Source organism: Rutidosis leptorrhynchoides, chromosome 7 (genome assembly GCF_046630445.1).
Source record: "Rutidosis leptorrhynchoides isolate AG116_Rl617_1_P2 chromosome 7, CSIRO_AGI_Rlap_v1, whole genome shotgun sequence".
Lineage (NCBI taxonomy): Eukaryota > Viridiplantae > Streptophyta > Magnoliopsida > Asterales > Asteraceae > Rutidosis > Rutidosis leptorrhynchoides.
In genome coordinates this window covers 345,589,952-345,662,040 of record NC_092339.1, presented here as the reverse complement: position 1 = coordinate 345,662,040, position 72,089 = coordinate 345,589,952, and the positions used below count along the sequence as shown (strand labels likewise).

At 33.4% G+C, this 72,089-nt stretch overlaps 2 protein-coding genes across 4 annotated transcripts; both read left to right on the top strand.

Annotated features, from left to right (window-relative positions):
* The first annotated feature begins 2,029 nt into the window (after positions 1-2,029).
* LOC139860383 (uncharacterized mitochondrial protein AtMg00810-like) lies at positions 2,030-3,076 on the top strand. Its single transcript, XM_071849145.1, has one exon. It carries the CDS (start codon positions 2,030-2,032, stop codon positions 3,074-3,076), a length of 1,047 nt encoding a protein of 348 aa, XP_071705246.1.
* Positions 3,077-29,692: 26,616 nt separating this feature from the next.
* LOC139857701 (probable transcription factor KAN2) lies at positions 29,693-36,140 on the top strand. 3 transcript variants are annotated; one of them, XM_071846529.1, is made up of 7 exons: positions 29,698-30,677; positions 30,726-30,863; positions 30,991-31,067; positions 32,440-32,485; positions 32,585-32,747; positions 35,127-35,187; positions 35,644-36,139. In XM_071846529.1, the coding sequence occupies exons 1-7, from the start codon at positions 30,041-30,043 to the stop codon at positions 35,746-35,748; spliced, it is 1,227 nt and encodes a 408-aa protein (XP_071702630.1). In that variant the 5' UTR covers positions 29,698-30,040; the 3' UTR covers positions 35,749-36,139. The 3 variants fall into 3 exon arrangements, with proteins under 3 accessions (XP_071702629.1, XP_071702628.1, XP_071702630.1); XM_071846528.1 differs by having other exon boundaries at positions 29,693-30,863; positions 35,130-35,187; positions 35,644-36,140; XM_071846527.1 differs by having other exon boundaries at positions 29,693-30,863; positions 35,644-36,140.
* Positions 36,141-72,089: the final 35,949 nt, after the last annotated feature.

Genomic DNA, 72,089 nt, shown 5'->3' with positions numbered 1-72,089 from the left:
TAAATAACTTGTGTAAAATTGTATCGTATTTAATAGTATTTCCTAGAAAAAATATAACTATTTCATATACACCTCGCATAACATCAGTAAACTCATGTCTTATGTTCATTCAAGCTATCCTAAATATATTTTAGTTGGAAATGGCAATCGTATTCCTATTAATGGATTCGGTCACACCTCTATTCCTACACCTAATAAACCTTTATATCTACCTAATACATTGTATTCTTCTCAATTAATTAAAAATCTTATCTCCGTGCTCCGTTTAACAACGGACAATAATGTTTCTATTTCTTTTGACCCTTTTGGTTTTACTGTGAAAGACTATCTGAAGGGGAACATCATCCTTAGATGCAATAGCACCGGGGACCTATATCCACTCCACTCTTCCATGTTACATCAACTCAACACTGCGTCCACTTTTATTGCTTTGTCTCAAGATTTGTGGCATCATCATCTAGGTCATCCGGGCGGTGATGTTTTGAAATCTCTTAGAAATAAACGTTTAATTTCATGTAATTTGAATTCTAGTAATAAAGTTTGTCAATCATTAATTTTTGGCAAACAAACACGATTACCATTTTATGCATCGCACTCGTCTACTTTTTCTTCGTTTGAAATAATACATAGTGATTTATGGACTTCTCCTATTGTTAGTTCTAGTGGTCATAAATATTATCTTCTGTTTCTTGATAATTATACGAATTTCCTATGGACATACCTCATTCGACACAAGTCGCAAGTTTTTTCCATTTTTCAAACATTTCACTCCTATATAAAAACTCAATTTGGAACCCAAATTAAACAACTTTAATGTGATAACGGGACAGAATATAATAATACATTATTTCACGATTTTTGTAGAACAAATGGTATGACTTTCCGTTTTTCGTGTCCCTACACCTCAACTCAAAACGGCAAAGCCGAAAGAAAAATCCGTGCGATTAATAATATAATGCGCACTCTTCTTTCTCATTCCTCTGTTCCTCCACATTTTTAGCATCACGCCCTTGAAATGGCCACCTATCTCCTAAATATTCTTCCAAGCAAAATTCTTCACAACATCTCCCCCACTCAAAAGTTATACAATCGTCTTCCCTCATATTATTTCTTAAGTGTATTCGGTTGCTTATGCTATCCTCTTTTTTCACCTACAAAAATAAATAAACTTGAAGCTCGATCCACTCCATGTGTGTTCTTAGGTTATCCTCCTAATCATCGCGGATACAAATGCTACGACTTATCAACACACAAAATAATTATTTCTAGACATGTCGTTTTCGACAAAACTACATTTCCTATCTCAAAAATACATCCCACCACCAACTCTACCTACTCTTTCTGTACGGATGACACAAACCCCCTAATTCTTAATTCACACATACACTCATCACCTAGTGGACCAACACCTACTGAAGGGCCATCGATCATGGACCTAAATTCTATGTCACCATCTAACCCACTTACACCAAACACCATACCTTCTACTAGCCCACCAACTACTCCTGATACAAGTAATAATTCAAATCAGTCCAGTCCATTCTCCCATGATATGACTCCATCGAATCCTACTAGTCCTACTGCTAATACTTCTGATTCCCGATCTCCCACTTCAACTCCTAATAAATCCACCACACAGTCTCCTATATCTCCTACTGCTCCTGTCCGTACGATACACACACGTAGTATGTCGGGTATAGTGAAACCTAATGTTCCCTTTAATTTATCCGCCACCACCACTCTCTCTCCTCTTCCATCTAACCCTAAAGATGCCTTATCTGATCCTAATTGGAAACATGCCATGACCGACGAATATACGACTTTGATAAATAATAATACATGGGTTCTTATACCCCGTTTACCTAACATGCAGGTTATTAGATCTATGTGGATTTTTAGGCACAAAACAAAGTCTGATGGAACATTTGAAAGATACAAAGCTCGCCTTGTAGGCGATGGGAAATCTCAACATCTCGGAATCGATTTTCACGAGACATTTAGTCCTGTTGTTTAACCAGCCACTATACGCATGGTTCTTAGTATTGCGGTTTCTAAGTCATGGCCCATTCACCAACTTGACGTTAAAAACGCATTTTTACATGGCCATCTTCACGAAACGGTGTACATGGACCAACCTATGGGTTTTCGAGACATGAAATATCCGGATCATGTTTGTCTTTTGAAGCGGTCACTATACGGTTTAAAACAAGCTCCTCGGGCTTGGTATCAACGGTTTGCCGACTTCGCATCAACCATTGGGTTCACTCATAGAAAATGTGATCACTCCTTATTTATCTATCACCATGACAAAGACATCGCTTATTTATTATTATATGTCGACGACATCGTACTCACCACCTCTAGTGATGCTTTGAGTAAGACACTTATGAATTTATTGTCCAATGAATTTGCTATGAAAGATTTAGGGCCTCTACATTCCTTCTTGGGTATTTCGGTCGTTCGAACCAAACATGGTATATTCTTGACACAACAGGCGTACGCTAAAGCAATTATTGCTCGTTCAGGTCTCACAAATTGCAATCCTATTTCCACACCAGTTGATACAGTCGGTAAAGTGAGTTCTAAGAAAGGTCGCCCATATGCAAATGTTACTAAATATCGAAGTTTAGCAGGTGCGTTACAGTATATTACTTTCACGAGACCGGATATTTCCTATGCGGTTCAACAAGTTCGCTTGCATATGCATGATCCGAAAGATGTTCACATGGATGCTTTAAAGCATATTATTCGATATTTACAAGGAACCACCCAGATCGGCATTCACATTACTCGGATTCGCTCAAACGAGTTAATAGCATACACTGATGCAGATTGGGACGGTTTCCCCGACACAAGGCGTTCTACCTCCGGTTATTGTGTTTATTATGGGGATAATCTGATCTCCTGGTCATCCAAACAGCAGACTACGTTATCCCGATCTAGTGCGGAAGTCGAGTACCGTGGTGTTGCAAATGTTGTAGCTGAATCATGTTGGCTACGCAAACTCCTTCTTGAACTTCATTGTCCCACTTCGAAAGCTACGTTGGTTTTTTGTGACAACATAAGCGCTATTTAGCTATCCGGAAATCACGTTTAGCATCAATGTACTAAACACATAGAGATGGATATTCATTTTGTTAGCGAGAAAGTTGCGAAAGGTCAAGTTCGTGTTCTACATGTGCCCACTAGATACCAGATAGCTGACATCTTTACGAAAGGTCTTCCACGTCTGCTGTTTACTGAATTTCGGTCTAGTCTTCGCATCGGGAGACTCGACGCTTCAACTGTTGGGGAGTATTAACAGAGCATTTATATATAAAAATTATATCATTGACTTTGTATTTAATATAGTGATTTCATTGTATATCTACTCCTAAGTTAGTGGAATAGTTTGTTAGGATTGATACACTTTCCTTGTTTATAATCGCATGTAATCGTGTATATACACCAAATGTATATCGATGAATGAGACCAACAGATTATATTCTTTTAAAAACATTCTCTAAAAAAATTGAATCTAGCGACGGTTTGTTGGGACATGGGGTTAAATAGGTACACTGTGAAGGAGGCAGACGACTTTATCTGGAAGTTATGAACGAATAAGAGCGGTGAAAAGGGTATTCCTAACCCTTTTCATAACGATGTAGAGAGATTGACTACATCTTTTTACATCACTAATATTACCGTAGTATATAAATGTAAGGCAATTGGGATGGAGTATAAATCCTTTTGGAAGATTGTTGATGCTTTTATTGCTAACAAAAGGGCGAAATCGGGACAGAGCTTTGGTTTTGTACGCTTTATTGGAGTCAAGAATGAAGAGGCTATGGAGAGAAGTTTAGGATCCTTTGGGCCTAAATCTAATATGGTGTTGTGAGAGGAGAAATTTTCAAAAGAAACGAGTTTGGCTAATTAAAACCCGTGTGAGCCTAGGGTTTACATTGATCAATGTGAGACTGAGATCAAAAAAGATATTCCGATCAAGGAGACACAAGTGAGCGTCGGTATTAAGATCATTGTGGAAAATCATGGATTAAACATATTCCTGACTTGCTGGATTCATTATTGGTGTAGATAAATAGTATGGATACTATGGCGACGATTCATAGGATATGTCACGATGAAGTTTAAATAATACCGTGATTTGTTATATGGGTGGATTATGGCTGTGGATAATTTTTTTGTCCGAACGTGCATGTAAGGAGTTCCAGAGTAACAATCATTCGCGTTCTCTGTATTCATTGTCTAAATAGTTATCGCATGAATCTATCTTTGATGAAAGGATAGGGTCTGTGCACGGGGATCTCACTAACCATGTGAATAAATTAAGGCTTAACCTCAAACAAATCGGCGACAATATATGATCTCTGAATAGCTGATGGTAGAGCTGGTAGTGCAGTTTGCCTAGCAGTCCACATAGATTGATCATTCGGATCACCCATGATTGGTTCCTCAATAACAGTCTAAACTCAATGACTATCTCAGTAGCAACCTCAGAATCCAGTGATTAGGACCCTAACCTCATGATAAGAGAAAAACTTTTCTCTCAACTTCAACCGCTCGTGATATTCTCATTCTGGTTCAAAAAATGGCTCAACTACTTCTGATTTCGCAAAACGTAGTTTCATGCGCTTCCACCTAACCTGCAATCACAACACCACCAAACAAGCGCGTAAAACCAAACAAAATAACAAAAAGTAACTTTTGCAAAAACAAGTTCCCACGAAAGGATCGAACAACTAAAAGATTTTAAAATCCTAAAAAAACACCACTCCCCTACAGCTCCCCTACAGCGGCGCCAAAAAGTTGATGATGTAAAACCACACCTAAATAAGCTAAATGGTTTTAACACACGAGTCATAAAACTATTCTTGATCAATGCTGTAAAGTATTTAGCAAGTTCAGATTCGTTCACGGAGAGCAGTTGTTCAGAATTAAATTAACTAATAATTGTTCTAAAGAAAAGGTTTTGATTGATTGGATTTTTAATATTAAAACTAAAATACAAGAATTAGAGTAAACGAAATTTAGATGATAACGAGCAATGTTCACTCTAATGATTCATAATCATGGTGGATTGTCCTTCAAAATTAAAGCCGATTAAATGTCTAATGAATTATAATCTAATCGATTAAACTTGACAAACTCACATTAATCTCATTTGATAACGATTAAGCTATTGAGATTCAACGAAATTCACATAGAATCCTAATTACAAAGATCACTCAATGAAATTACACAAATGTGATGTTCAATTTATCATTCAATTACCAATTACGTACATTCACATGCAATTATCTTGATCACCTAAGTGTTGAAGTACAAGTTGTTTATCGCTAATTATCTCACAATAACTATGATTACAACATCAATATATTCATGGCTTTCACAAAGCAATACACTACATTTCAATTTCTCTAGTTTTTGCATCTAGTTTTGAAGACGACGTGATTATAGAATTAGTGCCGCAATACCTGGGTCAATCCTCACAATAACGATTGACAATCTTGAACCTACATTAAAAGGGAGTAAGAAGTTGTTGTGAATCGTTTATTGAAGGATGAGTTTCAAAGATGCCAAAATATCCGTCGAGCATTTTTGAAAGATATTTTTATGCGCTCTCAATTGTTACTTTGAATTTCACACGGTATATCTCAATACTCTAGTGATTCAAAAACTATCATTTTAAGATTTTTAAAGAACTTTATGATGCAACCGGTCGACACTCTTTAACTATATTACAAAAATGTACATAGACCAATTGGTGTATGAGAAAACTGAGAATATGTTTGATGAATTATTACATATGAGCGAGACATCCTCGTATGGTCAATTATTATACCTAGAGGTGAAAAAAAAAATGGTTACTGAATACCCGACTACCTGACCTGAACCATTTCCCCAAATAACTAGTTCTTCAAAAACCGATTGTGTTCAAGCATACCATGGTTTGTCTGGTTCCTGAAGTTTGTATGTGACCGGGTAAAAATCGGTTCCCACAAAAACGGGCTCTTTAGTTGTTTTTTTAAAGTTTTTTGGATCAATTTACCCTACAAGTATAATATATAAATAGATGGTGCTTTTTGTTTGCTTTATTGCAAGACGCTACAAATGATATTGTTGAAGGTTTTTGAAGCTATAAATATGGTGTTTCTATAACTTCTGTTATTTAGACCACACCACAAGGTACACTAAATTCTTATATACCCGTTCTGGCTAATGGGTTTAATCCCGAATCTTAGTTATTGATGATAAGGCTAATTTTTTTAAACTATTTGGGTATCCTCATACGTCATCTAATTTAAGAAAAATTTTACATGACACTTTAATTGAATATACTTTAGCCGATAAAGTATTTATTATTTCACAAGATAAAGTATTTACCACTACAAGAAAAGTGAACATTCCCGACGACACTTTTCCCGACGACATGTGTCGTCGGGATTAATACCGCAAAACGACAAAAAATTCACTTCTTTGTCAGACTTTTCGTAGTTTTTTGTTGACCGACCTATCCCGACGACATGTCGTCGGAAAGTCGTCGCTATTAATATACCGATTTCTTTTTCAATTTTATGTCTTGGCGGCAAGCATAAAAAAAATTTCCCGCCAACCATTCCAGACGACATGTCGTCGGGAATGCCAACCATTTTTTATTTTTCCTTTTTATGTTTTGGCGCTTACCAGGAAAATAATTCCCGCCCAACTTACCGACGACATGTCGTCGGCATTGATCAAATTCATTTTTTTCCTTTTTAATGAAGATAAATTAATTTAAAACAACATTTAGAAAAAAGAAATTTGGTTACGGGCCACAAGATGTTCGGATAATTGCATGTTCGCCACATCCACATTAGTTCATCATTATGAATTAAGAAAAGGAAAATTATTTTTCATGCTACCATTACAAATTGAGTAGATGTAAATGGTGAGGGTTGCAGTTGTATAAATAGATCGAATTTGTTGGATTTTGGCACCAAAAAATCCAGCCATTTGTTTCCCTCCAAAAATATTCGCGCCAAGAATATTCAACCAAAGATTTTCAACGAAAAGTTACCCGCCAAAAGGATACTAATCTCGACGAAAGGTAATGACAAAATGTAATCGTGTAATGTAATGTAATGATTGGAGTGACATGTGGAATTTAATGATGTAATGTAACGCTGTAATGTAATGGTAGAATATGACAGCGTATTGTAATGGTACAATGTGACAGTGCAATATAACAGTGGAATGTAAGGGTGTAATGTAATGGTAGAAAATGAAGGTTTAATGCAATGGTAGGAAGTTGCGGTGTAATGTAATGGTCAAAATCTTCACATTGTAATGTAATAGTGGTATGTGATGGTGTAATGTAACAATGAACCCTAATCTTAAACCCAATGTAATGTAATGATAGAGTATCAATGTAGGAGTGTAATATAATGGTATAATATTACGGTATAATGTGTAATGTAATGGTTATTAAATTAACGGTGTAATGTAATGGTAGATTGTAACGATGTAATGTAATGGTAGAATGTGAATGTGTAATGTAATGGTACAATGTGACTGTGTAATGTAATGGTGTAATGTAATGGTAGAATGTTACGGTGTAATGTAACGGTAGAAGTTATGGTGTAGTATAACGGTGGAATGTAGTAGTGGAATATGACGGTGTAATATAACAGTGGAATGTAACGGTGTAATGTAATGATAGAATGTGAAGGTGTAGTATAACGGTGGAATGTAGTAGTCATGAATGTGTCAGTGTAATATAAAAGTGGAATATAACGGTGTAATACAGTGGTAGAAAGTGAAGGTGTAATGCAATGGTAGAAAGTTACAGTGTAATGTAATGGAAGAATGTCCACGTAGTAATGTAATGGTGGTATGTGATTGTGTAATGTAAAAGTCAACCCTAACCTTAAACCCAATGTAAGATAATGTAATGATAGAGTATTAATGTAGGAGTGTAATATAATGGTATAATATTGCGGTGTAATGTGTAATGTAATGGTTATTAAATTAACGGTGTAATGTAACAGTGTAATGTAATGGTAGAATGTAACGGTGTAATATAATGGTATAATATTACGGTGTAATGCGTAATGTAATGGTTATTAAATTAATAGTATAATGTAACGGTGTAATATAATAGTAGAATGTAATGGTGTAATGTAATGGTAGAATGTGACTGTGTAATGTAACGGTAGAATGTGACTGTGTAATGTAATGGTGTAATGATTTTGTGTAATGTAATGGTAGAATGTTACGGTGTAATGTAACGGTAGAAGTTATGGTGTAGTATAACGGTGGAATGTAGTAGTGGAATGTGATGGTGTAATATAATAGTAGAATGTAACGGTGTTATGTAATGGTAGAAAGTGAAGGTGTAATGCAATGGTAGGAAGTTACGGTGTAATGTAATGGTAGAATGTCCACGTTGTAATGTGATGGTGATATGTGATGGTGTAATGTAACAATGAACCTTAACTTTAAAGCCCATGTAATGTAATGATAGAGTATTAATGTAGGAGTGTAATATAATGATATAATGTTACGGTGTAATGTAAGGGTGATCTCTAAACCCTAAACACGATATACCGGTAGAATGTAATAGTGATCTCTAAACCGTAAACTCGATGTAATAGTGGAGTGTAATTAATGGTGTAATGTAACAGTGGAAAGTGATGGTGTAATTTAGCAGTGATCCCTAAACCCTATACGTAATCCCGATATAATGATGATATGTGACGGTTTAATATAACGACGAAATGTCAATAAAATTTAACGACAACAACGATGTAACGGGAAATTGTATGACGAAATATATGAAAAATTTAACCACAAAATTATATATATATATATATATATATATATATATATATATATATATATATATATATATATATATATATATATATATAGGTTTTATATAAATGATTATTATATAATACTATATAATAATAATAATAATAATAATAATAATAATATAATTTTATATATAATTAGTTTAAAATAATTTTTAAAATATTTATTTTATATTTATATATTATTTATATTTTATACGGAGTATATCTTTAATTTATATTATTTAAAATTAATTTATAATTAGTTAGCTCTATCCCGACGACATGTCGTCTGGATAGAAGGTACAATAAATTTTCGTTTCCCTCCAGGTAATTTTCGTTTCCCTCCAGATACCCGGTCAACGAAATTCAATTCATTAAATTTCCGATCCAGACGACTTGTCGTCGGTAAAGGGTCGTCGGGAAAAGTACTGGAATCAAATCCCCTTTACTGCCTTCTGCTCCTTCACTTCACACAAACAAAAACCTACAAATCCTCTAACACTTAGGCGGTTTTCATCAAAATTCGAAGGTTTCTTCAATTTTTTAGCTTTCCACCACCAATTTCTCCTCTAATCCGCTCCAAGGTATGATTTTTCTATCGTTTTCTTTTCTTTATTATTTTTCTTTTTGAGATATTGTTGCTCAATCCGAAATTTTTTTGCAATTGAGGCTTAATCCATATGCTTTAACTTGTTTCTTACGGTTTTGTGATGATTTATGAAGTTAGGATTTGTGTTTAGTAAATTTATTAAAGATTAAAGTTAGGGGATGTGTTTAATTGTTAGATCTATGAAGTTAGGTCTTTATTTAGTTAATTTGTTATAGATTAAAGTTAGGAATTGTGTTTAGTTAATTTATTATAGATTAAAGTTAGAGAATTGTTAGATTTTGCAGATTTATGAGTGTTTGTGTTTATCATTTATTGTTGTTTCATAATTGTTGTTCACATATGTAATCTCTTCACTGTTAATTATAAGTGGGTATGTTCAAATGTGCAGGTTTATGAACTAGAAAGATTGAAATGTTTGGTTAAGATGTTTATGGCATGAAAACAGAACGGAAGCATGCCATTGAAAGAAAAGGTAATTTTGATATTTTACAAAGATTTTACTTATGATATATTGTCCACCTTTTTTTTTGTTGAAGATTGTTGTTTCAGATTTTAAGATTCATTTTGTTTATTGATTTAATGGATAGATTTTATTTTTATGATAAAGATGACGATAAAGCAGACTATCTTCGGCCTGCTACCATTCAAAGTAAGTTTTTACTTCAAACTGAAACATTTTGTTTTATTTTTATGATAAAACAATTGCAGCCCTTTAAAGCGTTTAACTGATAACGTTGAGAAGCACAAAGTTGTTAATCAATTTTTTTACAGCTGATTGTGTGATTTCTTCATATTCATTCGTTGTGTAAGATTAGTAGTTTCTTTTTTTGTGCCTCATTGTGTAGCTTTGTTAACTGATAAAAAGACATTCGAGCATAGGAGCTATGGTAATGAGTTCATCCTTATTTCATTTGTAACAATTTCCTTATCTTATGAAATCACTGATTTTCGTTTTGTACAACAATATATTTTATTCTTATGTTATATTATTGAACATACATATTGTACTTTGACCACTTCCCCAGGATTCCGCCAAAGGAGGTGCATGAACAAAGAGGAAGCGAGGTTAGCTATAGCTGCTAGCAACTTACAACCGGTTGAGTGTATATTTTTTGCTATGTAGTTAAAGGCACTCAATTATAACAACCTTATAGTTTTTGAGTATAGTTTTTGTGTATAGCTTTTGCTAATTCTGCCGCTATCGTATTTTGTAACTCCCAAACATGATGATGATCATGTAAATTATGTGTGTAACGAATAGCCATCGTGGTAATCGCAGGAAATTTGTGATTTTATTTTAAATGTTTATCATTTACATTTATTTATATTTATTATATTATGGTATGTTTTTTGTTTTGAACATCTGGGCAGAAATTGTATTTTGTGTGACGAATTCGGCTAGACAGCAGCTTTTTTGAAGCTGCTGTAAAAAAAATTAATACAGGCTTTCCAGACGACATGTCGTCGCAAAAGGGTCGTCGCGAAAGGTGATTTTGACCAAAAATGTCAAAATCAGTCAACAATTGACTTTTTCATGTCTGACGACATGCCGTTGTAAAAAGTCGTCGCGAAAGGAGCCACTTGATCTTTGACTATGTCAGTCAAAGTGGGTCCCATCGTCATCGGGATAGACGTAAAATAGGCGTCGGGAAAACCTTTTCGCGACGAGGCTTTAGGGATGATACATAAGCGACGACATGTCGTCGGCATAGGGCTTTCCAGACGACATGTCGTCGCAAAATGTCGTCTGGAAAGGGCTCATTGCTCATATTATAAATTTGTTCGTTCATTATTGCTTAGAAGTATGTCATGATTTACATACGAAATTTAGGAATTTATTAGTAACTACTACGTATATATAATTTGAGCAACCAACGACAAATTAACTATAAAGATTTTCGATGCCGTGGTGAACCACCCCTAGAACCTTGTTTTGTTAATAATTATAGTGAATTCTACTTTCTTTATGTATGAAAATATATTTTTTAAAAGTGAACCTCTAAACTCTTTTAATAATAGTGTAGTTAATACATGTTTGTCCGTTTCATTTGAGGACCAAAAGTGGGATCAACTAACTGAGTTAACAAGTTTTATACAAGTATTCAAAGAGGCAACAACACAATTATCGGGTATTTATTACCCAACTAGCTTAGTAATTTTAAATCAACTTTAAAATATGACAGAAAATATACAAATTTGAAAGATTAACTAGTCAAATGTTTAAAAATGATTAAAGCTATAAAAAGGAAATTTATATAATATTTTACTAATTTAACTTTAATTTTTACTTGTTCCGTCGCACTTAATCCATGCATAAAAGTTGGAATGTAGAACTTTTAATATCAAATATACTACAAAATTTGAGGTTGATCTATAGAATAACGGAGAAGAGCCAACTATATAAATAACCAAACTTTTATATATAATATAAAAAAAATGTTTGCAATTTATGATAAAATATGGTCAACAAGAAAACCCAATTGTTGATTAATTTCAGGCCGGATCATCTCGAAGGTACCACAATATAACCCTTGATAATAGTTTTCTGAAGACTCTAGCAAGCGTCAACCATCAGCCCCCACAAGCGAGTTGGAAAACTATAGAGCTACAGACTTTTTACCAACCAACATTGGTCTCAGTGAATTTGCCACTTTGACATTTAGCTTGGTGGAAAGGAAGGGAAGTCTACTATCCAAATTAAGCCAATGTGGCCCATGATTTATTAGCGATCGAAGCTTCAATTATAGCTTGTGCTTTGGCCTTTTCTACTTAGGGTCAAATCCTGTATCGGAATAAAGGTCAAGACTTACCCTCAAATATGTGGAAGTATGTGTATGTTTAAAGAATTATTTGAACGCGGCAGTGAGGATAAAAAATGTGACAACGTTGGAAGGTCCATTAGGCTAAGTCGTAGAAAAACTATCAATAGAGATGAGGAAAAAAAATTCGGGATATCACCTCCAACGAATGAATTAGATGAAAGTAAATCTGAACCCTTTGACGTCGAAGAAATATAGAGCAAATATCGGATGACTTATTATATGGTAAAGATGACGTGCGATGACAATGCCGAAGTTCGATATATTTTAAATACACTAATACATTTTTGGGTGATGAGCATGCCAAAGCTCGAAATGTATTAGTATTTATATTACCAACGTTTGTGTAACTGTATTGTTTAAATAAAAGTTATGATTGTTCTAATGAGTATTTTTACTTTAAATTTTTAGTTGCATTGTTTAGATAAAAGTTATGTTTTAATCGAATTATTTTTTTAGATAATTTTAGTTTTTACTTGCAACATAGATAAACTAGAAAAAATCAAATTCGAATCCGAAAAACAACCAAAGTCGAAACAGAATACAATCAAATTCGAATCCAGAAAAAACCAAAAAAACCGAACTTGTAAAATCCAGTTTAAACCGAAAAAAATTGCTTGAAACTGGTTTATAGAAAATCAGTTATTTTGCAACAGCGTTTTAATCGGAACCGGTTAAAGAATGTTTTGTGCACCTCTAAATATACCAAAGGATACTACATTGGTGACATTAAATAACTATATTGGGTTACGCATTCAAATGATTATCGTGTCCTGCTGATGAGCCACAGGTCAAGTTTACAAGATTTTAAACAAATCTTTGAAAGATTTTTGAGTGAACCTTTGGGGTACTTCAATGTCGGTTTGTTATTGTAAAGACACCTTCACATGCTATTGATTGTGAACGAAATTCAAAAGGTAATGTACACTCGTGTAATATTACACAAAGTTATACATGAAATAATGAGTTCACACTTAGTTTAATTGAGGAAGAAATAATGGTTGGACCAGAAAACCGAATTCAACGTATTAGATGTAACATCCCGCCTTTTTCCGTTTACTTTTCCGTTTAACTATTTAAAGTCCGTTATATGATTATGACATCCCTCATTAATACGCGTTTTAAAATATCTCGTTTAGGTAATTCACGCACCCGCAACCGAACTAGAGGGACCATTGTTGCCAAGAGAGCAAAGAGGTGACTATGTCAACTAGTCAACCCTTCACTCTCATCCATTCATTAATTCTTTTTCTTTTTTCCTTTTTCTCTAACACTTTCACCAAATCTCTCAAACACCACTTCAAGGATTCATCATCCAAATCAAATCGAGCAAGCATCCATCTAAACAAATTGCATATTCGGAATCCTCTCATCTTCCTCTTCGATTCCATACCGATTTCATCAAGTTTGGATAACTTTCTAAAATCACTAGATTTTGTGTTCTTGATGTTTTTAACTTATAAAGTTGTTAATTAGTGTCTATGGCTCAAGTCTAACATGAATATATGATTTATATGTTCGATTTCGTTATTTGAAGTAACTAGTTTGAATATGAACTTTGGTGTGTTTGATTTGGTGATTTGGTTGTTTGAATGTTGTTAAAAGTGATAAATGCATGTATTAAATGTGTTCCTAGTATCACTAGCTTCAATTTGATGTGTAGGTTGTTTTAGAAAACTTCATAAACATGATTAGTGATTTTAAAGTTGTTGGTTAGGGTTTGATAGAATTTAATGTGAACATTTAATGCTTTGAATGACATGAAATGTTATTTGTAAGTGTTAGGTTGTATTGTATGCTTGATCACCTTCGAAACGGCATGTCATTCATGTAAATTGGTTGCCGAATCATCAAATTTCATTTATGAACTTGAATGCATTTAATGAGGAGCCTTGAATGTGATTTTGGTTGTTGTAAAAGTAAATGTGATTGTTGAAATGTGTTTAGTTGTTTTCCTTGTCAAAATACCTTTCCGATGATATAAGATACATGTTTTGGTTGTTTGCGGGTCATAAATGGTGATTGTTTGAAGTTAGGTTCGTGCATAAAACTTAAAAACTGCCAGATTTCTCTGTACAGGTAATGGCGCGGCGCGCCATATACCCGCGCGGCGCGCCAAAGTGGTCTGTCCAACTTTGTCAATTTTCGAATAATGTTTGCTATGCTACGCACCTCCGATTCACACGTAACTTGTTCTAACATGCTCATACATGATTAAAAACCTCAGAAAAATAGTTCGGGACCCGACCCGAACGTGTTGACTTTTTCGTTGACTTTGACCGACCAAAGTTTGACTTTTTGTCAAACTTAACCAAATGATTATGCAACCTTCCTAACTTGTTTATATACTTGTATCTTGCATGAAACTTGACAATTTGATTTCACATGCTACATAATCAAGTCGTAACGAGCCGTAGGACTAATTGAACATCTTTGACCTATCATGTTTACCGTTATTGATACGACCTATTTGTTTAGGTCAAGACTAGCACTATCCTTCGCACACGTTACTTTGTGAAGTACTTTTCATACGTGCACTCAAGGTGAGATCATAGTCCCACTTTTACTCTTTTGCACTTACATTTGGGATGAGAAAACATAAACGTTTCTTTTTACTAAGTGAACACAAGTACAGGAAAACAAACATTCTACATACGAGTTTGAACAAAAATCCTCAATTCGATTATCATTAGTTACACTTGTCGGGTGTAAGCGAGAACTTATGTTATATGGCCATATGGGTTTGACAAACCCTCATTCAAACGGTTCGCTACCGTTTACGAATGAAATATATTTTCGAGAAACAGTGTATGTTCTAACACTATTGTGATGGGGTTCTATGGAAGGAATGTTAAGCATTGATAATTGGGTGCTCGTGAAACAAACTTTTGGAATGTATTACTATTATCTCATTGTTGCAAATCTTGTGGTTCACTTGTACTTACCTACTCAAACCTATGATTTCACCAACGTTTTCGTTGACAGATTTCTATGTTTTTCTCAGGTCCTTGAACATTTGTGTGATACATGCTTCCGCTCATTACTTTTGATACTTGCTTGGATGTCGAGTATACATGCATAGTTGGAGCACCTTTTGGCTACTTTAAATTGTGTCGCATAGGTTTCATTCGTACGTTAAACATTGTAATGTAACTAGTCTTTTGAACTACATTTGTAAACTTGAAACATCCTTTTACTTATCAAATAAATGCGACATATTTTGGTCAAACGTCATGATAAAGACTTATGACCACGTAACGGGACCTAAGTAGTCGGCGCCGTCAAACATGATTTGGTCGGGTCGCTACAGATGGTATCAGAGCGTTGGTTATAGGGATTTAGAGTTCATTGGTGTCGACCCCGAGTCATAGGGTACATTAGTGAATCTAGACTACAACCGGCATATAGACTGAAGTAGGAACTACTTGACTATTTGTGCATTATACTCGAACCCTCCTATCATATCTAACTCTTATTCGATCTTGATATCACGTTGTTAAATTTGATTGACACGCCACCTTGACTTTATGAAGTAGTGTTAAATGCACATGTGAATCAGGGTAATATAATTTCCGGGATTATATTACGGTGGTTCACATGGACGTTCCGACATTATGACATAAAGAATTTAAGGCGGGTTAAGGAAATTTTACCTTTATCCTTATTCCATATCACGGTTGGTATTATTGAGAATACTAACCAACGATATTCTTGTGTCTTGAAGGAACAATGGCTAGTCGACGCGCTCCTCCCGAAACTCCCGAACAAGCTCTACAACGAATGATAGCCACCGCCGTGGATGCGGCCATGGCCGGTCACTCTTCCAACAACAATAACAATAACAACAATCACAACAACAACAATGGAGCCGGTAACTCAAACGAAGGGTGCTCCTATAAATCCTTCATGGGGTGCAAACCTCACACTTTTGATGGAACCGGGGGACCAGTCGTGCTCACCCGATGGTTTGAGCAAACAGAAGCCGTCTTTAGCATAAGCGGTTGTCGGGACCAAGACAAGGTCAAATACTCCACTCACACCTTTGCCGGTGTCGCTCTTACATGGTGGAATACTTATGTACAATCGGTGGGTACCGATGAAGCTCACGTCCTCTCTTGGGCCGAATTGAGGGAAAAGATGATTGTCGAATATTTCCCTCGTGAACAAACCCGAAGGCTCGAACAAGAGCTAAGAACTTTAAAGGCGATCGGAAATGATCTCAAGGCTTATAATCAACGATTTTCCGAACTAGCCTTGATGTGCTCAAATCTTGTGAACCCCGAAGCTTTAAGGGTTGAACTTTACATGGATGGTCTTCCAAAGAGTATCAAACACGGAGTAATGTCATCCAAACCCACTAATCATCAAGAATCTTTGAACATGGCCCGCAAATTGATAGAAACGGTTGACGAAATTGTAGTTCCGGCACCTAAGGCCGAGGATAAATCGGGTGGCAACAAAAGAAAGTGGGAACCCTCCCAATCAAGCAACCACAACTTTGCTAAGAAGCCTTACACCTCCGACGGCAAGAAGGGTTATGCCGGGAACCTACCTCCTTGCAACAAATGCAACAAGCATCACTTTGGTGAATGTGGCAAGTTAATTTGCCACCGGTGCCAAGGAGTTGGTCATAAGGCCAATGAGTGTAAAAGTGTTGCCCCCATCGCTCAAAAGGGGCCCAATGCACCAAAAACGGGCACTTGTTATGAATGTGGCCAAACGGGCCATTATAGAAATGCATGCCCGAAAAGGAAAGATAACACCAATACGCGCGGCCGAGCTTTCAACATCAACACCGAGGAAGCCCGAGATGATAATGAATTGGTCACGGGTACGTTTCTTCTCAACAACACTTATGTTACTTGTTTATTCGATTCGGGTGCCGATAAGAGTTTTGTATCCAAGACTTTGACACATTCTTTTAATACTCCACCACGTCCACTAAATACCACTTATACCATTGAAGTGGCCAACGGAAAACTATTGAGTGCCGACACATATTACCGGGGGTGTACGTTAAACATTTTGGGTAATGAGTTTGAAATTGACTTGATACCCATGGAACTAGGGAGCTTCGATGTAATAATCGGTATGAATTGGCTAGCCAAAACGAAATCTCACATCCTTTGTGATCTTAACGCAATCCGAATCCCTATCGAGAATGGTGAACCTTTGATCGTCTATGGCGATAAGAGTTGCACCGGACTCAACCTCGTTTCGTGTATTAAAGTTAGAAAACTACTCCGTAAGGGTTGTTTTGCAATCCTTGCTCACGTTAAGAAAGTCGAGTCCGATGAGAAGCACATCGATGATGTGCCAATTGTTAGTGACTATTCCGATGTATTTCCCGATGAATTTCCGGGTCTTCCACCTCATCGACCGGTTGAATTCCAAATCGATCTTATTCCCGGAGCCGCACCCGTAGCACGTGCACCATATAGACTCGCTCCATCCAAAATGCAAGAATTGCAAAGTCAAATCCAAGAACTACTTGATCGTGGTTTTATCCAACCTAGCCATTCACCTTGGGGCGCTCCAATTTTGTTTGTTAAAAAGAAATACGGATCCCTACGAATGTGCATTGACTATCGTGAACTAAACAAATTGACGGTTAAGAATCGATATCCTCTCCCTCACATTGATGACCTCTTTGATCAATTACAAGGGTCTTGTGTATATTCAAAAGTCGATCTCCGCTCGGGTTATCATCAATTGAGGGTTAAGGGGGAAGATGTATCCAAAACCGCTTTCCGGACTCGTTATGGTAGTTATGAATTCCTTGTAATGCCATTTGGTCTCACTAACGCACCGGCGGTGTTCATGGATCTTATGAACCGCGTGTGCAAACCGTATCTTGACAAATTCGTTATCGTGTTCATCGATGATATTTTAGTCTATTCGAAAAGCGAAGAAGAACACGAGGAACATCTCCGACTTGTGCTTGAACTCTTGAGACAAGAACGACTTTATGCCAAATTCTCCAAGTGTGAATTTTGGATGAAGGAAGTTCAATTTCTTGGTCATGTTGTAAGTGATCAAGGTATTAAAGTCGATCCCACGAAAATCGAAGCCATTAGTAAATGGGAGACTCCTACTCACATTCGTCAATTCTTGGGTCTCGCCGGGTACTATCATAGATTCATCGAAAACTTCTCTTTGGTTGCACGTCCTCTAACCGCATTAACTCACAAGGGAAAGAAATTCATTTGGGCGACCGAGCAAGAATCCGCGTTTCAAATCTTAAAGACAAAGCTAACCACCGCTCCTATCTTGTCACTTCCCGAAGGCAATGATGATTTTGTTGTATATTGCGATGCCTCGAAACATGGTTTTGGGTGTGTATTGATGCAACGGAAGAAAGTCATTGCTTATGCCTCTCGACAACTAAAAATTCATGAACGGAATTACACGACTCATGATCTCGAACTCGGAGCCGTTGTCTTTGCACTTAAAATGTGGAGACACTATCTTTATGGAACCAAGAGTACTATCTTCACCGATCACAAAAGCCTTCAACACATCTTCGATCAAAAGCAACTAAACATGAGACAACGACGGTGGATTGAAACTTTGAACGATTACGATTGCGAGCTTCGTTACCATCCCGGGAAGGCAAACGTAGTAGCCGATGCCTTAAGTCGAAAAGAAAGAGCGGTGCCTCTTCGTGTCCGAGCCTTAAACATCACCATCCATACAAACCTAAATAGCCAAATTCGGGTAGCCCAAGATGAGGCTCTCAAGGATGAAAACCTTTCACACGAGCTCTTGAACATTCTCGTCTCTCGATTCGAAATTAGGGAGACCGGACTCCGATATTACGCCGGAAGGATTTGGGTGCCTAGTTATGGGGACCTACGAAGCCTTATTTTAGATGAAGCCCATAAGTCACGATACTCGATTCACCCCGGTGCCAATAAGATGTACCACGACCTTAAACAACTATATTGGTGGCCGAACATCAAAAGGGAAGTAGCTACTTATGTTTCCAAGTGTTTGACATGTTCCAAAGTCAAAGCCGAACACCAAAGACCATCCGGACTACTTCAACAACCCGAGATTCCGCAATGGAAGTGGGAAAGGATAACGATGGATTTCATCACCAAGCTACCAAAAACGACGGGCGGTTATGATACCATTTGGGTTATTGTTGACCGTCTCACCAAATCCGCACACTTCCTTGCCATGAAAGAAACGGACAAAATGGAGAAACTTGTACAACTTTACTTTAAGGAGATCGTAGCCCGACACGGTGTACCTTTATCGATTATCTCCGACCGAGATGGCCGTTTCGTTTCTAGATTTTGGCGTACCTTGCAAGAAGCATTGGAAACGCGTTTAGACATGAGCACCGCATATCATCCACAAACCGACGAACAAAGCGAACGCACAATTCAAACCTTGGAAGACATGCTACGAGCTTGCGTTGTCGACCTTGGAAAAGCTTGGGATAAGCACTTGCCTCTTGCCGAATTCTCCTACAACAATAGTTATCACACGAGTATTAACGCCGCACCATTCGAAGCATTATATGGCTGAAAATTTCGTTCTCCTCTTTGTTGGGCCGAAGTAGGCGACAAACAAATCACCGGTCCCGAACTTATTCATGAAACAACCGAGAAGATCGTTCAAATCCGAGATAGGCTTCGGACGGCCCGGAGTCGTCAAAAGAGTTATACCGACAAACGATGCAACGACCTTGAATTTCAAGTCGGTGACCGAGTAATGTTAAAAGTCGCACCTTGGAAAGGTGTAATTCGTTTTGGGAAACGCGGGAAGCTAAATCCGCGGTATATTGGTCCTTTCGAAATCTTGGAGCGTATTGGAACCGTTGCTTATCGTTTAGATCTTCCGCCTCAATTGAACTCCGTTCATCCTACCTTCCATGTATCTAACTTGAAAAAGTGTCTTGCCGAACCCGATATTGTCATCCCTCTCGAAGAACTTACTATTGATGACAAACTTCATTTTGTGGAGGAACCGGTTGAAATTGTGGACACCTCCGTCAAGACTTTGAAACAAAGCCGAATCCCGATTGTCAAGGTTCGTTGGAATGCCAAAAGAGGACCCGAGTTTACTTGGGAAAGGCAAGATCAAATGCAAAAGAAATACCCTCACTTATTCCCGATTCCGAAAACGCAAAATTTCGAGGAAGAAACAACAACTACTACGCCTACTTAAATTTCGGGACGAAATTTCTTTTAAGGAGTAGGTAATATAACATCCCGCCTTTTTTCGTTTACTTTTTCATTTAACTATTTAAAGTCCGTTATATGATTATGACATCCCTCGTTAATACACGTTTTAAAATATCCCGTTTAGGTAATTCACGCACCCGCAATCGAACTAGAGGGACCATTGTTGCCAAGAGAGCAAAGAGGTGACTAGGTCAACTAGTCAACCCTTCACTCTCATCCATTCATTAATTCTTTTTCTTTTTTCCTTTTTCTCTAACACTTTCACCAAATCTCTCAAACACCACTTCAAGGATTCATCATCCAAATCAAATCGAGCAAGCATCCATCTAAACAAATTGCATATTCAGAATCCTCTCATCTTCCTCTTCGATTCTATACCGATTTCATCAAGTTTGGGTAACTTTCTAAAATCACTAGATTTTGTGTTCTTGATGTTTTTAACTTATAAAGTTGTTAATTAGTGTCTATGGCTCAAGTCTAACATGAATATATGATTTATATGTTCGATTTCGTTATTTGAAGTAACTAGTTTGAATATGAACTTTGGTGTGTTTGATTTGGTGATTTGGTTGTTTGAATGTTGTTAAAAGTGATAAATGCATGTATTAAATGTGTTCCTAGTATCACTAGCTTCAATTTGATGTGTAGGTTGTTTTAGAAAACTTCATAAACATGATTAGTGATTTTAAAGTTGTTGGTTAGGGTTTGATAGAATTTAATGTGAACATTTAATGCTTTGAATGACATGAAATGTTATTTGTAAGTGTTAGGTTGTATTGTATGCTTGATCACCTTCGAAACGGCATGTCATTCATGTAAATTGGTTGCCGAATCATCAAATTTCATTTATGAACTTGAATGCATTTAATGAGGAGCCTTGAATGTGATTTTGGTTGTTGTAAAAGTAAATGTGATTGTTGAAATGTGTTTAGTTGTTTTCCTTGTCAAAATACCTTTCCGATGATATAAGATACATGTTTTGGTTGTTTGCGGGTCATAAATGGTGATTGTTTGAAGTTAGGTTCGTGCATAAAACTTAAAAACTGCCAGATTTCTCTGTATAGGTAATGGCGCGGCGCGCCATATACCCGCGCGGCGCGCCAAAGTGGTCTGTCCAACTTTGTCAATTTTCGAATAATGTTTGCTATGCTACGCACCTCTGATTCACACGTAACTTGTTCTAACATGCTCATACATGATTAAAAACCTCAGAAAAATAGTTCAGGACCCGACCCGAACGTGTTGACTTTTTCGTTGACTTTGACCGACCAAAGTTTGACTTTTTGTCAAACTTAACCAAATGATTATGCAACCTTCCTAACTTGTTTATATACTTGTATCTTGCATGAAACTTGACAATTTGATTTCACATGCTACATAATCGAGTCGTAACGAGCCGTAGGACTAATTGAACATCTTTGACCTATCGTGTTTACCGTTATTGATACGACCTATTTGTTTAGGTCAAGACTAGCACTATCCTTCGCACACGTTACTTTGTGAAGTACTTTTCATACGTGCACTCAAGGTGAGATCATAGTCCTACTTTTACTCTTTTGCACTTACATTTGGGATGAGAAAACATAAACGTTTCTTTTTACTAAGTGAACACAAGTACAGGAAAACAAACATTCTACATACGAGTTTGAACAAAAATCCTCAATTCGATTATCATTAGTTACATTTGCCGGGTGTAAGCGAGAACTTATGTTATATGGCCATATGGGTTTGACAAACCCTCATTCAAACGGTTCGCTACCGTTTACGAATGAAATATATTTTCGAGAAACAGTGTATGTTCTAACACTATTGTGATGGGGTTCTATGGAAGGAATGTTAAGCATTGATAATTGGGTGCTCGTGAAACAAACTTTTGGAATGTATTACTATTATCTCATTGTTGCAAATCTTGTGGTTCACTTGTACTTACCTACTCAAACCTATGATTTCACCAACGTTTTCGTTGACAGATTTCTATGTTTTTCTCAGGTCCTTGAACATTTGTGTGATACATGCTTCCGCTCATTACTTTTGATACTTGCTTGGATGTCGAGTATACATGCATAGTTGGAGCGCCTTTTGGCTACTTTAAATTGTGTCGCATAGGTTTTCGTACGTTAAACATTGTAATGTAACTAGTCTTTTGAACTACATTTGTAAACTTGAAACATCCTTTTACTTATGAAATAAATGCGACATATTTTGGTCAAACGTCATGATAAAGACTTATGACCACGTAACGGGACCTAAGTAGTCGGCGCCGTCAAACATGATTTGGTCGTGTCGCTACATTAGAGATGGACGAAAGAATCGTAAATCAATAAACACATAAATACGAGATAAGATGTACATGACCAACCGATGGACGATCTTGTGGAGTACTTACGACACCTTTCATAACATTTTCACACTATGAATGAAATATGATTTTATATTTTTATGAATTTTAATTTAGGTCATTTTCTAATTTTATGTAATTTGATATTCTTTGGAATTTTAATTTATAGCATTTTATATTATAGCTTAATTTATCTATTTAATGTTACGTATTTTAATTAGTTATTATTTTATACATACATATCAATAAAAGCAAGACCTATTTATATTTGACATTAAAATTTAACAATTATTACTATTTACCTTCAAAATTTTACATTGTCACGTCAAAATTTAAAAAATCAAGTTTCTTCTCAAAAACTACAAATTTGACTCCATGTTATATTCTTATTAACATATGGTCTTGTTGAAGGCATTTGTTTATAGTTTGTCAAATTTTCATGTAATTTATGGTGCATTTGTTTGCATCTTAATTGAATGATTCAACGTTGAATATTAAATTATATAATATTCAATGCGTTTATAGCTGACATCTAAATGACGGATGATGCTTAATGGTTCAACAATTAGTGCATAATTATTCAGAGCTGAAATTCTCTCTTAACCATCAAACACCTAAATTTTATGTAATATTATCTTTAAATTCTATCAAGAATACTTATTAAACAAATATATTGTAGTTTTATTCATATCAAATGACTTTCTCTTCTTGTGAGTGGGATAACATCCTCTACACGTGGGTGGAGAAACGACTTCTCTTCTATTATAAGGTAGAGGAAGGATTGTCTACATCTCACCTCCCCCATAACTCGCATGCGCGAGAATGAGTATTGTTGTTGTTGTTGTTGTTGTTGTTGTTGTTGTTATTGTTGTCGTCGTTTTATTCATGTCAATGGCTAATAAGGTAATTTACATCACATTATTATTTCAAAGTGATTATCAAATGAGCTATTGTCATTCAGAACATTTAAATCATTCAAATTATGAACCATTCAACGCTTAGTCATTCAGTTTTATCAAACACAATCTTAACATGTTCCTTTCATTTACGATGTACATAATTCTCACACGGCTACACTTCCAAATGAGGGCATACGTTTAAGACTATGGGAGATCACACAAGTTAATAAATAAGATCAAAACCTAAGAGAGAAAAATAATTGTTTTGGTTTTGTCACATTTTAAATCAGGTTAAGACGTCAACGTATCATAGTAGCTATTGTTTTTTGAAAACTGGGTTTGAAATCACCGACAGGGATAGCAAATCACTCACTCGATCATTTTTCAAGCACACACGCATTTTCGGGCTAAAACTCGAACCGCAGGGATCTGATCTGTCAATCCATACGGGCTGTGGATCAAGCCGAATTCCTGCATAGGAGTCAGCAAATCATCCCTTGGAAACTTTTTACAGAGTCAAGGTTCGAGCCGAATTTCTTCACTATTTTGGTCATATCTCATTTATATTGACCCGATTTTAATTGATTCAAAAGCCCAAAGTCCGTAATTCAAATAACTACAAATTCCAAAAGCCACTAATTATTTTGGAGGGGTGGGCCCCCTCATGCCCTCATTAAGCGCCGCCCTTGATCATAAAAAAAATAATGTTAGGTGGTATAATAATCAAATCTAATAATCTGTACTATTTATAAAACATAGTTTTTTAACATTCAAATATAATATACTCACCTCTCTAGTAAAAAATTAAAGAAAGCTTCAAAAAGAATAACATTAACTTAAAAAGCCATGAAATCTAATAAAAATACAAAATTTACTTCTATATCTAACATAACAATATGAAAAATTACATATAGAATCAAATAATCATGTCTTCTTCAAGTATTGGTCTACTCTATTCTACTGATAAATGATAATGACTACAAATAGGATTTTTTTTTCTTTAAATAAAAAAAAAAAGAAAAGTCTCAAATTATAACTAGTAAGGATTGAACTTAGATCTCCTTCAGAGATTCTTGAACACTCAACCACTAGGTGATCCCTTGAGATTAAGAGGAAAGTTTTTGATTCTAATATTTGAGCATCAAGCAAACATTTAGCCTTTAATTACATACTAAATAAGTTTTTATAATCAAATTCTGTATTATATACTCCGTATAGAATAGCAAACACACAGTTATAAATAAAATAGTAACAACGAACAAAAATCGTACATCATACACAATAATTGAAATAAAAATAAATAAATAATCCATCAGTCCCAAAATAAATATCTTGTTTGATTTTTCAATGTCTTTCTTTTAATATTTTTACTTTAAATATTTTTATTTTTGTTATATAATATTTGATAAAATTTATATGAATAGATTCAATTTTAAAATATGTTCTCATTGATATAATTTTTATTGAATATATAGTACAAATGAAAATATTTAAAGTCAAAGTTTTATATAAAGATTATGAAAAATCAAACAAGACACTTATTTAAAACGGAGAAAAGTACATTGTCATCGGCCTAGGACAACATGATAGTATAGTAGTATACATATTTGTACAAATACTATTAAGACACAACAAAATAACAAATTTACCAATTTTCATTTTCACACATGTAATATATATATATATATATATATATATATATATATATATATATATATATATATATATATATATATATATATATATATATATATATATATATTGGTAGGATCAAAGGGAAAGTAACCAATCGGAGGAAAACGGGGGAAACAATTTTTTTTCGTTTTTTTAAAAAACTTTGTTCACGAACATTATAGATTGGATAAAAATATTAACATTTAATAAAGACACTTTGTGATAAATATTTTTATTTTGGAGGGAAAACGCTCGAAGAAGTAACATATAATAATTATCGTGTTTTTCGAGCGTATGTTGAAGTTTTGGATATTAGGATTTAGATATTAGAGTTTATAGGGTTTAGATATTAGGGTTTAGAAATTTAGGGTTTAGAGTTTAGATTTAGGGTTTAGATTTAGGATTTAGATTGAGTTTTTAACACAAACGGTTTAGAGTTTAGAGTTTAGGGTTTAGGGTTTTGGGTCTAAACCCAAAACACCAAACCCTAAACCCTAACCTCTAAATCGGGCTAAATTTTACTTCATAAAACATGAAAAAAATGTTAACATTCTTCACGATCAATATTATTTTGAATGTTATTTTTGTCGATCGTTTTTCCGCCTAAATAATAACATTCATTACGAAGTATCTTTTTAAATGTTCATATTTTAGTGTAATGTTAATGCCTGAAAAAAATTCAAAAAAAAAAAAAATTTGCTTCCCCCCAATTGGTTACTTCCCCATTGATATATAGTGATAGGATCAAGAGGGAAGTAACCTATCGGGGGGAAGCGGGGGGAAACAAAATTTTTTTTTTCATTTTTTGAATAAACTTTTTCACGAACATTATAGATTGGATGAAAATATGAACATTTAATAAAGACACTTTGTGATAAATGTTTTTATTTTGGCGAAAAAACGCTGGGAGCATTAATATATACTCCCTCCGTCCCTAAATTATTGTCCAGTATTCCATTTTGGGATGTCCCAAATTAATTGTCTACTTCCATAAATAGAAAGGAAAGGAGATATTTCATTGGTGGATCTGGAGAGAGAAGATATTTCATTGGTGGAGAAATAAAGTTAGTGGGATTTCCTAAAACTGTGTGTTTTTTGTCTGGAGACAATTAATCTGGGACGGAGGGAGTAACAATTATCGTGTTTTTCGAGCGTATGTTGAGGTTTTAGATATTAGGGTTTAGATATTAGGGTTTATAGGGTTTAGATATTAGGGTTTAGAAATTTAGGATTTAGGGTTTAGATTTAGGATATAGATTGAGTTTTTAACACGAACAGCTTAGAGTTTAGAGTTTAGGGTTTGGTGTTTTGAGTTTATGGAATAAACCCAAAACACCAAACCCTAAACCCTAAACTCTAAATCGGGCTAAATTTTATTTCACAAAACATGAAGAAGAAAAATGTTCACATTCTTCACGAGCAATATTATCTTGATTGTTATTTTTGTCGATCGTTTTTTCGCCAAAATAATAACATTCATCACGAAGTGTGTTTTTAAATGTTCATATTTTCGTGTGATCTTGATGCCTGAAAAAAAAATTCAAAAAAACGAAATTTTTTTTTTGCTTCCCCCCGCTTCCCCCCGATTGGTTACTTCCTCATTGATCCTGCTCATATTTTTTTGGTAAACGAGGAAACCCTCCTATGAACGAGCACATTGGCTCCCCCATAGAAGGTAAAACCTCGGGTAATCAAGCCCCCGAGCGCGATACCTGGTACCGGGTGAATTGCCCATTATGCGCACCCATCTAGTCACACTCCCTTTTTGAACAATTTGGCATAACCATGAATTGAACCCGGGTGGTGTACTTCATTGGGCAACTCGGTGACCACTCAGGCAAGCCTGCCTGGTTAGCCCACACACACACACACACACACACACACACACACACACACACACACACACACACACACACACACACACACACATATATATATATATATATATATATATATATATATATATATATATATATATATATATATATATATATATATATATATATATACAGTGGTAGGATCAAGCGGGAAGTAACCAATCGGGGGGAAGAGGGGGGAAGCAAATTTTCTTTTTTTTGTTTTTTAAAAAAACTTTTTTCACGAACATTATAGTTTGGATGAAAATATGAACATTTAATAAAGACACTTTGTGATAAATGTTTTTATTTTGGCCGAAAAACGCTCGAAGAATTAATATATAACAATTATCGTATTTTTCGAGCGTATTTTTAGGTTTTAGATATTAGGGTTTAGAAATTTAGGGTTTAGATTTAGGGTTTAGATTTAGTTTTTAACAAGAACGGTTTAAAGTTTAGGGTTTAGGGTTTTGGGTTAGGGACTAAACCTAAAACACTAAACCCTAAACTCTAAACCGGGCTAAATTTTGACAAAAAGTACTTCACAAAACATGAAAAAAAAGTTAACATTCTTTACGATCAATATTATCTTGAATGTTATTTTTGTCGATCGTTTTTCCGCATAAATAATAACATTCATCACGAAGTGTCTTTTTTAAATGTTCATATTTTCGTTTGATTTTGATGTCTAAAAAAATGCCAAAAAACGAAGAAAAAAAAATTTTGCTTCCCCCCGATTGGTTATTTCCCCATTGATCCTGCCCCCCCCCCCCACACACACACACACACACACACACACACACACACACACACACATATATATATATATATATATATATATATATACATATATATATATAGGAAGAAGATCAATTGAGAACTTTTTTAGTGTGAGAACTTTAGGAACTCAAAAATACACTGAAATTTGAATAAAAAAATGGCACGGACGAACAAAAAAGCACACAGACGAACAAAAAACATGGTAGTCGAGCAAAAAACACAACACGGATGAACAATTTTTTTCTTTTTGTTCGAATACGAAAATGTAGAACACATTTTTGTTCGACTATCAATATTTTTGTTCGACTATCAATGTGTTCTACATTTTTTTGTTCGACTATCAAAAATGTAGAACACAATTTGTTCGACTATCACAATTTTTGTTCGATTACCAGGTTTTTTGTTCGGTCGCCATTTTTTTTGTTCGTCCTTCCCCTTTTTTGCTCGAATTCCCCTTTTTTGCTCGCCCGCCACTTTTTTTACTCGAATTTCCCTTTTTTGTTCGAATTGCAGTGTATTTTTGAGTTCTCACGGTTCTCACACAAAAAAGTTCTCCCCTCTAATATATATATATATATATATATATGTATATATATATGTATATATATATATATATATATATATATATATATATATATGTATATATATATGTATATATATATATATATATATATATATATATATATATATATATATATATATATATATATATATATATATATATATATTGTCATTAATAAAAATCATATTTTAAACTGGTAATCTCCTAATTATATTATATGTAGATGTAGATTAATAAGATATATATGAGCAAGACTATTAATACAATGAGTTGATATGTTAATTACTTGGATAGATACACTACTATATTGTAGTATTAATTAATCGTAAATTATCCATTTTTTGCTTTTATTTATTTATTTTTTCTAATAATATAATAACATTGAGCGTATCTGAAATAAAAATAAGTTTGAGAAAAGTATTACTCCATAATTATTAACTTAACTTTTGGTGAATTTATTAATTGTTAATGTTAATTAATATTATTTTAACAGTAAAAATATAAATAAGTCTGAAAAAAGTACAAGAATATAGGTCGAAATAGCCATAAAACGCAATGTGTCATAATTCAGCGACTACTGTTGTTTTGATGACTAGTACTGTAGAAAAGTCAAACAATTGTTTATCCAACTTCCCACACAAATAAATAAATATAGGAAGTATGGGGTACCAATTTACCAATTCATATTAAAAAAACTAGTATTTCCCGCACAAAATGTTAAAAACTGAAATACAATTAAATCCTAGTGTTACTTTTACTAATACATGTACATAAAACTTGTCATAGGGCGATGTGTGTGAGATATTCCATAGTAAAAATAAATACATAAATATAAAATAAAATTATAAATTAATAAGAAATTCAAAAGATGGTAAAAAGAATCATTTCTCAAACGTATTTATCTTTGTTTCCTTTCTCATCTTTTTCCCTTTTTTTTTCCTTTTTTTTCTTCATCTTTTTAATTCTCCTTTTCCTAGTCCCACGTCCACATAAAAAGAAAGCATCTCTCTATGTAGTCTCTTCAAGTGTCATTTTCTTCCATATACTTCACACAAAAGATACAACCATTCACTAATTAATACCTTGTCTTCTCTATTTCTCTCTCTTTACAACTCCACAACTACTCCCATTTCACCATTGATTACACAAATCTCATCTCTACAAACAACTCATCATCATATCAATCTTGAGACCAAAAAACTAAATACCTCAATCATCATATCATCATTACCATCATCATCATTTTGAATCTTTCATAACTTGGATCACACATTTGAAAAGAAAATAATTCCCTTAATTATTGTTTCACTCAAAACAAGAACAACTTAACCACCATACCCATTATCTCAAGGTCTAAAAAAGCTTCAAGATTGTTACAAGAACAAACTAGGTCTTTTTGTCAAGCTGGTTCAATTCAAGTCTTGACCATTTTGTTATTCAAAAGAAGAAAAAGTTGTGAACTTGGTTACTAAAATGGAGCTTTTTCCTGCACAACCAGACTTATCTCTTCAAATAAGTCCACCCAACACCAAACCCACTTCAAAAACTTGGAGAACATCATCAACACCACATGATGAAGCTCATAACCATGACTTAAATTTAGGTAATTTGTGGAAAACAGCCTTTAATTCTAGTCACCAACAACATCACCCACAAAAACTTTATCACCACCACCACCACCAACAACAACAACAACAACAACAACAACAACAACAACAACAACAACAACAACATGGCTCAACAAGAAGACCAGACCCATCGTTTGGTCCAGCCTTATCTAACCCTAATTCAACTAATTCAGACCTCACCCATTTCCATAATCTACACTCTCATACAACCAACAACACTATTACATCAAATAATAGTAACTACCCTTATAATTATAATAACCAATATCAACAAAACCATCATCAGGGATTTAGCTCAGATTTAGGTTTCCTTAAACCTATAAGGGGAATACCTGTTTATTACCAGAATACCCCTCCTAATTTCCCAGTTTTAGCTCATCCTCATCAAAAGAACCAAACTTTATTAGATTCTTACAATAATTTAACAAGTAACACCTCTTTAATTCATGGTAATAATAATAATAATAATAATAATAATAATAATAATAATAATAATAATAATAATAATAATAATAATAATAATAATAATATTAACAATATTGTTCGATCAAGATTTTTGTCATCAAGGTTTCCTTCTAAACGAAGTATGAGAGCTCCTAGGATGAGGTGGACTACAACACTTCATGCTCGCTTTGTTCATGCTGTTGAGCTTTTGGGTGGTCATGAAAGTATGTTATATTTTCCCTTCATTTTATAATTATTCTTTTAATTTAATTGTAAACAAAATAGTACTCTAGTTTGTTTTCTTGAATTTTCATGTATTGATTAAATCTTTTATTTTGGTGATGATTTTAGGAGCAACACCCAAGTCAGTTCTTGAGCTAATGGATGTTAAAGATCTAACTTTATCTCATGTTAAATCTCACTTACAGGTTAATTTCAAATCTTTTGTAAATTAATTGAATATATGCATTTAAAGATGCATTGTCTGTCTAATGTAAAAATATTAATTTAGTACACACTCAAGAGCACCTTCATACAAAAATCTGGAATATATATCCAAGATTCAGATTTTATGATTTTCTTTTTGACTTTAGCACTAGCTATAAGAAGCACTTTGCATTATTAGAGGAAGAAAAAAACATATGTTTGATAATCAACAATTATTACATAATGATTTTTAAATTATTACAATTTCCAATGCTTTGTTAACCTTGTTTCTTTCTTGCTACTATTGCTAAATCTGATGCTTCTGCATATATAAACATAGCTTATCAGTATGATCAGCTTTTTACTTCTTCCGTATTTTTACACTTTTTTATATTATGAATAATAAAAATAAATAATAAAATATAGTAGTATACTACTAGTATAGTAAGACAAAGCTCAAAGAATTGAAAACACAGTGATATATAGGGTCCATGCAGAGAGACTAGTCTAGAGAGTAAATAGAGGGTTGAATTGAATAATTTTATACTTTTTTTCAGTATGAAACTTGAGATATGAGAGAGTACAAAAACACCATCATTTGTCAATGATATGTTTGTATATGTCTCTAGCATCACATGTGGGTTCTGTCTTAACCATGCATTATATCAACCATGGTTAATTAGTTAAGTCAGGGCTTCTTACACTTGTACAGACATATACATACATATACATACATATACATACACATATATGCACCTCTCTGTTCTCTCTCTATACATATATGTGCGTATATAAATTGTCAATGCACGGTCACATGTGCTAACACTATGTACTCTTGATCATTTACTCATGTTTGTACTGTTGATATATTGCATATATACCATGACTCATAAACATTTATATATGTATATAGTTGGTGAAACAAGTAAAAAAGGATTTATTTTCCATACTATTATTAATATTAATTATGAATTTTGTACTGTTGATATTGCATATATACCATGACTCATAGACATTTGTATGTATATAGTTGGTCAAACAAGTAAAAAAGGATTTATTTTCATTGCTGTTATTAATATTAATTATGAATATGAATTATGAATATTAATTAGGCTTCTGTGAAAATTACTCGTGTAGTAATATGATGAACATACTAACATATTTCAAATTAAGGTTAATTGTTTTAGATTAATGCACATAGATATATATAAATAATACTTCCTTGAGTTAAAATAAGAAAAGCATATTTGAGGGTGTAAGGTGGAGAGAATATATAATCAAGACTCACCTTTATGTTTTAAATTAAATCCAAGATTAATGTATGTAATGGACATTGTTTAAGAATATAACTATATATTTACTTTTGTTATCCAGATGTACCGAACGGTGAAGACAACTGATCGAGCACCGGCTTCATCAGGTAATTTCGCAATACTGCTCATAATATGTCATCATAATGCAGCTAAATTTAATATATATCATCTTTATAGTGATTTTTTTTTTTACAAACATTAATTAGGGCAATCTGATATATACGAAAATGGTTCATCGGGGGATAATTCTGATGACATCTTGTTCGACATTCGTAACCCAAGAACGAGAGAGTTATCCGAAAATGGAGGAAGGTTAAGTGTTCAAAAGGAGAAAGATTATCAGTATGGTCTTTGGAGCAATTCTTCAAGGTAATTATTAATTATCCTTTTCTACTTATGTTTTGCGTATATTATACTAGTACAGGATATGTATCGTATTAATTAAATAATTAAATTAAATTAAATTAAATTAATGGAACAAAGTAATTAAACCTCACAGTTTATATCAGACCCCCTTCCTCTCCTTCTCCCTGGCAAATCGTTTAATGGACATAACTATAACTATATACAGTATAATTGACTGCAATTTTCCTTTTGTAACTTTTTGCTTTTTCTGAAACACATTCAAATTATACTATGTAACTTCAAACTACCTTGTGGAATTTTCTAAATAAAATTTATAATAAATACATTAGTATAGTACTTTGAACTGTATTTCACTTTCTTTAATTAAAAGTTGAAGCTTCATCATTAGAGTATTCTGCTTCTATGGACTGTACATCACCATTGAAACGGACCTATTGCAGTTAGTCTTATTTGTTTAAAGATCATCCACAATTAATAATCAAATTTCAACAATATTTTATAAAGAAATCTATACTTTTGGTCCCCGTGGGTTATGTCAAATTATACTGGGCGTCATTTTCTTTTTGAAATTACATCGACAGTTCCTAACACTATCGATGTAATTTAAGAATGAAAAGAATGATTGGTATAATTTGATACAAAGAAGATCAATGATATAATTTACACTATTTTATATGTTCATTCATCATCATTTGCTCCTAGTCCCATTACATGATTAGGTAATGCATGCATTTATCTCAATTTATTTGCCACTAACTAATACCAGAAAACTACGGAGTAATATTCCTCACATTACTATTGAATTAGCTTCTTAATATGGTACACTTTACCTCCTGTCGTCCCTGTAGTTTAACAAAAACGATAAAAGGTTCGAACATGTTATGTTTACATTGTGCCGTCCAACTTCCATAGAAAATATACATAAATGGACTAGCTAGATAATTGTCACCATTACAAGTGGTTTGGATATTGAGGTGTTCTCAACTCGATTTCAAAACGTATAATCTGAAATTGAATCCAATGAACATTAAAAAAAGTCAAATTGTATTTAAATTCGGACTTCAATTTGATTTACAAATCAAAAATCACCTCAGTCCGATTTTGATTTTACTATCTAAATTCAGTTACACTGAAAACCAAATTTTTACTAATAATTTATTAAGTTATATAAATAGGGGGCTAATCAACAGAGAAATGGATTTTGGGAGAGAAGATAGAAGTACTTTCTATTTATATTTTTTTAAAAGTTAGTTATGACTTTTAAGATCAGTTAAAAATATGAATATTTTTAAAAGACATTTTATGATAAATGTTATTATTTTGATCAGAAAACGTTATGATGTCATCAGGAATAACATTCATCGTGATGAATGTTATTCTTCTGGCGTTTTCTGGTCAAAAGTAACATTCATCACAAAGTAAATGTTCATTTTTCAGCTAATCATAATGTTTTTGAAATTTTTTTTAGAAAAAAAGAATAAAAAATAAATTTACTTTCTCTCTTTCCTCCTAAAATCAACTTCCCTTTTGATTAAAACAATATATATATATATATATATATATATATATATATATATATATATATATATATATATATATATATATATATATATATATATATATATATATATAACGGATTTTAAAAGTAAAAAATTGAATTCAAAGTCAGTTATTTATAGTTATTTTGGTTAAAATTAGATTTTTGTTATGTGGTTTTAGGGAAAGTGAAGTTAATTCTAATTTTATTTGGCCTTAAAAAAAATTAAAATTGATTTGATTTCAGTTATGAATATAAATCTGATTTGGTTTCACGTTTTTCTTTCAAAACTTAACAAAATTCAAGCGAATATATGGAAGAAATCTAAAATCAAACCGATGATCAACACTCCTATATTATATTTATATTTATATTTAAATATGAAAATAAAACCAAAAATATGGTCTTCAATATAATTAGTAGATAGTCGTTAATTTCTCTAAAAGTTTGAACATATCTCCTGCCTTTGATTTGTGGGCTTCATGTCCTCGTAAGTGGGACCTTCTAGGTATGATACATGTAAAACTTAGGTATAAACAAGACAATGGAAGATGGCTTTTTTTTTCTTCAAAAATTAGTGGATGCAAAATCTGCTCTCTTTGTACCTTCTGTCTGTTTTTTTTCTTCATGTGTGTGATACTTGAGTAGTATACTATTCTCTTTATATTATCTTGGTGTTGCATGGTTAAAGGGATTTCACATTAGTTTCATTTTAGATTTATAGTATATTTTTGTATTATATATAAATGTGAGAAACTAGGTATAAACAAGACAATGGAAGATGGCTTTTTTTTAATTACGAGCCTTGATTTCTGAAATTTTTGTTCATATGCTGATCTTTGTAGCAGAGAAGCTTGGTTGCATGGAGAACATAGAGATTCTGTAGGAAACAAACCATCTCCTGAGGTAGACATGAATATTTAATTATTTGTTTTTTAAATTATTATGTAGTTTTATTATTAGGTAGATCTCCTTTCACTACTTTTGATACATTCATTGTGTGATATTAGTATTACTATCTTTATGCTTTGCATGAGAATACATAAAAATAATATTCCAAATTTCATGAGAATGTTATGCAAAGTGGGAAGAAAGAAGGCAAGAAAGACCAAGACTTTTGGAAAGGTCAATTATTATGCCTTTCTTTAATCTTTAGTCTAAAGCTAACATATCTCAAACCAATTAAAAGAAACCTCACTAAAGAGTTACACACCATTTACATGATACAAAGATGGTTCATAAATTATAATATAGCAATTGCAAGTATACACTCAAAATTTTGTTATATATACATATATACATATCATGCATTGTGAGATAATATATTATTTCTTGATACAATTTCCATGAATGATTTTTCAGAAAGAAATGAATTCTGAAGGTTTGAATTATGAGAGATTGTCAGAAGTGAGCTCATTAACTCCTAAGAAGCCTAATTTGGAGTTCACATTGGGAAGACCATTATGAAATTTGTTATTGATCATCATCATATATATGGAGTGTACATGTGATCATCATATTGATATATTGTGTCTAATGGGTGCTAGTGAAAAAAAAAATCAAGTTCTTTGGAGAAATAAGAAAGTAAAGAAAAGATGATGCTAAAGAAAGACAAGGAGACAAGAAAGGCAGAAAAATATCAAATTTGTGTGAGAGATATATCCAAATTCATATCATGCACCCTTTTCTTAGGAAAATATATTAATATTATTATAATATTCATGATGATGATGAATGATGGTGATGATGATGATGGTATGATGTTTCTGGTATATGAAAATATGAATGAAATCCAGTTAAGTTTTGTATCATATGTTCTGAAAAGAGAGATTTAAAAAAAGAGAGCTTTAACTTTGTTAAAAGGGTAATGTGGTGATCATTGGTAATTGTGATGAAGGGCTTTACATTTTAGCAGAAAAAAAGGGGTACATTTTTGCCAAACGTGTAAGATAGCTCTCTATTTATTCTTATGCTTTACACTTACTGAAAAAAGGAAAATAAAAGAAAAAGATAACGTCAACATGAAAAGAGAACTGAAAATGTAACAACTGTTGGTAGATGCATTAAAGTAAATACGAGTAGAAAACAGAGGAAAAAAGAGTAGAAATGGTGCTTCTTTGAGCCTATGCTTCAATTTATTTTCATTATTATTTTTCTTAAAAAAAAAAGAAAATTTTATAACCAAGTAACTTTTATCATAGATGAAAGATCCTACCAAACTCAGATTGTTAGGGATTATAGCCAAAATGCCCATTCCCAAATAAATTCTTGCGCTGGAGCCCAAAAAAAAATAAAAATTGCCAGGTTGCCCTCGCAAGACACAAAAAGACTTGCATCTTGCCCTCGCAAGGCGCAAGCTTGCGTCCTTGCGCCTTGCGAGCTTGCGACCTTATCTGATCAGAAATACGATTTTGTGGATAAGATTTCGTCAGATATCCTAGATTTTTACGGATAACATTTTGTCCCTATATTTAGATTGACCATGAGACTTTGAAATCACAGTCTCATAACAATTTCAAAAGTTTTCAATGCAGAGCTTATACACGTTAAGGTACTATTTTAACTATTTTTTCACTATTTTTTGTCATTATGAATTGTGTTAATGATGATAAATTTGTTGTTAATATATGTTGTGGGGGTTATTTTGAGTACATTAACAACATACCCATATATATGCCACGAGATTGTTTTAGAATTCGGTTAAGACTCCCAATTGCGCCCGTAAAACCAATGAATCAGAGAATATTGTTAAAAAATGTTCTTAAAAAGATTGAATTCCCACCCAATGCAGCTGTTTCAATGAGATACGTTTTTAATAATCATGTTTTTGATATTACTGATGATGATGAAGAATTTCAAGAGTTTTTACAATATGCAATTGTAAATGCTCCTATTGATATTTATATTGTCGATAGAGTAATAATGCATCAGCCACAACGAAATCCAGAAACAAAATACTCGACAAACCAACCACTACTACAACAAAACCAAGTAACCACCAAAACACCAAAAAAACCAAAACCACCAAAACACCAACCACAACAATTGTTACTACAACATGATACCGAAGAAAACCTCGCAAGTAACAATTTCGAAGTGGAAGTACCTGAATTGCCACTTCCAAACATAGAAGAGTTTGATTTGCATAACTATGGTCTTGAAAACGTATGTAAAATTAAAGAATTAAACCACCCGTTTGAGGTACCTCTGTTCGAAGATAGTGATTCAGATGGAGGAAAAGACGGAGACGCAGAATTCCAATATGAAGAAGAAAAGCAAGATCCGTTCTGGAATATGCCAACTCTTTTGAGTCAGCATGAGGAATGCGCGAACATACGACTGAAATACCAACCACGTATAGGGTGTCAGATTTAATAAAAGTTCGTCAAACTTTCCTAAACAAAGAAGAGTTTATAAACACCCTTTTTACAAAATGTCTTGAAGAAAACTTCCAAATAAAGCCTGTAAAGTCAGACAAATCTCGGTACACCGCTAAATGTGTGTTGCCAAACTGTGAGTGGAAATGTAGTGCTTACAGAATACGATTCACTGAAAACTTTATGGTAAAGAAACTGCATGACGTACACACATGCTCACGCACACTAATTATGGAAAACAATAAACATGCAACCAAAAAGGTGTTGGGTAGTATGCTTGTGGATTCATTCAAATCTGCAAACCGGAAATATAAAGCAAACGATATACGTGCGGATATAGGCAACCGATTCGGTGTCAGCATATCTTACAATCAAGCATGGAGGGCCAAATGTCATACATTACAGATGCTTCGTAGGAGTAGTGAAGAGTCGTACCAAATGTGTGACGATCGCTCCAAATCCATATGGACGAACACGTCATTCATTGATTTCATTGCGAGGTATTTGACCTCTATGTGATACGTTTTGTAACATTGCATTCGTTTGAAAAGGTATTTCATAAATGAATATATAAATTCCAGGTTTTTTTACATCTGATGAATCCTACGTATAGACAATCACCATTTAAATGGTTTACAATAATACATCTGTTGACAATACAGTCAAAATAAGATACATGGTAATGGTTTGATGAATGCAAGTTTCTTGTATATAGCATGTATGACTCCAAGCACATAACTTGTATCACGTATGAGCAAACAGCGGAAGACTTCTAGAAACCTGAGAATAAACATGCTTCAAGTGTCAACACAAAGGTTGGTGAGTTCATAGTTTTAATATTACACATAATCCGTATATCAATGTGGATTACAAAAGTTCAGTTGTTTTATTCAAAACATTTATCAATAGGTTTTACATAAAAGGTGAATCACAAGATTTCAGTTGTTTCATCTGAAACGTTTATCAATAGGTTTTACATAAAAGGTGAATCACAAGATTTCAGTTGTTTCATCCGAAACGTTTATCAATCAGTTCTACAAAATTGAGCACCCTGGTAACTAAACTTTAACGTTTATATAATTTGTACCCTTTGTATAATCATCTTAATAATACACGCAAACCAACGTGTACGCTTCTCAAATAGCATACGTCCGTTAAAAGGCTAGCGCTCTAGCTCGGACGGGGATGTCAAGCCCTATGGATCCATATACTACTACTCGCGCCCACCAGTTCTTATAACTGGCAGTTACTAGTTACCAAAGCTAAGGGATTTTCGGTTCAAACTCAGTGTAGAATTTAGTATGTACTTGTATCCATTGCGTTTAAAATAAAGTGCATGTATTCTCAGCCCAAAAATATAGATTGCAAAAGCAATTAAAAAGGGAGCAAATGAAACTCACGCATATAAATATTGTATATCGATTAATAAAGCATTTGCATGTATTCTCAGCCCAAAAATGTAGAGAGTAAAAGGGATCATATGAAACTCACAGTTAAATATTGATATACAATATTGTAGGAAAGCACGTAGACGCATTGGAGATAATAAGTACGAGGTTTGATTCACAAAAATACCCCCGAATATTACCCATAACCTCCTTGGCAATAACCCATATTTTCCTTAGCTCTAGCTTTCTCGGAAACTCGTTTTGAAAAATTACTTGGACAGCACTCCGTCGTAATATTTTATGTACATTATTATTTTTGTATCGCAAAAATAATAACACTAATAATAAAAATAATAAGATTAATAATAATCTTATTATTAATAATAATAATAATAATAATAATAAAATAAATAAATACGGAGTAAAAATAATATATATGTGTGTGTGATTTATCTGGCCAAAACTCGAGAATTTATAGCACTTGGCCTGAAATTTGGAGTCATGCGACTCGCATGGAAATGGCCTTCTGGCCATGCGACTCGCATGAGGACCAGGGACAGCTCACATTGTTTTGGCTCCTAGCTTGTCGACATAATATAAAATAAATATAAATATATAAATAATTAATATAATTATTTATATATTATATTTTATTCTTGTGCATAGTAGACTAGATATTTTTGGTCCGTTGCGTCGGGCGTTTCTTCTTGACTCGGGTCCCGGTTCCGGTTTCTCGAATGTCCTTTCGTACGCTGAGAAAACTTGCATTTTACATTTCGTGACTCGTACCTTTGTTAAAATATAGCCTTAAATTATTCCTAAACTATACCACTGTAGCAAAGTACTGTAGCAAGTCAATTTTTACTGTAGCAATTCACTGTAGCAAAGTCAATTTCACTGTAGCAAATAGTGATTTTCAAAAACACTGTAGCATTTTGGGTACTGTAGCAATTTGAAATGTTACTATCGTTTACTAAATAACTTGAAATTATATATATGTATATATCTTTTTAATATATATAAATCAGTTTTTAAATACACATTGGAAGTTATTTATAAATAAATTTTAATAATAAATATTTCAACTTATCATATATATTCAAATAGATATTTAAACCAATAAGTTTAATGTACGGTATCAAATAATTAATACATTGTTACCTTTTCAAGTTATAGTATATATGTATCTATTTACATATAATTGTTCGCGAATCGTCGAAAATAACCGAAAGGTATTTAAATATATAAAAGTAGTTCAAAAATTTTGAGATTCAGTTTTACAGACTTTGCTTATCGTGTCGAAAATGTTAATCATACAAAGATTAAGTTTAAATTTAGTCGAAATTTCTGGGTCATCACAGTACCTACCCGTTAAAGAAATTTCGTCCCGAAATTTGAGTGAGGTCGTCATGGCTAACAATAAAAATGTTTTCATGACGAATATGAGTTGATAAATAGAATTTTATTACCGTTGAGTAATATGGATAAAACAATCCAATTACTCGAAGCGTATAAGAGAAGTTATCGTAATCAAGTGAAATGGAGAATAGAGATGCGTCTTATCTCTTGATGTAGTAACGATTGATTTCCGGATTTTAAGGAATAGGAAATCTTCATAATTTTAATAAGATTTGATTTTTCGGAATTTGCGGAAATTAGGATTTTCTTTGATTAAATGCGTAACCTGCCTCTATTGCTGCGTCCGATATTTTGCTATAAATTGACCTCTTCCGTTTCATTTATTTTCAACACTCCTATAATCTTCTTTATTATTTCATACATCCCAACAGATTGTGAAAATGCTTAATCCTGTTCTGATTCTTGATATTTTCCTGGCTATCGTATCCTTCATTCTTCTTTTTCATCTACCACCAGAGGAAGTTATTTTCTTCTACTATTACCTTGGGGTTATAGTGTTTTTCATTCTCCCGTGTCTTTATATTGCTATACGCATTGATATACACGGTTTGAAATTTCGGGGTTGTTATCGGGCTTTATATTCTCCATTATATTTCGGAGCTTCAAGCTTTCGTTTTCTCTTCCCGACCTTAAGTCAAGCGAATAATGGTCCAGAATTCGTAGGTATGAATTTCAGAATAAACATAATTAATGTTCTACGAAAGAAACGGTAATGGCACAATCTGACTTGTCAAATTACCAGAATATCCGGAAAAGACCGAATCATCAAGAAATATATTTTCTTGATATATTTAGAGATTATATAGAATGAAAGAGTTATGTAACATGGTTTATGATGAGGGTGTGATCTGTGAACCTTTGTCACGTTCCATTAGAAACTCAACATGACTTACTGTAATATAATCACGTTGATCAAGTGTCATTATATTATACTAACTCATGCTTCAGTTCCCAACATTACTTCAAAACATCCATTTTTTTCGAATTTTTTAGATTTTAGAAATTAAAATAGTTTCTTTTATGATGTAACACAGATAGCGCGAAGAGGTAATGATTTCAGATAAGAATGGTTTCAAAAAATATCTTCAGAAATATGGAGGATATTTATAATGGGAGATACGATGATATCTTAGAATATTTAAGATAAGATGATGATGAAGAATATTGTCCGCAAAGGTTTTAGTGTAAGGAGCAAGGTATTCTTTAATGATTTCAGCAGACTCTGAATCATTTGGATTCTTTGAAGGTAGATTTAGTCTTTGTGATTTGTCCACAGCCTCCTTCATGGTCTGCTCAATCCGTTTTTCAATTCCAAACCTTCTCTTTTTCTCTGCTTTACCACCATACTATTCTTTATCATCAAACTTTTGACTGTTAAGGTCGTTTACAGTTTTTGCTGCTTCATCAGCATTGTTCCAATTTCAGAGAACTAGTTTCATAGTTTGGGGTGTTTTTCAAAAACTTCACATTCGAAGTATGTAATTCGAGGAGGTAGACGTTATATGTACACATATAACTGTTGGCGTAGACGTGCTGCAAGATTTCAAAATACTGATTGCAAATTCCCGATAGTTGGAATGGCAACTATTGTTACAAGATGTGGATGAGTACATGATAGGGTTTCAATGTATATATAGTGATTTCCGGAGAGTTTCAAATAGCAGAGTGACGGAGTCGCTGGTACATTTACTGCTAATATGGTGGAACATAAAAGGTTCCCCAGTAACAAAAACGTATATGCCAAAGTTATAAGTCTGAAAGGTCGTCGTTGACTAGTTGAATGGGTGATAATACTGGATACTTTTAAAAAGGAATTGCAAGGTTATTTTCAGTAATGATAATGCCGAAGGATTTATCACAGATACGTGTTAAAGTTTTACTTAGGTTTCGAGAGCTTTCCAGATATATGATTATAATTACAAATCTTTCTTCTCGTAGATATCGTGTAGTTGGTTTGTCTTCTCGTTTGTTCATTAGTTGAAGTGTTTCCAAGAATTTCGATGGGTTTGAACGCAAAATGTAATCATATGATGTTCTAGTACTGTTCTGAATTCAAAGCATGGTTTTCGAAGCATGGTTTTGAAAGATGTAGGAATCTAAGAGTGATGTTTTTCGTTTAATCTTGACTTGGATTCTGATCTATCGAAATCAGAATATGAAATTGAATGAAAATGGTTATTCTGCGATGAACAGATACGTATATCTATAGGTTTGAGCAGTATAGTTAATGATTGTTGAATCAAAATTGAAGAATGTATAGTGTAACATATTAATGTGGAATTTATATATTTCTAGGGTATTACCTACCCGTTAAAATATTCTCATCATTAACAGTTTGTACAAAAGGATTTTCAATTACAATTTTTATGAAAATATATGTATGTATATTTCCTTCAGATGTAATATAAATTTAATGAGTTATTAAACTCATTTGATTTTCGGTTGGAACTAGAAACGAATAATCTCTTCTATATTAAAGATTACATAATCGTCGCAGGATATTTCTCCAATGAAGTTATGAATCAATACTTCATCGTTTATGGTTATTAGTATTCTTCGGTGCCTACGGTGCATATGAGGTTGATACTCGTGGAACAGATTGTGAGGTTGAGGTTTCCGGTGCGGATGTTGTTGTTGGTGGTACTGGTACTGTTGTTGGTTGTGCTGCTGGTACTGGTGGTGCTACCGGTGCTGCCTGTGATGCCTGCAAATTGTGCATCATATTCTCCAAAGCCACAACTCGAGCGCGAAGCTCGTTAACTTCTTCTATTATTCCGGGATGATTGGCGGTTGGTACGATAGGATGAATAAAGTTTAAAATTTTGGTTATCATATAATCGTTGCGAGATATCCTGGAAATGAGGGTGAAGATAGTGTTTCGTACGGGTTCGCCGGTAAGTGCCTCAGGTTCCTCACCAAGAGGTGAATTCGGTTGGTGAAAAGGATCGCCTTCCTCTTGTCTCCATTGATTAAGTTGATTACGAACCCATCCCCAATTCATCCAGAATTGGTGATGACTGATTGATTGATTCATTCCGGTTACACTACTTTCGGAACTCAGGTGGAAATTCATATCGGAATCCGAAGAACTCGAATTACTTGTAGAATTCATCTTATACGGTTAGATAAAGAATATTCGATGTGAAATGATTTTCGGATATCGGATGATATTTTAATTACATAGAATACCTTTATATAGTACAAAGGTTCCGCAAATTACGGAGAAACTTTCGGAAACTGTCAAGTAAAGGTAACAGTAACAGATATGCTAAGATATTCATTTTGTCTATACACTAGTCATGCAATCCATGCAATAAGGTGTGTCTAGACTACAAATGATAAGCAGGTAATTTTCCACACAAGGAATGATAAGCAGGTAATTTCTAACAAAAAAAATTATAAGCAACAACTTTTATCATGCAGACATGGTCGAAGTCCAGACTCGCTAAAGTATCCTAACAATAACCGGTTAGACACACTAATGCAAATTCTGGTTCGCTAAGACCAACGCTCTGATACCAACTGTGACGATCGCTCCAAATCCATATGGACGAACACGTCATTCATTGATTTCATTGCGAGGTATTTGACCTCTATGTGATACGTTTTGTAACATTGCATTCGTTTAAAAAGGTATTTCATAAATGAATATATAAATTCCAGGTTTTTTTACATCTGATGATTCCTACGTATAGACAATCACCATTTAAATGGTTTACAATAATACATCTGTTGACAATACAGTCAAAATAAGATACATGGTAATGGTTTGATGAATGCAAGTTTCTTGTATATAGCATGTATGACTCCAAGCACATAACTTGTATCACGTATGAGCAAACAGCGGAAGACTTCTAGAAACCTGAGAATAAACATGCTTCAAGTGTCAACACAAAGGTTGGTGAGTTCATAGTTTTAATATTACACATAATCCGTATATCAATGTGGATTACAAAAGTTCAGTTGTTTTATTCAAAACATTTATCAATAGGTTTTACATAAAAGGTGGATCACAAGATTTCAGTTGTTTCATCTGAAACGTTTATCAATAGGTTTTACATAAAAGGTGAATCACAAGATTTCAGTTGTTTCATCCGAAACGTTTATCAATCAGTTCTACAAAATTGAGCACCCTGGTAACTAAACTTTAACGTTTATATAATTTGTACCCTTTGTATAATCATCTTAATAATACACGCAAACCAACGTGTACGCTTCTCAAATAGCATACGTCCGTTAAAAGGCTAGCGCTCTAGCTCGGACGGGGATGTCAAGCCCTATGGATCCATATACTACTACTCGCGCCCACCAGTTCTTATAACTGGCAGTTACTAGTTACCAAAGCTAAGGGATTTTCGGTTCAAACTCAGTGTAGAATTTAGTATGTACTTGTATCCATTGCGTTTAAAATAAAGTGCATGTATTCTCAGCCCAAAAATATAGATTGCAAAAGCAATTAAAAAGGGAGCAAATGAAACTCACGCATATAAATATTGTATATCGATTAATAAAGCATTTGCATGTATTCTCAGCCCAAAAATGTAGAGAGTAAAAGGGATCATATGAAACTCACAGTTAAATATTGATATACAATATTGTAGGAAAGCACGTAGACGCATTGGAGATAATAAGTACGAGGTTTGATTCACAAAAATACCCCCGAATATTACCCATAACCTCCTTGGCAATAACCCATATTTTCCTTAGCTCTAGCTTTCTCGGAAACTCGTTTTGAAAAATTACTTGGACAGCACTCCGTCGTAATATTTTATGTACATTATTATTTTTGTATCACAAAAATAATAACACTAATAATAAAAATAATAAGATTAATAATAATCTTATTATTAATAATAATAATAATAATAATAATAATAATAATAATAATAAAATAAATAAATACGGAGTAAAAATAATATATATGTGTGTGTGATTTATCTGGCCAAAACTCGAGAATTTATAGCACTTGGCCTGAAATTTGGAGTCATGCGACTCGCATGGAAATGGCCTTCTGGCCATGCGACTCGCATGAGGACCAGGGACAGCTCACATTGTTTTGGCTCCTAGCTTGTCGACATAATATAAAATAAATATAAATATATAAATAATTAATATAATTATTTATATATTATATTTTATTCTTGTGCATAGTAGACTAGATATTTTTGGTCCGTTGCGTCGGGCGTTTCTTCTTGACTCGGGTCCCGGTTCCGGTTTCTCGAATGTCCTTTCGTACGCTGAGAAAACTTGCATTTTACATTTCGTGACTCGTACCTTTGTTAAAATATAGCCTTAAATTATTCCTAAACTATACCACTGTAGCAAAGTTACTGTAGCAAGGCAATTTTTACTGTAGCAATTCACTGTAGCAAAGTCAATTTCACTGTAGCAAATAGTGATTTTCAAAAACACTGTAGCATTTTGGGTACTGTAGCAATTTGAAATGTTACTATCGTTTACTAAATAACTTGAAATTATATATATGTATATATCTTTTTAATATATATAAATCAGTTTTTAAATACACATTGGAAGTTATTTATAAATAAATTTTAATAATAAATATTTCAACTTATCATATATATTCAAATAGATATTTAAATCAATAAGTTTAATGTACGGTATCAAATAATTAATACATTGTTACCTTTTCAAGTTATAGTATATATGTATCTATTTACATATAATTGTTCGCGAATCGTCGAAAATAACCGAAAGGTATTTAAATATATAAAAGTAGTTCAAAAATTTTGAGATTCAGTTTTACAGACTTTGCTTATCGTGTCGAAAATGTTAATCATACAAAGATTAAGTTTAAATTTAGTCGAAATTTCTGGGTCATCACAAAATGCTTCCAATTTACCTATATAACATTAAGATTCACAACCCCAGAAGCGTAACGAATTTGATCGACAAAAAAAATAGATTTCTGATGTGTTATTATTCCCTTGGCGTAGTTGTAAGTATCACTATTACCATTTGTTTGCGTCCTTACGTTCCTTGCGTATCTATTAAAAAATATTTGTTTTAACATTGTTCATTCCTGCAGGTTCGATCATTTGTTCAACATTGTCGCCGGATAATCATCGTCGATGGAGCGCATTTGAAGGCAGGATATTTGGGTACAAATTTAGTTGTTGTTGCGATGGATGGCAATAATGGAATTTTGCCATTGGCTTATGGAATTGCTGGCGGCGAGACAAACGAGTCTTTGGATTGGTTTTTGGGCAACCTACGAGACCATTTAATGACTTGTGGAATGGGTGATCGTATGTCAGAGCTTACTTTTATTTCTGATCGAGGTTTGCCAATAGCACCTGGTGTTTCAACCGTGTTCCCCGAAGCGTTTCACTGTTTCTGTGCTCGTCATTTGTTTGCAAACATTAAAAGTAAATCCAACAAATTCAAATATTTTGAATGGCATTATTGGAAAATGGTCAAAGCTTATCGTGCGTCGGATTTTGAGGATCATCTTAATGTATTTCGAAGGAGATTGAAAACGTCTTACAAAATTTTAAGTGATGTTCGGTTCCACAAATGGTCGAGAAGTAGAGCTGAACATGTTAGGTATTCATACCTGTAACAACCCGTCCTTATCCCCCTGGACGAAATCATCAACATCTGGTCCCATTGCGATGATCGACTCCAAGTAATGTCCTTAAAATGAGCAAATGCACAGCGGAAGACTTAATTCTTACCTGAGAATAAACATGCTTAAAAGTGTCAACCAAAAGGTTGGTGAGTTCATAGGTTTATCATAACAATCATTTCCATTATTTTAATAGACCACAAGATTTCATATTTATAAACATAATACACTCGCAAGTGTATGAAAAAGTCGTTGAGCACTTGGTAACCATACTTAACATTTAAATCACAGCAGCATATTCTTAAATAAACCCTACACCGTACCAAGTGTAGTAACGAAACGAAGTACTGTGCAACCGTTAAAAACTGGTCGTCCAGCCCGGTTGGGGTTGTCAGGCCCGATAGATCTATCAACAGGATTCGCGTTTACGCTCCTCACGTAAATATTAGCTACCAAGTATAAAGAAATATGCCATGGTACAACTCAACGTAGAATGTATTTTAAGTACTTGTGTCTATTTCGTAAAACATTTGTAAAAGCAGTGCATGTATTCTCAGTCCCAAAAATATATATTGCAAAAGCAATTAAAAAGGAAGCAAATGAAACTCACCATACTGTATTTTGTAGTAAAAATACATATGACGTCATTTAGTAAGTGTAGGGTTGGCCATCAGATTCACGAACCTATGTCATTTATGTATATATATATATTAACACATAATAATATAAATCAACTAAGTTTATATATATTTTCTTAGATATTAAGATTAATATTCTTATATATAGTTCTATTAATAATTATAATTGTTATAATACTTATTTCATTTTTAATGTTAAATTAATAATATTATATTAGTTAAAACATAATTTTATGAAATATTAATATACTTTATGTAATAAATATATTTTTATATAAATATCTTTTATTTGCAAAATAATAATTGTAATATTTCTAGAGTAGAGATAATAGTAATAATTATAATACTATTAATAATGATAATGATAGTAATAATAGTATTAATTTTAATAAAATGATAATTTTAATAATAAGGATACTTTTAACAATAGTAGTAGTTTTTAATAAAATGATAATGAAATATAATTAGTTTTGATAATAATAATAATAATAAGAATAATAATAATAATAATAATAATAATAATAATAATAATAATAATAATAATAATAACCAAGTAACTACCTTTAAAGCTTTTCCCTAAACAAAATGGCATGAATCAAACTTGAACCCGTAACCTCTCGTTCAAACCAACTAGCTCAACCATTACACTGTTATTCTTTTTTTTTTTTTTCTGCTTTATAATCCCATCTAATTTTTATAACCCATATGGCCCCAACTTCTTTCGGCCCATATATTTCGGCCCAACAGTAATCTAGAACTTGACCCAACAGAGATTTAGTATTCGGCCCATCTGGAATTTAATGTTGGATCTCGGCCCAACTTGTGTAGTTATTAGAAAAGAAAAAAAAATATACTATAACGTAGCAACCAGGATTCGAACTCTAGACCACCCGCCTACCAAGCACCAACTTAACCACTGAACCATTAGTATGTTTTGCTAATAATCTGCGAATCTAATAGTTTATTAAGTATAAACCGTTCATCATTTTCATCCTAAATTCATCATCAATATCATAATCATCGTCATCCTTATCTATCTCGCCATTATAACATCACGGTCATCATCATCATCATTCTTAATAATATTCATCATCATACAGCGAGTATATGTATCATGTGTAGCGTACTTCTTATAATACCTCGGCCCAATTAGCGTAATAGATAAATGAACCATATAAATGTTAGATTATATTAGCCCAATGATGCAACTATTTCACGGTCCAATTAAAACCCATAATATGGCAGCCCACTCTATTGTCTTAAATTCTTAACAATTAAATAATGTATGTGTTTGAGTTGTCGTTGAGTGGGAACCAGGAAACATAGACAATAAGTTTTTGCAAGTTGGGACCCAAGTTTCATGTAGCTATATTTGTTTAAGCGAACTCACAAGTCCACTGCATGTTTTTAATTTACTTTGAACAAAGGTTAGTGGGGTGGGGTTCGCAAAATATCAAACACGTCACCATCTTCTTTCTAATTCATCATCAATTTTTACTGTAGCAATTCACTGTAGCAAAGTCAATTTCACTGTAGCAAATAGTGATTTTCGAAAACACTGTAGCATTTTGAGTAATGTGGCAATTTGAAAACACTGTAGCAAATTAGTGTTTAACTGGTTCATCTTAAACGCTTTAGTTAACTTATCTAAATATCAATCGAATCAATAAACGAATATTACTATCGTTTATTATATATATGTATATATCTTTTTAATATACATAAATCAGTTTTTAAATACACATTGGAAGTTATTTATAAATAAATTTTAATAATAAATATTTCAACTTATCATATATATTCAAATAGATATTTAAACCAAATAAGTTTAATGTACGGTATCAAACAATTAATACATTGTTACCTTTTCATGTTATAGTATATATGTATCTATTTACATATAATTGTTCGCGAATCATCGAAAACAACCGAAGGGTATTTAAATATATAAAACTAATTCAAAAATTTTGAGATTCAGTTTTACAGACTTTGCTTATCGTGTCGGAAATGTTAATCATACAAAGATTAAGTTTAAATTTAGTCGAAATTTCTGGGTCATCACAGTATGTGTTTGAGTTGTCGTTGAGTGGGAACCAGGAAACATAGACAATAAGTTTTTGCAAGTTGGGACCCAAGTTTCATGTAGCTATATTTGTTTAAGCGAACTCACAAGTCCACTGCATGTTTTTAATTTACTTTGAACAAAGGTTAGTGGGGTGGGGTTCGCAAAATATCAAACACGTCACCATCTTCTTTCTAATTCATCATCTTCGGTTCATTTAACAGAACATAAACAGGAACTTACAACAGAAATTTTTGAAGGGTTTGATGAGGTGGTTTTTCTAATGTAAAACAGAAATAAAATTAGCGTAGCAGTAGCTGCATCTCCTTCAATGAGGTTTCGCGACTACAGCAGAAAAAGGTGGGTTGTGGTGATTTATTTCTGGAACAGAAACATGAATAAAAATTCGTGGCGAGTTGGAGGGTTAGCGAAGATGATGAAGGTGGTGGTATGCGAAGGGGTTAGGATGTTTGATAAGGTGGTTATACATAAAGTTTCCTGTGGTTTCATAACAATGAATAAGAAAATAACGAATAAGGTGGTGATCGGTTTAGAGGGGATGGTGTCCACGGTGGCTAAATGGGTGGTGTCGAGTGTTTATGTTTATACGGACCAAAACAGAAACATACCAGTGATCATAACTACTTCGGGTTTTGCAGGTGTTGATGGTAGTAGTAGCAGAGGGTGGTGACCGGTGTACTTGGTGATGGGCTGTGGAAAGGAGGAGGGTGGAGGTGACGGAGGAAACCGGTGGTTGGGTCGTGAAGGTTGAGGTCGTTGGGTGTGGTTGGTTAGTGGTGTCATCATCTTATACTTAATACAGAATATCAAATGGCTAGAGAATGTAGTTAAAAGAGAAATATTAAATCAAGTTAATTATTGAGAGAATATATATAAAGAAAAGTTGTTAGGCAATTGTTGGGTTGGATTATGACGTTTAACAACTCCATCACATGAATCAAAAGAAAAAAAAAATACAAACAAACGGATGATTGATTAAATTGATAATCTATGATTTGAATTTCGACATGTGTATCAATCAGTTAGACAAATTTAATAGAAAGACAGCGACTTGAAACTAGTTTTGCATTTATCTGTATACGATTTTGTATATATCTGAATATGTTGATAACCGTGTTTATACATTGGTTTATATATCTGTTTATTTAACTATATTTATATAAAATTGTATTTACATATATCTATTTATATCTATTCATTGTATTAAATTTTGTAATATTAATTAATAGTGAAAATCTATTAATAAACCTGTAACTGTTATTATTTTTAAATAAAATACTATTAATAATCATAGAGATAATACTAATCTTAGTGATAATAATTAACAACATCAAATGTTACTAATAATAATAATAATAAAGATATATAATATTAAAACTACTAATAGTAATTTTTTTCTCTCAAAATGCTACTAATAATATCAACAAAGATAACCCTAGCAATATTGATACAACAGATTATACTTATCAACCTCATATATTATATACTAGATGGATAATACTAATACAACTGATATTAATACTAATGGTAAATGAATTAATAGTATTATTAATATCATAACTATATTTTAGCTTGTAGTTTAATATATAAATTTTAGATATTATTAATTATGTAACATTTAATAGTTAGATAATATATACATATAGTTTTTATCTTTTATATATATTTACATAATTATTTATACACATTTGTTCGTGAATCGTCGAGAACAGTCGAAGGTCAATTGAATATATGAAATAGTTCAAAATTTTTGAGACTCAACCTATCAGATTTCTCTTATCGTGTCAAAAATAATGAATCGTATCGAGAGTTTGGTTCAAAATTAGTCGAAATTTCCGGGTCATTACAGTACCTACCCGTTAAAGAAATTTCGTCCCGAAATTTGATCGAGGTCGTCATGGCTAACAATAAGAATGTTTTTCATGACGAATATGAATAGTGTTTTATCATATTCGATTAATATAGATAAAACGATTCGATTATGCGAAGCGGACGAGTGAAGCTATCACAAAAGAGTGAAATGAAGTGATTAGAGGTTCGTCTTAACTTCTGACATAGTCAAGGTTGATTTTCAGAATTCAAGGAATTTAAAGAAATCTTCTAATCAGAAAGAAAATGTAATCGCACGATTTATTAGCAGATTGTCGGAGTTACGGAAGAACAAAAGTATTAAGGAAATATTTCCGTGATATGCTTAGAAATTAAGTAGAATGAATGAGTCATGTAACATGACACATGATGAGGGTAAGATCTGTGAACCATCATCACGTTCCATTAGAAATTTAGCATGATTTACTGTAATATAATCATGTTGGCCAAGCGCATTATATTATACTAACTCATGCTTCAATTCTTAACACTTCTCCAGAATCATTCATAATTTAAACTCAGATTTTGCAGAAGTTTCCAATATAATGGAATACAGATAACACGAAGAGATAGATAATTTCGAACGAGAATATTTATGAAAATATCCTCAGAAATATCGAAGATATTTTTGACGATATTTTGGAATTTCTAAGATCGAAGGTTGATGAAGAAAGATTTTTTTTTTTTTTTTTTTTATTTTTTTTTTGCAAGATTCTAACATGAGTACTGAATAGGATATTCTCTAAAGATTTCATCGAATCCAGAATTACCTAAATTCTTTGAATATAGGGTTTGGTCATTGTATTTGTTCTTTGTTTCCTTCACGGTGTGCTCAATCCGATTTTCAATATCAAATTTTCTATTGAGCGTTCCCAACACTCTATTCTTTATCATCAAACTCTTGGCCAGTTAGGCCATCTACAATTTTACTGTTTTCTCTGCATTTAATGCATCCATATTTGAATCGTCGGTTATCAATCCTCGGTGGTTTTAGGAGAATGGTGTTTTTAGATGATTAAACGCCGATGGTAATATGGTGGAATATAAAAGGTACTCCGGTAACGATAAAAGAGTATGCATATATATAAAGGTTATAATAAGGTTGTTTTGAACGAAAAGTCGAAATCAACTTGCTGGAGCTGTGATAAAATTTGGCTAATTTGGAAGGAATTGCAAAGTTATTTTGGGTAATAATAACGTCAAAGGAGCTAGTACAGATATGTGTTAAACGTTTACTCAGGTTCCGAGGGTTTTTCAGGTGTATAACTATATGCATCAATCTTTTCTTCCGTAGATGAAGTGCGGCTGGTTCATCTTCTCGATCAAGGTGTTTTCAAGAATCATGAAAGATTTGAACATGGATTGGAATCGTCAAGATTCGAATGAGGTTTAAGATAAAATCAAGTGGAAACTTGAAGAATTGTTTGGTTTCATATGTTATAATCAATATTTTAATTCTTTTTACTTGTCCAAAGTTAGCAGTCCAACAGTCCAATTGTCCAATAGTTCAATATATTCATATATAATTTAATATATATTATTCGAATTAAATAATACGTATCGTGATCCGTGCACCGGTCTCAGTATTGATCACAACTCAAACCATATATATATTTTGGAATCCACCTCAACCCTGTATAACCAACTATAGAGTGTCTATGATCGTTCCAAAATATATATATAGATGGGTCGATATGATAGGTCGAAACCTTGTATACGTGTCCCGTTATTTATAATGCGTAAAATAAATATATATCATGACCCATTGCACAACGTGTTGTCTCAGAATTAATCTGACGTATTGTTGTACATGTGTCCCGACTTATAGTAAATAACAGAAATAAAATTACTATAAATGTAATACGGAATTAACAGTTAGCTGGGAACAGTTAGCCAGTAACAGTTAGCGTGGAATCTTAACAATATTTCAATTAGTTAATTCGTTTGTTTCTAACAAATTTTATTTTGTCCAATATTTTCTTCGTTATGCCACTTGTTGGATTCTGATAGGTCAAAATCCAAATATAAAATTTGAATGGAAATGGTTGTTCTGTGGTGAAAGGATACGTATATCGGTGGTTGTAAGTATGATAGTAAATGACTGTTGAATCGGATTTGAAAAATGTACAATGTAACTTATTAATGTGAAATCTAAATATTCCTCAGGTACTACCTACCCGTTAAAATATTTTCATCATTAATAGTTTGTACGAAAGAATTTTTAATTACAATCTTTATGAAAATATACTTGCATATATATTTTCTTCGGATGTAATTATGAATTTAATGAGTTAATATGATATTAAACTCATTTGATTTACCATTAGGACTAGAATACATAATCTCTAAAACATTAGAGATTACATAATAGCCATGTCGAACGAAAATAAATGAGGTAGAACGATACGTAGATCGAAGATAATCGATGTAGAACGATATGTAGAACGAAGATAAAGTAGATAGAACGATACGTAGAACGATGATTATGCTCGAGGTACAGAATGAGATGTTGAGGCTTGTGTTGTTGAGGGTACTGGTGTTGATGTTGGTGGTACTGTTGGTGCCGGTGATGTTGCTGAAGCTGGTAAGTTTTGCACCATGTTCTCCAAATTGGTTACTAGAGCGTGAAGATAGTTGACTTCTTCTATTATTCTGGGGTGATTGTCGGTTGGAACGAGCGAATGAATAAATTTTTTTTTTTTGAAATATTATATAATCATGGCAAGATATTCAAGGATGAGAGAGAAATGGTATTACGAACAGGTTCGCCGGTAAATGCTTCAGGTTCTTCGCCAAGAGGTGAATTCGGTTGATGAAAAGGATCGACTTCTACGCGTCTCCATTGGTTCAGTCGACTACGAACTCATCAGATGAATTGGGGATGGCTGATTGTTTGATTCATTCTGGTGACGCTGTTTTCGGGGCTCAGGTGAATATCCAAGTCAGAATAGCTATCGGAATCCGAGGAATTTGAACTAGTTACGAGTTCCATTGCATACGATTGAATAAAGGATTTTTCGATATGAAATGAATTTTGGATATCGGACGATATTCTAATTACATAGAATACCTATATTTAGTATAGAAGATCCCGTAGATTACGGAGGAAATTAAGGAAACATGTCAGATTAAGTCTACGGTAACAGATACGCTAAGATATGAATTTATCGATACACTATCTATCAAATAAGTGCAGGAAGTCGTGTCTAGACTTAGGAATAATAAGCAGATAATTTTCTACTAGGAATGATAATCAATACTTATAATATGCAGCTAAGGTCGAAGTCCAGACTCGCTAATGTATCCTAACAACTATCAGTTAGACACACTAATGCAAGACCTGGTTCGCTAAGACCAACGCTCTGATACCACATGTAACAACCCGTCCTTATCCCCCTGGACGAAATCATCAACATCTGGTCCCATTGCGATGATCGACTCCAAGTAATGTCCTTAAAATGAGCAAATGCACAGCGGAAGACTTAATTCTTACCTGAGAATAAACATGCTTAAAAGTGTCAACCAAAAGGTTGGTGAGTTCATAGGTTTATCATAACAATCATTTCCATTATTTTAATAGACCACAAGATTTCATATTTATAAACATAATACACTCGCAAGTGTATGAAAAAGTCGTTGAGCACTTGGTAACCATACTTAACATTTAAATCACAGCAGCATATTCTTAAATAAACCCTACACCGTACCAAGTGTAGTAACGAAACGAAGTACTGTGCAACCGTTAAAAACTGGTCGTCCAGCCCGGTTGGGGTTGTCAGGCCCGATAGATCTATCAACAGGATTCGCGTTTACGCTCCTCACGTAAATATTAGCTACCAAGTATAAAGAAATATGCCATGGTACAACTCAACGTAGAATGTATTTTAAGTACTTGTGTCTATTTCGTAAAACATTTGTAAAAGCAGTGCATGTATTCTCAGTCCCAAAAATATATATTGCAAAAGCAATTAAAAAGGAAGCAAATGAAACTCACCATACTGTATTTTGTAGTAAAAATACATATGACGTCATTTAGTAAGTGTAGGGTTGGCCATCAGATTCACGAACCTATGTCATTTATGTATATATATATTAACACATAATAATATAAATCAACTAAGTTTATATATATTTTCTTAGATATTAAGATTAATATTCTTATATATAGTTCTATTAATAATTATAATTGTTATAATACTTATTTCATTTTTAATGTTAAATTAATAATATTATATTAGTTAAAACATAATTTTATGAAATATTAATATACTTTATGTAATAAATATATTTTTATATAAATATATTTTATTTGCAAAATAATAATTGTAATATTTCTAGAGTAGAGATAATAGTAATAATTATAATACTATTAATAATGATAATGATAGTAATAATAGTATTAATTTTAATAAAATGATAATTTTAATAATAAGGATACTTTTAACAATAGTAGTAGTTTTTAATAAAATGATAATGAAATATAATTAGTTTTGATAATAATAATAATAATAATAATAATAATAATAATAATAATAATAATAATAATAATAATAATAATAATAATAATAATAATAATAATAACCAAGTAACTACCTTTAAAGCTTTTCCCTAAACAAAATGGCATGAATCAAACTTGAACCCGTGACCTCTCGTTCAAACCAACTAGCTCAACCATTACACTGTTATTCTTTTTTTTTTTTTTCTGCTTTATAATCCCATCTAATTTTTATAACCCATATGGCCCCAACTTCTTTCGGCCCATATATTTCGGCCCAACAGTAATCTAGAACTTGACCCAACAGAGATTTAGTATTCGGCCCATCTGGAATTTAATGTTGGATCTCGGCCCAACTTGTGTAGTTATTAGAAAAGAAAAAAAAAATATACTATAACGTAGCAACCAGGATTCGAACTCTAGACCACCCGCCTACCAAGCACCAACTTAACCACTGAACCATTAGTATGTTTTGCTAATAATCTGCGAATCTAATAGTTTATTAAGTATAAACCGTTCATCATTTTCATCCTAAATTCATCATCAATATCATAATCATCGTCATCCTTATCTATCTCGCCATTATAACATCACGGTCATCATCATCATCATTCTTAATAATATTCATCATCATACAGCGAGTATATGTATCATGTGTAGCGTACTTCTTATAATACCTCGGCCCAATTAGCGTAATAGATAAATGAACCATATAAATGTTAGATTATATTAGCCCAATGATGCAACTATTTCACGATCCAATTAAAACCCATAATATGGCAGCCCACTCTATTGTCTTAAATTCTTAACAATTAAATAATGTATGTGTTTGAGTTGTCGTTGAGTGGGAACCAGGAAACATAGACAATAAGTTTTTGCAAGTTGGAACCCAAGTTTCATGTAGCTATATTTGTTTAAGCGAACTCACAAGTCCACTGCATGTTTTTAATTTACTTTGAACAAAGGTTAGTGGGGTGGGGTTCGCAAAATATCAAACACGTCACCATCTTCTTTCTAATTCATCATCTTCGGTTCATTTAACAGAACATAAACAGGAACTTACAACAGAAATTTTTGAAGGGTTTGATGAGGTGGTTTTTCTAATGTAAAACAGAAATAAAATTAGCGTAGCAGTAGCTGCATCTCCTAAATGAGGTTTCGCGACTGCAGCAGAAAAAGGTGGGTTGTGGTGATTTATTTCTGGAACAGAAACATGAATAAAAATTCGTGGCGAGTTGGAGGGTTAGCGAAGATGATGAAGGTGGTGGTATGCGAAGGGGTTAGGATGTTTGATAAGGTGGTTATACATAAAGTTTCCTGTGGTTTCATAACAATGAATAAGAAAATAACGAATAAGGTGGTGATCGGTTTAGAGGGGATGGTGTCCACGGTGGCTAAATGGGTGGTGTCGAGTGTTTATGTTTATACGGACCAAAACAGAAACATACCAGTGATCATAACTACTTCGGGTTTTGCAGGTGTTGATGGTAGTAGTAGCAGAGGGTGGTGACCGGTGTACTTGGTGATGGGCTGTGGAAAGGAGGAGGGTGGAGGTGATGGAGGAAACCGGTGGTTGGGTCGTGAAGGTTGAGGTCATTGGGTGTGGTTGGTTAGTGGTGTCATCATCTTATACTTAATACAGAATATCAAATGGCTAGAGAATGTAGTTAAAAGAGAAATATTAAATCAAGTTAATTATTGAGAGAATATATATAAAGAAAAGTTGTTAGGCAATTGTTGGGTTGGATTATGACGTTTAACAACTCCATCACATGAATCAAAAGAAAAAAAAATACAAACAAACGGATGATTGATTAAATTGATAATCTATGATTTGAATTTCGACATGTGTATCAATCAGTTAGACAAATTTAATAGAAAGACAGCGACTTGAAACTAGTTTTGCATTTATCTGTATACGATTTTGTATATATCTGAATATGTTGATAACCGTGTTTATACATTGGTTTATATATCTGTTTATTTAACTGTATTTATATAAAATTGTATTTACATATATCTATTTATATCTATTCATTGTATTAAATTTTGTAATATTAATTAATAGTGAAAATCTATTAATAAACCTGTAACTGTTATTATTTTTAAATAAAATACTATTAATAATCATAGAGATAATACTAATCTTAGTGATAATAATTAACAACATCAAATGTTACTAATAATAATAATAATAATAATAATAAAGATATATAATATTAAAACTACTAATAGTAATTTTTTTTTCTCAAAATGCTACTAATAATATCAACAAAGATAACCCTAGCAATATTGATACAACAGATTATACTTATCAACCTCATATATTATATACTAGATGGATAATACTAATACAACTGATATTAATACTAATGGTAAATGAATTAATAGTATTATTAATATCATAACTATATTTTAGCTTGTAGTTTAATATATAAATTTTAGATATTATTAATTATGTAACATTTAATAGTTAGATAATATATACATATAGTTTTTATCTTTTATATATATTTACATAATTATTTATACACATTTGTTCGTGAATCGTCGAGAACAGTCGAAGGTCAATTGAATATATGAAATAGTTCAAAATTTTTGAGACTCAACCTATCAGATTTCTCTTATCGTGTCAAAAATAATGAATCGTATCGAGAGTTTGGTTCAAAATTAGTCGAAATTTCCGGGTCATTACAATACCTTACTAGCAACAGTGCAGAGTCTGTTAATGCACTATCTGTACATGCTCGAAAACTACCTGTTTGCATGTTATTGGAATTTTTTCGTGCTTCGGTACAAGATTGGTATTTCAAACATCACAACCAATCGGTTAGTCTTATTTCAACTGTTACTCCATATGCTGAACATAAACTAGCCAAGAGGACGAAAAAGTCAAGAAGATGGCAAGCAATTCCATCGACAAACAATCTAGTAGAAGTGCGCAATGGACGAAAAAATGGCCTCGTTAATCTAGCAGATAAAGTTTGTTCATGTGGGCAGTGGCAGGGATCAGGCATACCATGCGGACATGTTATTGCAGCAGCACGACTCTTTAGAGTAGCTGATGTTACTCAATTTGTATCTCATTGGTTCACGACAGAAACTTATATAAGTACGTATATGGAACACATCCTTCCTTTGCCCCATCGGTCTGAATGGTCGGATCCGGGGCCCAACGTCCTACCAATTGTAAATCCTCCCATTAAGCCGAAAAGAGCTCCCGGACGCCCAAAATCAACAAAACGTCATCCGTCAATGGGTGAAGACACTGAAAAAACAGTATGAACATGTACTCGTTGAAAAGAACCAGGTCATAGTAGGGATACGTGCAGATCTTCAGTTGATCGAACTGGTGAACCAACCACGAAAACGGTAGTAAAAACATCGGCCTCAACTTCAAAGTCGAAGAAGGGTAAGGAGAAACTCACTGACAAAGAAGAGTTTCATGCTTATCAGTCTCAGTTTTATGCAACGTGCAATCTAGCGAGCGATAATTAGTAAACCAATCTCCAAGTTTCTGATTATTTTCGTATTGTATGTTTTTTATGTCATATCGATCGTTGTAATAAATTCTCGAAGTTTATCTATTTTATGTGTGATAATCTATATTTTGGTTTTGGTAGAAAATACTCAAAGACGCAATACACACTTTGCGTACGCAAAACAATACTTAGACGCATACGCAAGGTCGCAGGATAGACCTTGCGACCACATTCAACCATACGCAAAGTCGCAAATTAAATCTTACGCCCATGTCAGACTACTAATTTAACAGATACGCATGGTCGCAAGATAGACCTTGTGACCACATTAAACCATACGCAAGGTCGCAAGTTCAATCTTGCGCCTATGTCAGACTACTATACAGATACGCAAGGTCGCAAGATAGACCTTGCGACCACATTAAAACATACGCAAGGTCGCAAGTTAAATCTTGCGCCAATGACAGACTACTAATTGTACAGATACGCAAGGTCGCAAGATAGACCTTGCGACCACATTAAAACATACGCAAGGTCGCAAGTTCAATCTTGCGCCAATGACAGACTACTAATTACATAAAAAATTACACAACTTAACAACTAAGTGTAATACAAAATAATTAGTATTTAAACAGTAATAATAATCATACAACCTGTGCAGCCTTTTTAGCATTCTTGGTCGCATCTGTTTCCTCTGGTGGTGGCGATAGTGTATCAAAACGTGCACGGAAGAACGTCCTTGCCATTCTATTCCTATATTCCTGTGCAGCCTTTTTTGGATCTCCAATGTCATCAAGCCCCTCCCATGCAAACACCAGTCTCTCCATATGGATGCACACCCAAACCCCACAGTCGCCGGTTTCACCTGCCTGCACTGGCACATTACGTCCAGTTTCAAGCATCAACTCCATACTCTCATTGTTTTGGTAGTAATCTTCAAGCTGTGATTCTGGCGTCTTGTTATAGTAGTCAATCGCGTGCAAGTAGATGGGCAAGTTTTCACACAACATTGTGACAACATGTTGTAGCTGTTCACTTGCAAGACCGGGCAAACTGTCGTACACATAAACTTTCATTTCTTCTAACTTTAATGATAGCAGCAAGAAATGTTCTGGGTGTCTAAAGTGTATTGGGATCAAGATCTGAAACAGAAAGAAAGTTTAGTCACAAAACCATCCATATGCAAGGACGCAAAATGTACCTTGCGTCCAAATTACACGGATACGCAAGGTCGCAAGACTTACCTTGCGTCCAAATTACACGGATACTCAAGGTCGCAAGACTTACCTTGCATCCAAGCACATTACCAGACGCAAGGTCGCAATATTTACCTTGCGCCTGTTACAGTTTACAAAAAACATGTTGTGATTACTAATTATAAACAACACCAGATTGATAATTAGAATGTAAGTACCTGATCACAGGAAGAGCAAGCAGGATACATTTCATCACTACCATCCCCAAGAGAAATTATATACGTGTAATTTGGTTCCCTAAAGGCAGTGATTCCTTCATTTTCTTTGAAATTAGGATCTTTGACCTTGGCCTGCTTCAACTTCTCCTCCTTTTGCTTCAACTTCTCCTCCTTCTCCTTCTGACTTAATCCCCAAAATTCTTTAAAGTTTGCAAGCTGAGCCAGGAATCCAGATGGCATAATCGTCCATCGAGAACTTGCTTTAACCACCTCATGTGGAAACTCAGGAGTGTTAAACATCTGGCTTGCTCTGGGGAGAAATCTCTGACGATATCTTAAAAGAAATGTAGCCCAGCCATCATTGTGTTACAAATTAAGAAGACGGGTTAAGATATTAACACAAATTAATTCATGCCATAAACACAAAATTAAGATGAACACTTACCAAGTTCTCCAAATATCCTGCCTGTCCTAACCCCAGCAAGCGAATCCAAAAAAGGTAAATGAACTGATCACTTTGAAAGATGAACATGCAACGGGTCTCTTGCTTACTCTGTATAATTGTCGTGGGATCTTTTGTAGGGGGTGCATGCTTTCTCTGATCTCTCCATGCTCCAGTTGGTGGTGGTTTAAGACAATCTTGATTATTTATAAGTCTGTCGATCATGGCCCAGATTTCTTCTTCACTAGCCCAGTCCTTTTCCTTCCTTTTTCTCTTAAAACACACCTTCACATCCTTACAACTTACATTCTTTGGTCCTTCTGTTTCACCAGGTGCAACGTTATCAACTACCATAATATCATCATCAGGTTGCTCAACCACAGCTTTCTGATCAACCAATTGCTCATCAACATATTGCTCTTCTGTATTAAGGTTGACCACATTCATGTTTTCCACTTTCTCAATGACATGTCTGGACAACTGTGCAAAACAGGAAATCTGGTTAACAAAAAACACAACCGCAAGGACGCAAGACTAACCTTGCGTCCACCTAGCGCAAGGACGCAAGACTAACATTGCGTCCACGTAGCACAAGGACGCAAGACTAACCTTGCGTCCACATCAGTGAATCAAGAACAACAAATATTTAGGATTTTTAAAAAAAAAAACACTATTATAATATTGTAATGCAGAAATTTAACAATTGGTTTTCTATTTCTATATTCAGGTGAAGTAAACGGGGACCTTAATGCACGCGTGGGCCGTCTTTCTCTTATTCCACGTCGTATTTGCATCGGAGAAGGGTTAACAATCTCATTGTCAGATAAAGATTTATCATAATACGTATCGTCCTAAGCAAATAACAAATATAAAACAAAAAATATATAAATTCAGATGAGAACAAATATTCAAATGAAAAAAAAAATTTAATAAATTCAAAATATACCGGAAACTCTTGCTCCGAAAAAAGGGTTTTCTTCGTATTCCGACAATTTCCTTTTACAATCGGTTAATTCATTTTCAACTTTGTCCATCCGCTCTTTAAATTCTTTTTCACTTTTGTCCACCCGCTCGGTCAACAACGCTACCACACGATGTAATTCTTGTACCTCGGTATTTTGATGTGTTGATGTCCGTGTCTGTGTCTGTGTCTGCTCTACAGTTTCTGGAATTATTTCGGTTTCATCTTGCTGGATCTCCTGTTCAACTAATGTTCCAGGAAATAACGCTTCACTATCAATCCACCATTGACACTCCTTCTCTATATCAGTGGGGAAGAGACCACGTAGAGGTTTCTTGTTCTTGGGACAAACATCCTGCATAATAATTAAACACGACTTTATGCGCAGATTACAAAAAATACTTGGAACTTTTCTGGTCAACGAGACGCAAGGACGCAAATATAGGTTTGCGTCTCCAATGTAGCAAGTACGCAAAGCCGTAAGTACAACCTTGTGTCCAAGCTTAAGAGAGACGCAAGGACGCAGGAATGGTCTTGCGTCCTTGCTATATCCTCTCTGTTTCAACAGTCAATGGTAATTTCAAAAATTAAATGCAACTAACCTGAATATCTAAGAGTTTAATGTAATCAGAGATTTCGAAAGTCTCCGCTGTTGTACGCTTCCAAAAAAGAGCCCTCGATACTCCATTCTTGTCCGTTTTTGTAGCAAAGGATTTAATGGTACGACGGTAAGCCTCGAGGATCCAAATCTACAAATCATTTGTTTTAACAATATCAATATATATATTATCTTTAAATAATAAAAGTATTTGGAATCAAACATGTCGTTACCTTAAATGCCCACATAAATCCCGCCAAAGTGTACGCCTTGCCGCTCTCGAATTGGCTTTCCCGAACACCAAACCCTTCACTAACCGCTTCGTAAGTCGGTTCCCATATACGAGACCCCCATGCGTACTTATTAACACTTGAAAAATCTTCAACTAAATATAAGAACTTCTTGTTCACCACATGGGCAGATTGTTTACCCATAAAAGCTCTCTCTACAACTAATATGATTGCTAGTCGAACCACATTATCGTCCGAAACACCAACCCTACTACTTTTTAGAAGCTTCTTTTCAATATCACCAATCAAAATGTTTGTGCTCTCTTTAATGGACGGAAATAAACGTTTTCTAATTGGAGCCGTCTCTTTTTCATTATATTTAGGGATGTAATGTGCCATATCCGTACGGGTACCGAACAAAAACCCCGTTACTAGACAAAACTCTCGGCGACCAAATCTAATAGAAAAATTAGGCTTAAATCTAAATCATATGTCATCTTCCTCCTCTAGGTACTTAGCATCATCAATTCTTTCCGGTCGTACAGTTTTACGTTGGAGCATTGCATGTACAAGTCCGGGATCGTTTCCCATGTATTCAAGATCTAACCATACACCAAAACACGTTTCTTTAAATATTTTAATTTGATTTTCAGTCATTACTTTCTTCACATCACCTATAATACTTATTTTATTCTTCATCGTCAGTTTACCTTCAACCCATCCCTGTAAAATTAACAATAACAACATCAGCATAGGATACGCAAAGGCACAAGATTGGTCTTGCGTGTTAAACCATTGGTACGCAAGGTCGCAAATTTGGTCTTGCGGCCAAATTGTGTCCGGAACGCAAAGACGCAAAATGATCCTTGCGCCTGGACAGTCAAACTAATTTGACGAGCAACAAATTGTTGTTTCACCAAATAACTATACAAGCCAAGAGATAATATACCCCATTATTAAAAAAAAAAGCAAGAATAAGGTTAAATAATGATGATTATCATAGAGACATTTCATCGAACAGTAGGTGTGCACATTTTCACATTTATATATGAACATATGAAATTTATATACAACTCCCATATAACTAACATTATAGTGAAGGAAGAACTGACCTGCAGATTTGTCATTGTTATTAGGTTGATTTCTTGATTTCTTTCTTAGTTAAAATGAAGCAGACGAAGACGATGGAAATGTAGTTGGTGACGTAGACGCTGGTACGTGATGGTGGTGGTGAATACTATGAACTGGGGGTAGTACAGGTGGTGATGGTGGTTACGATCTACTGTTCGAACGAGAGAGAAGATGATGGAGCTTTGCGTATTTGCGTTTGGCTAGGTTTGACGTATTTTTCTTCTATGCGTCTGGGGATGTGTGTGTGTGTGTCAAGTGAATGCTGAAAATAGGTTTATAACCTAATAACAACAAGCGCAAGACGCAAGGTCGCAAGAACCACAGACTTTGCGTCTTGTGTCCAGTCGCAAGGTTCGATTTGCGTCTTTGTGTATAGTATGATTAATATTTTATGTTGCTGCTGTTTGAGTTTTTTTTATTTGTTTAACTTCTGTTAATGTATATGTCAATCTATGTTTACAAATATTTATTTAGTGCTCAAGTGTAAGTTTATAAAAGTTATTGACCAAATTACTTCCGTCGTCCTTGAACTTGTACTGAAATTAAAATAAGCAATAAAACAGATAGGCTAAAATTAAAATACCATTAGGATATTTCATTAACCCAAAAGTAGTACAAAAGGCCCTACGACCTAGTTTATTACATGATCAACCCAATTATAAAATTTAAGCAGCTTACATAATCTTAGCATTCAACACCTCCCGATCAGAGGGATACACCAACTCATCTTCATCAGCAAAGAAGTTGTTCAACAACATGCCATAGGGCAATCCTCTCTCACCAGCTGCAGGCAATCCCACCATCCGATTAGCAACCACATATGCCAGATTAATTGGGATTTGTTCGAGCAAACACATCAAAATCAAAACTTCAGTTACATATAGCTCCACATCAGCATCATCTCGAAACATGACATTCCTCTTGATGACCGTCATCATCTGTTGATACTGGTCCTGAATATGTTCTTCCCTGATAATGACAGGACCACTGTTTGGCATGTCAAAATTAGGTTTACATAGTCTCGAAACAAACCCAGAAGCTGAGAATGAATTTCCTGTAGCTGACCTCCTCGGGGCATTTTTCACATCCTTGCTAAGACTGAAAAACTTAAAATCTCCATCTGGAATATCCAGAATCTCAGCAAACTCCTCCAACGTCCAATCGTAGGAATAACCAAACATGTTCACGTGAACACATTTCAATTTACGTGGATCAAACACATAGTTTGCATAGAATTCCCTAACAAGTCTGGGATAGTACTCATTATCTCGATAGAGAAAAGCTCCAGCAAATATTCCCCGCCAGTACGCAGAAAAACTACCTTGAGCAGCAACGTAAAGACCAGTAAGAATAGGACGTTCGGCTAATAGTCGTCGTCTTTCAGCAACTTGTTATTCTGACTCTCCTTGTGAAACTCGGTGTGAAGCTCTAGCTCTTCTGTCTATGGATATTAACTGAGATTAACTGTAAATAACAAAATAATTAAAAATAATCATCATTAACACAAATAATAAATATTAAAATTAGTGAAGAAAATGCTTAAATTAGTACCTTAAAGTGCCTTTAATCAATGAATTGCACAAGGTTGGAATTGTTATGAGATTGTGAAATCAAAGTTCCAGGGTGATACTATAAATAGGGTAAAAATCTTATCCGACAAAAATCTAGGAAATCTTACTAAATCTTATCTGAAAATCCAACATCTGATCAGATAAGGTCGCAAGCTCGCAAGGCGCAAGGACGCAAGCTTGCGCCTTGCGAGGGCAAGACGCAAGTCTTCTTGCGTCTTGCGAGGGCAACCTGACAAATTTTTTTTTTTGGGCTCCAACGCAAGAATTTGTTTGGGAATGGGCATTTTGGCTATAATCCCAAATTGTTAAGTCAAATTGATATGATTTGTAACATGTCCAAAACACTGTTAGTAACGTTTTTATTATTTTAGCCTTACTATTATCAATTTTTAAGTGATAACTATGAACATATAAGTCGTCATCATCATCCCTTATGTTAGGTTAAGACCTCATAATCCAACATTAACCCCACACCTTCAAACACACAAACTCCAGAATATTCTCTCAACCTTCATCATTGTAACTAACCTTCCACACTATGAAACTTGACATTTTATTGTGATCATGATGTGTGTTCATCATTCATTATCATAGTAGACAATTTCATATATTCATACATACTCATATACATATCGATACATATACATACATCAGATTCATCAAAATACACTTTGTAAAAAAGAATTTGAGGTAATAAAAAATTATTTCATGTGGTATCACACCTAAAGAAGATCATCTTCATCGATCCAGAAACTCAAATTCAAGTTTAAATTCGTGATCATTGCCCATGTTCTTCACAGTTTGACTTATTTTGGCTAATTCGAGCAACAATTACTTTAAGGTGTTCTTAGATCGCATTAAGAGATGTTCTAGGTTCTTTATTATTTACTTAAGCTTCAGCAATCACTAGTTCGCATTCACAATCACTTCAGAACTCCAGATCTACATTTCCCCTGCACCTTCAAACACATTAACTCTAGAATATTCTTTCAACCTTCATCATTGTAACTAACCTTCAACACTATGAATTTTGACATTTTGTTGTGACCATGGCCTATGTTTATCATTCATTATCATAGCAAATAATACTTTCATATTCATACATACATATACATATCGATGCATATACATACATCAGATTCATCATCAAACACCTTGTAAACACGAATATAAGATAAAAAATTTCTTTCATGTGGTATAAGAGCTAAAGAAGATCATCTTCATTGATCTAGAAACTCAAATCCAAATTTAATTTCATCATCATTGCCCCCTTCTCACAATTTGGCTTATTTTGACCAATTCGAGCAACGGTTAATTTCAGGTGTTCTCATATTGAATTAAGAGATGTTTCGGGTTCTTTATCATCTACTTGAGCTTCGACAATCACTAGTTCGCACATAATCACTACAAGAAAAATGAGCTTTAGTGACGGGAGTGTTATTAGTCACTAATAACACTAGATTGGTCCCTGAATCTAGTTAGTGACCAAAATAGGCTGATCACTTCTCATCACTATAGACCCGTTAGAAAATATTATTAGAGATCAAAATACTAAAGTTGGTCACTAATATCGTATAGTTACCAAAATTTAGTGACGCCTCTTTTAAGGTTACTTAATAACATTATTAGTGATCAAATAATAAGTTGTCCCCAAAAGATCGTTACAAATGACATTTTTCTTGTAGTGAATTACTACAAAACTCCGGGTCTACATTCAAAGTTTTGAAGTCGTTTGACCAAATTTCAATTGGAACGATTCAAGTGTTGTTAGGATAATTGAGTGATTGTCGAGTGTTAATCACATCATTTGGAGTATTTTTCGTTCAGAGTTCTTATAAAATCTTCTAGATTTCACGTTCGAATTATTGAAGCTTTTTGGCGGTTTGTCACCGTGATTTTGGTTCTTTGAGAATTAGAATGTATTTTAGAACTAGAAATTGATTCGTAGTGGTTCTAAAAAGATGCAGAAAGTTACCTGAATCATTATCGAGCTTTTGTTCTGTAGAATTCTTCAATTTGTAGGTCGTCGGAATTGTGACTGGAATCTCACAGAGCAATTAGTTACTGAAGGAGAAATCATTTACAAGTACATACGTATTTCAAGTACATACATGAAATCATTTTGCACATTTGTAGACCTTCAATTTCATCTCACACATTTCAAGTTTATCGCATGTTTCAACAGAAATTACTTGATCGATTACATACGCGTTTGATGTTCATTCTCGTATCTGAAACACCTTTTTCGAGTAATTACATACGCGTTCGGTGTTACTCACACGTTTGAGTGATTCAAACATGTTTATACAATACAAATGTGTAGGAACTTACGAATTTCTATTTTTCAGTTTTAGATTTGTTGTTGGGTGATACGCTCAGATTAGTCAAGTGTTTATGTGTCATTAGGCGTAGAATAATCTACGGAGTATCCGGCAAAAGTTTAATCATTTGTAAAACTCAGGACTAAATCTAACTATTACTCCTAATTCTAAAATGGTAGTAGCGAAACTATGACCTATGGTTGTTCTTTAAAGAACAAAGAATTTGAAGTTAGGCAACTTAGAAGTCTTTGGTTAATTAGATGGGTTTTTAATAGTGTAGGTTGAGTTGGTTTTCTAATACTAGTAAAGTAAATTCCATAAAAGTAAATAGGCGGAGGTGTCGTGAGGTATGCTTCGATCGGGGGCATGGATGCTATGACAGTGATCTTTTTTGGGGCTAGGTAGTTAAGTATCTTAAAATCTAAGGAAAAAGTATCCTTATCCTTAAGGATGATTAAATTCAACAAGCCTACCAGACTCTGGTTCGAGATTTGGTCGCTTGGAGTCCTGTATGTCACTTGGAGTTCAAGATTTCCCTCATCGCGAGCGAGGACACTCGTATCTGAGTATAGATGCTGAATGAGCAAGATTATTGATGACCTTTTAGGGGTTACAGGAATAAGTTGACATGATCTATTTATGCTAGTATACTGATTCGTCATTCAGTTCAGATATTTATCTAATCCTATTATACATCATTAAGTTGACATACAATTGATAACGAAATAGGGAACACCTAGGTGGTTCATTCTAGCATCCTAAGAAGGCAGACTATTCCTAAGGTGATATGTCTAGTCAGCTGGGTGTTCAAATAGTAGGCAGTTAGGATGATTAAGCCCTGGTGGTGGTGGTAACTCTCTCGGGAGTTCTCCCGATGATAGCAACTGCTTAATTTATAGGTTGAACTTATCTCTAATCCTAGTATCCTTAACTCCTATGAGCACATGAGGTGTCGGGAAAATAATGGTCGTACCAATTTCGAAGAATCTATCAGGCAAGAATAACTAAGATTCAAAGCCTAATGAGTTAGCTACTCTCACGGGGAAGACTAGGTCTAAGCCATAATATAGGTTGGACAAATAACAATTACTAAACCTAAAATCGAGAATTCTGTATTTCTATCTAAAGGCTAACTGGCATAATAGTACTAATTAATAATTAACTACCCTCACACATACACCAATCGTAGCAACCATTTAGATTATTAATCTAGCATGACAATTATTTCGTAAGAAAAATAAAGGTAAAAATAATAACGAAAAACATGCTTAAAATAAATAAATAAACAATTGCTTGAAATAAAACCTTAATAGTGTTTGTACAAATATTTGACCGTCTAGTACACATCCTAGCTTAACCTCCTTAATAACTTTTCAATGAGATTAATAATTAATTGAAAAATATAAAATATAATTTTTTGGTGTGTGTATTGGTGGAATGGTGTAATTGTGTTTGAGTGTTGGGAGTATGTAGTATATATAGTGTTGGAATTCGTCATAATTGCACTCCAAGTCCCTCCTGATATTTGTTGGTTGATTTAACGACCCGTCAAAGTACACTTGATGACCATCGTTATCTTGGTCCCACAGCTTGATCATAACTCTAAATGAATTTAATAAATAACCTTACATTCTTTATTTAAAAATGATTTCCTATAAAGGAAACCTACCAAAATATGTAAGTTTAGAAAAACCATACATAAATACTTAATCAAAAGTTGACCAAAACAAAGTCAACAAACACCCACAATTTAATGTATCAAAATAGAATGCAAGTTGATGTTTAACAAAAGCTGTCATCATAAATATGCAGACTCTCTAAGCACAACAGAAACAATCAATCATAAACCTGATAATAGAACATGCGAGTAACTGTCAACAAAAATGTTGATTGAATTATAGGTTTAATATTGCAAACAATATTTAATTTAAACCATAAAAATTTATGTTTGAAAACATAAAGACTCATTTTGGATAACAAAATTATATGCTCGAAAACATATAAAACATTATTCTATTAACACGTGAGCCACCTGGTAATAACTTAACAACTCCATACCCTTAACAAAAACCAATATAAAAATATACACTCAACAGGTGTATCTTTAAAAATATGAAGTACTAATACATTCCGTCTGTAAATGCTAGCGCGACTAGCACGAAATGGGGTTGTCAGGCCCGATAGATCTATCCATAGGATTTGCATTCACCAGTAGAAATCAGTGATTAAAATTACCAGATTATGGAATATTTTCGTTCGACTCACAATGAATAATTTATACCAACTTCAACTTGTGTCCAATATGTAAAATAAAATGCATGTATTCTCATCCCAAAATATTTAAAATATAAAAATATGACTATAACTCACCTTAACATAAACGAAGTAATAACACAGAAACGTGAATCGCAGTAAGTAAAGTGGTCAAGAATGATCACAACGCCGACCTATAAATGAAGCAGGTCGATATAAATAACTAACTTAGGTCAAGTCTTAGTATGATAGCTATAGTACTTGTTCCAAGTAAACATAGAACAACATTCAGTATGCTTCGGTATGATCAGGACAGCGTAAAAACACGTACTTTCTATTTTTAGCAAGTTTCTATTTTTGGCAGGTTTCCATTTTTGGAAAATTTTTTATTTTTGGAAAGTTTCTATTTTAGGAAAGTTTCTATATTTAGAAAGTTTTCATATTTAGAAAGTTTCTATTTTTGGAAAGTTTATAACTTAGGAAAGGTTCCTTAATTAGAAAGTCAACAAAAGTCAACTGAAAGTCAAAGTCAACAAAAAGTCAACTCAAAAGTCAACCTTGGTCAAACATAGTCAACATTAAATTTTAAAGTATAAGTTATAGTAATAATATAAGTTATCATGTTATTTAAAGTCATATATGTATAATCATGTCATATCATAAGTTTAATTAAATTAAATTGAATTAATAAAGTTAACATAAGTTTAAATGATATAATTAATATAACATAAGTATTTAATTCATTAATTAAATATTAGTCATAACATAAGTATTATTAATTAATAATAAATTTTTAATATAAGTATTATTAATTAATAATGAATTATTAATCATATCATAAGTATTTTATTATAATTATTAAACCATAAGTATTTAATAATTAAATTATAATTAAATAATAACTAAGCCTTATAATAATTAAATAATTATTTAATCTTTATTATAAGTTTTATAATAATAATCTCATAACATAAGTTTAATACTTATCATAAGTATTTTTCATTAATAATAAAAGTATTATTAATCATAAATTTAATTAATGGTTTAATTAAATCATAAAGTAATTAATAAATGATATAATAGATATATATATCATAAGTCTTAAATTAAATTAATTACTTTTATATCTTAAGTAATTTAATAATAATGAAAATCATCATTTATATCATAAGTTAAATTTTATAACCATAAGTTTAATTAAAACGTTCGACGGGTCATATCTTGAGCCTCGGGTGTCGGTTTTCGACGAATTTTATATATATCTTCGTCTAACCAAACAACCCGACATATTAGTGCACTAAAGAACCCCTAAGGTCAGTTCATAAGTCATGATGAACAGACATGAACCAACCTAGAACTTCAATCCGTTCAAAATCTTGTTTTAGTCATACCAGGTGATCCGTGGCTCGGATTTCAATGACCCGAACATGAATGTTCATCCAATCATCAATCCTAACATACTAGTACACCCAAGAGACTCCAAAAATGGTCACAAAGTCAGACCAAAACTGAATACATTCGTTTTTATATTTTAATTCCATGAAAAC

What these genes read in the sequence shown, in the direction of transcription:
- LOC139860383 (XM_071849145.1), top strand. Translation starts at nt 2,030, where the DNA reads ATGGTTCTTAGTATTGCGGTTTCTAAGTCATGGCCCATTCACCAACTT.
- LOC139857701 (XM_071846527.1), top strand. Translation starts at nt 30,041, where the DNA reads ATGGAGCTTTTTCCTGCACAACCAGACTTATCTCTTCAAATAAGTCCA. An exon ending in GCTTTTGGGTGGTCATGAAA is followed by an intron (nt 30,864 to 30,990) that starts GTATGTTATATT and finishes TGATGATTTTAG; the next exon opens with GAGCAACACCCAAGTCAGTT. An exon ending in CTTTGGAGCAATTCTTCAAG is followed by an intron (nt 32,748 to 35,126) that starts GTAATTATTAAT and finishes TGATCTTTGTAG; the next exon opens with CAGAGAAGCTTGGTTGCATG.